This window comes from Homo sapiens, chromosome 16 (genome assembly GCF_000001405.40).
Source record: "Homo sapiens chromosome 16, GRCh38.p14 Primary Assembly".
In the NCBI taxonomy this organism is placed as follows: domain Eukaryota; kingdom Metazoa; phylum Chordata; class Mammalia; order Primates; family Hominidae; genus Homo; species Homo sapiens.
This window is the reverse complement of record NC_000016.10, coordinates 66,268,650-66,339,834: the sequence shown is the minus strand read 5'-3', so window position 1 is coordinate 66,339,834 and position 71,185 is coordinate 66,268,650. Positions and strand designations below refer to the sequence as shown.

The 71,185-nt window shown below is 48.5% G+C and overlaps 1 pseudogene, besides 2 other annotated features; it reads right to left on the bottom strand.

Moving 5' to 3' along the window:
* Positions 14,800-15,337: an enhancer, noted in NCBI's record as "H3K4me1 hESC enhancer chr16:66358401-66358938 (GRCh37/hg19 assembly coordinates)". NCBI's record gives its function as "activates a minimal SCP1, AML or CMV promoter by ChIP-STARR-seq in naive H9 embryonic stem cells {active_cell/tissue: H9 hESC(naive)}" and the evidence as "EXISTENCE:reporter gene assay evidence [ECO:0000049][PMID:30033119]".
* Positions 34,121-34,621: an enhancer, noted in NCBI's record as "H3K4me1 hESC enhancer chr16:66339117-66339617 (GRCh37/hg19 assembly coordinates)". NCBI's record gives its function as "activates a minimal SCP1, AML or CMV promoter by ChIP-STARR-seq in naive H9 embryonic stem cells {active_cell/tissue: H9 hESC(naive)}" and the evidence as "EXISTENCE:reporter gene assay evidence [ECO:0000049][PMID:30033119]".
* RNA5SP428 (RNA, 5S ribosomal pseudogene 428) lies at positions 37,895-38,026 on the bottom strand (annotated as a pseudogene).

Genomic DNA, 71,185 nt, shown 5'->3' with positions numbered 1-71,185 from the left:
AGGGGGAGACAACATACACCGTTCGATTTAGAATGCTCCAGGTTGGCTAATTGAGTATGAGCTAAAGTCTGCAAGCTAGGACTACTCATGCTGTCAAATCCAGGATAGTTCAACCTGTCTAGTTTGGGTTTGTCCATTTTGGTCAACCCACGGCCTACACTGGTCTATATAGGACTCCTCACACTGCCTGGTCTGGGGTGATCTACACCAGAATTCATGAATTGGTGCCCCCAAGAACAGAACCAGGCCTACAGATTGGTTTTGTGTGGCTTACACGATGTTAAGAATATTTGAGTTAATCGTCAGCATTTTAAAATCAGATGTTGCATACCAATCTGGATTTCGAGTTTATCTGGAAAGCTCTGGTCTCCCTGAGACCCCATTCCCATTTAGTAAGTATCAGAACTGTGTTCTGATTCACAGGGTGAACACAGCATGGAGAGAGCACGGCTGATGAGAACTCATGCGCTACTGTATGGACAGTGCCAAGCCACGAGGCATCTATCCCATGGCCCAGACACCCCCCGCCAGGCCTCACCTCCAACACTGGGGATCATATCTCAACATGAGATTTGGAGGGGACAACTGGGGAAGCATCTGTCTCCACCCAACTCACTCATACTAGTGACACCCACCTGAGCCCCCGGCATTAGAGTCTGTGATCCCAGGTCTGCCCTGACCCGCACGCCTGTGAACTGGTGGATCCAGGCTGGCCTTGGAGTGGGATCTCAAGGAGGCCTGCGCATTAGAATCACCTGTTCAGCTTTAGAAACATACAGATACCCAGGCCCATCTCAGACTTTCTGAAGTAGAAATAGGGGAGCATGTGTATTTTAAAAAGTTTCACAGTCAAGTCCGTCACTCAGTAAGGTGGCACCCTTACAAAAATCACTTGTCTAGTTGGGCCACCCCATGCAGATCGCGCATAGCAGAGTCAGCTCTCTGGAGTAATCTTGGGTCTCCAGCGGGGCTTTCTGGCTGCTCTTAGGCTACTGGCATCATTGTCCAGCAAGGTGGCCCTTGAGCTTGGATGTGACTTTGCTGATGCAAAGGACTACAGAGGCCACCGTGGGTGGATTGAATTGGGTCCTCTCTTCTGAATGTGGCATGTCTCTGAATCCTGCTCTAGCTGCACAGTCTGTATCTTTTGGGGGTTCATGGGTCAGGAGGCAGATTTGGATCTTGGCTGATACACTTTGGATGTCCCCTCCAAATCTCATGTTGAGATATAATCCCTAGTGTTGGAGGTGGGGTCTGGGGGGAGGTGTTTGGGTCATGGCTTGGCACTGTCCTCACGGTAGTGGGTGAGTTCTTATGAGATCCGGTTGTTTAAAGTATGTGGCACCTCCCCCACTCTCCCTCTTTCTCCTGCTCTGGCCATGTGATGTGCCTGCTCCCACTTTGCCTTCTGCCATGAGTAAAAGCTTCCTGAGGCCTCCCCAGACGCTGAGCAGATGCCAGCACCATGCCTCCCGTACAGCCTGCAGAATCATGAGCCACTTAAACCTCTTCTCTTTGTAAATCACCCAGTCTCAATTGTTTCTTTATAGCAATGCAAGGACAGCCTAACATACCAGCTGTGGTAGATATTGGGGAGCTCTGCCCATTTCCCCTCTTCAGGGCTCATGCACCCATCCCTCAGCTGCCAAGGATATCAGTTCACAATGGCATTGCTTACTGGACATTGCACTCAGCTGTGCGAGCTTCCTTGCTCCTCCTAGATGACAGCCTGTGGCTAAGGAGTGGCCAACACAGGTGATATCAAGGCCAGCCTCCTTGCTTCCATTTGGAGGCTTCCTAGCTCCTGTGGGAATGGCTCAGACCTCAGCTGCTGCTGCATTGTGGGTCAGCTCCTCCCTCCACCCAGCTCTGCCCCTCTCACTTCCTCACAGGTGTGTCTTCCAGGAACACTCCCTGATAAACCTCCTGTGTGCAATTATCCCTCCCAGGGCCACTTTCCAAGGAGCCCACTGAAAGTTAACCATCTTCTTGCAGTTCTTCGCTAAGATCTGGCATCTTTTCAGCACCAAGAAAATTTTCTTAGAACATCTGGGCCCTTTTATGGCTGAAAATTCCATAGAAAAACGGGCTCTCCAGCTGTGATTTGTGGCTGAGCGTCTGCTGTTTGCTGAGCAAGTCCCTGGATAATTTGGATACTGTTGCGGCCACCTCAGATGTTGATATAAAACAAGGAGAGGCAGTGAGAAGTACATTCTGTTTAAGTAATCAAACCAAATCCAAACGCGTGTACACCACAGCTGCTTCGGAGGAAACTGCTCCAGCTCCCTGGTCTCCTCCAACCGGGGACCTTCTGCCTTTTCCAAATGGGTGTTTGTCTTCCAGCTTTCATCTGGAAGTGCAAAACTCAGGTTGCTTTCTCCTATTTGACGAGCCCACACCAGAAAGTCCTGCCTTATGGCCAGGAGAGCCCTTTACTTTCTCCTCCATACCCATCACCCAAATAATGTTACCACAACACTGGCTGACTCGGCCAATCCTCTGCTTGAGGGCTCCTGTGGGTTCCCCATCACCTTCCAAATCAAATTCAAGTTCTTTGGTCTGGGATCTGGGGCTGGCCATGGTCACTTTGTGATTCTCCAGCTTCCACTCAAGGCAGTTCTTAAGTCCTCCAAGCTCCAGCCACACCGAACCCCCTACATTTTTCTTGAACATCCTCTGCTTGTTTGTGTCTAGGTGTCAATAGATGTGCCATTTCCTCTGCCTAGAAATCCCTCTGCTCTTTGTGTGACTGGAGAACTTCTACCCGTCTGTCAAGGCCCTCCTTGAACGTCATCTCCTCTGGGAAGCCTATCCTCACTGCTCCAGTCAGACTCAATCTCCACTCCCTCTGGGCTTCCACTGCATCCAAAGCCCCTTCTTAGCATGACACTAGTCTCATGCCTTTGATGTCTGCTTTTTGATGGGGGATGAGGGGCATATGTCCAAGCTGACCAGTGGTAAGAGTCAGGGGTACATGGTCAGTCCTTTACTCCTTGACTGGGAGTGGGCCCATATCACAATGGAGAGAGACACTTCCTTTAAAAGCTTGGCATTTGAAGTTTTGAATGAGAAACTTAAACTCCATCCCAGGCACCTCTGACTAAGAGCTGTCCCCAGTGTCTGTTCCACTCTGGTCTAAATTCCACTCTTCTGTTTGTCCCAGGTGTTCTTGCTCTGAAACAGTGTCGAGCTCTTAACAGTAGAGATCATCCTGAGATCCCATATTTAAAAAAAATTGAAAAATTCTGGAAGAAAATTCCACATTTCCTACTTTTCCCCCAGTCTCTCCTAGAGAGCTTCAGGGCAGCGAGGTGCAGAGAAGCCCCCAAATCTTTCCTTGCTTCTCTACTTTCCAGGGACTTGGAGGCATGCAGTCCAGTGATGTTCCCTCCTTCCCATTCTAGAAGCTTCCCAAAGTTTCTACCTCTGAGACAAATTTGGACCCAGACATCTTTGCTTCCAAGGCATAGAGGACATCCTGTGGTTTCTAACTTCAGTTTTACCTGCTAACTTTCTATTTAACAGACACTTAAATAATGCTTTTCTGAATACTTTATATGTTGTCACTTACTGTTCTTGCTGGGGAAGCTGACTCTGAGTCAAGGATTAGAGTAGAGGATGTTTATGAAGGAGGGGAGGTGTCTGTGGATCAACACTTGGAGAAGAAGGAGTAGGAAGCAGGATGGGGCAGAGGGAGAAGTTGAGCTGTGATGCAGTCCCAATGAAGAGCTCGGCCAGCCCCATGGGAAGCTCTGGAGCTGGGATGTCCCGAGTTGGGACAAGGGGGACAGGCCTTTACATCCCTACGTTGATCAGTCATTGATGCAAGCCACCCTAGCAGGAGGTATAATTTTGGGCAGGGCAGTCTGCAGCTGAGACAGCCCCCAAAGAGAGCGGACAGCTGAAGGCTGTCTTTGGCAGCACGCCCAGCAGCTGGGAGAAGAAAGCTTTGTTTCTGAAGTGGGAGTCACATTACAGCGTCCACCACCCGCATATGATCTCATTCAATTCTCAGAACGATCTAACAAAATTATTATTATTATCATCCCCATTTTACAAATGAGGAAACTGAGGCTCAGAGAAATTAACATACTTTGCTCAAGTACTTGCTGCTAGTGCATGGCAGAGCTAGAATTCCAACCCGGGCAGGCTGGCCTCAACATTTTTGCCCCCAACCCATGTTTATCTTACGTGAGTTGCCCTAAGAGCCGCCCCCATCCCCACCCAAACAAGGTCATGACTTCTAGAAAAGGGGCCCTGGGAGTGTTTTCTAGCAGCTATGTAGAATTAACAATTATAAACCCTAAACACTTTTAAATCAGACTTGATTAAAATTAAGTGGAGACCAGAGGCTTTCAGCTTTGGTAGCAGGTGCCTTGAGAGGGCACAAGCACTTTTGAGAATGCAAAACCCTGGATTAGCCATTAGCCTCTATTTAGATAGATGAGAGAAGTGCAGCAAATATTTACATACCCGTTACCATGAAATTCAAGTTAAATCTGTATTTACGCTATGTCTTGTCATCGTAGAGTTGATTTTCTGTCCCAGCATATTTCCTAAGGGGACAGGGAATTTTCCTGAAATATTGAAAGGTTTATTTTTAATAGTTCCAAGAACTGTAGACTTTTACATATGAGACTGTGAATATTTGTTATAGGAAACTAAATTTGTTAGAATGTTTGTAGAAAACTGTGTTTATTTACTTAAAGTTGTAAACTACGATTTTCATAAGAGGTTGACTTTACTTAGTAACTGTGAAAATGAGCCCATTGTAGACCTCAGGGACTTGTTTCTAATGAGCCCAGCCAACACAAAAGACTGTGCTCATTCTCAGTTAGGAATACAAATAAAGGCATTTATCCCTGTAGAATGATTATTTTGCAAGAAAAATAAATAAGTGACTCAAATAAACAAAAAACCTTAAAACACTACACAGAGCCTTGATTTTTTTGGAAAACCTGTTAGAGGTAGTCAGGATGGTGCTAAGTCTACCCTCTGTAATTGGGGGTCTTTCTTTCTTTTTTTTTTTGAGATGGAGTTTCACTCTTGTTGCCCAGGCTGGAGTGCAATGGTGCAATCTTGGCTCACTGCAACCTCTGCCTCCCGGGTTCAAGAGATTCTCCTGCCTCAGCCTCCTGAGTAGCTGGGATTACAGGTGCCTGCCACCACGCCCAGCTAATTTTTGTATTTTTAGTAGAGATGGGGTTTCACCATGTTGGCCAGACTGGTCTTGAACTCTTGACCTCAGGTGATCCACCTGCCTCAGCCTCCCAAAGTGCTGGGATTATAGGCGTGAGCCACCGAGCTCAGCCAGGGTCTGTCTCTGTGACTCCTGCTGGGTCATGAACTGCAAGTGCTAAACTCAATCCCAGGGGCTTCGTCAGTTCTGTTATTAAGGTGATCTGGTCTGGAGGTGTTTTGCACTAAATTATGAGGCAATCCCCACCACCCCCAAAAAGATAGGTTGGAGTCCTAACCCACAGCACCCCAGAATATGATTTTATTTGGAGATTGAGTTTTTGCAGAGGTAATCAATTTAAAATGAGGTCATTAGGGTGGGCCCTAATCCAATCCAACTGGTGTCCTTATAAAAAGGGGCAATTTGGACACAGAGACAGACAGGTATAGTGGGAGATGATGTGAGGAGACACAGGGAGTAGATGTCCCTCTGTAAGCCAAGGAGAGAGGCCCAGAACAGTTCCTCCCCTCCCAGCCCTGAGAAGGGGTTTCACCATGTTGGCCAGGTTGGTTTCGAACTCCTGACCTCAAGTGATCCGTGTGCCTCAGCCTCCCAAAGTGCTGGGATTATAGGCATGAGCCACCATGCCTGGCCCTGATTCCCTCATTTTAATGCTCTGGGTTTGCCAGGTTACCTCGTTCTTCTCCCTGTCACAAAGGGGCAGAAGCAGCTTCCTGATGAGGGTTGAAGCTGCCACAATAACTTTCTGGAAAACCATCAAACTCTCCCTCCCCACCCTGTTCTCTCACAGTTCAGAGGTGGTACCAACCCTGGGCTGATCAAAGTCAGTGCCCTGTGCTTGTTCATGTGCTTGAGCTGTCGCTGCTCTCTTGTCGCTCACTTTTGCTCCTATCATCTGCATGCTTGCCGGTCCCAGTGTCTGTCTGTTCTAGGCTGCAAACGCCTCACCCCTCATCCTTTTCACTTCCACTGACCATTGGCCTCAGCACAAGCCCCACATGCCTATCCAAATATTCCCCATCACCTTGCATCTTTGCCACAAAGACAGGTGGTTACAGCGTCAGCTCCATGGTAGGGAAGCTCTGGCTCCCGTCTATCTGTCGGAGCCGAGATTCATTTTTCCTTTCTAGGTTCTTGGTCTTTCCTGGATATCATTTTTTAAGTGGAAATTGGCACCAGGTTGATGAAAGCAAATCTGGAAAGTGAGAAAAGAAATTTATTTTCCACTGGTGAGCCAGGGAAATGCTTTAAATACAAGCTGTGGGTGCAATTGCAAAGTTGGGCATTGTGAGGGAGTGCTCTCTGCATGTGTGGCACATTGTAAATAAATTCCAGTCCATAGCTTTCATCGTGTTATTATGGATGGGTGTGTGTATGTGCCGGTATCGATCTATCTATGGAAAGGTGTGTGTGTGTGTGTGTGCCCAGGTGTGGGTTTGTGTGTGTGAGGATGTGCATGCTGTGTATATAGAGTAGGTATGACTTATACATGAGTGTGCATGAGTGTTTGTGAGTGTGAGCATGTGTGTGAGGGTGCTGGGTTTGCAGCACGCAAGAGAAGGAGCCAGAGAGAGACTAATTTGGATGCGAGACCCTGGAGGAGGCAGCCTGAGGGACGAACATCCAGCATCTTCCACCAAACGCTGCCCAAGTCAGTTGGATGCCAGGTCTGTGTTTAGGGCAGATGTGCTCACATCCCCAGCTCCCTCGGTGAGTGTCTGTCCTGCTGGCCTGGGCTCAGGCATGCTGTCTCCGCTGAGAGCTTAGCAGCACAAATGGTGTCCCTCTGCCAGCAGCCTGGCTGCAAAGGCCCCCTCCACTTGGCACACTCCATTCTAAGAGGTCAAGGGCACTCAGCCCAGGCACACCAGCCAGCTCCTGCTAGAGGCCCAGACCACACCTACCAGGCACCTGAGCCTGTTCTGGACACGGCCCAAGAATGGCCCTTAGCTCTATCACCACTGGGTGACTCTGATAACTGGCCGTAAGTTTAATTTAACAAAGCAATATAGTGGGCACCCCTCTCGGGTCCCCTCTCTCTCTGGCCCTTTGGTTTAGGGAGGGAAGACATGTGATAGCCTTCCCCTGCTGCTTTGCTTGTAGTAAGTGCTCAGGAAAGGTTGCTGATGCTGCTGATGGGGTGATGGGGATGGGTGAGGGGACCCTGCTTTCCTTTCTGGCTTTCAGATCTTCATTTTGTACTCCTGGCTCTGCTCTCTCCCTGGCTTCAGTGTTCCTCTCTTGCCAGATGAGAAACTCCAACCCCCAACTCTGCAGCAACCCACCAGCTAAGTCAGTCTCTACCCCCACCCAGGAGGGGACGTGTCTTAGTCCGTTCAGGCTGTTATAACAGAATACCATAGAGTGGAGGCTCAGACACAACAGAAACTTATTTCTCACAGTTTGGGAGGCTGGAAGCTCAAGATCAAAGTGCAGGCAGATTCAGCATTGGGTGAGGGTCTGCTTCCTGGTTCATAGACAGCTGTCTTTGCTCTGTGTTCTCACATGGCAGAAGAGGTGAGGCAGCTCTCTGAGGTCTCTTTTATAAGGGCACTAATCCCATTCATGCAGGCTCCCCTCCCATGACCTGATCACCTCCCAAAGTTCCCATCTCCAAATACCATCACACTGGGGGTTAGGATTCAACTTAAGAATTTTGGGGGGATGCAAACATTCAGTCTGTGTTAGTCCATTCTTACACTGCTAATAAAGACATACCTGAGACTGGGTAATTTATAAAGGAAAAGAAGTTCAATGGAATCACAGTTCCACATGGCTGGGGAGGCCTCATGATCATGGCAGAAGGCAAAGGAGGAGCAAAGGCATGTCTTACATGGCAGCAGGCAAGAGAGTGTGTGCAGGGGAACTGTCCTTTATAAAACCATCATCTTGTGACACTTATTCACTATCACGAGAACAGCATGGGAAAAACCCGCCCCCATGATTTAATCACCTCCCACCAGGTTCCTCCATGACACATGGGGATTATGGGAGCTGCAATTCAAGATGAGATTTGGGTGGAGACACAGCCAAACCATATCACAGTCTGTGGCAGGGAGGCCTAGACAGGCTTTGGTAAATTGCATTGTGTGTTGAGTCTTGCCTCACTTAGAAGTATCAGCCCTCCAGGCTAGGGAGTCAGCCTGTCTCCCTTGCTTCCTGCCAGTCCCTTTCCTGAAAGAGACCCAAAGGGGAGACCTAGGCAGATGACAACCTAGGAGGTGGCTCAGTGACTCTGCTCAGTAGATTCGAGCACCAAGTGGGACTGAGGGGTTTGGGTGCATTTTCCAGGAGACGGAGTGGAGTGAGAAAGGCAGGAGACCAAGGAGCAGGGCTCAGGTATGCTCCATCAAGGGCAGAGCTGAGGGGCCTGGGGTGCTAGTGACCCCACAGAAATGCTTTCCCAACTATGTGCTCAGGTTCCCCGGACCTGTGACTGCTTGGCCCTGGGCAGGTGCAGCACCCAGAGTACCCTTCTTATTCTGCATATCCTCCTGACCTTCGAGAGCTGGCAGCCACCTGCCCCTGTCATCAGACCCCTTCATCTTTGTCTTTCCTGCAGTGCCCAGCCCAAATCTAGGCATAAGTTGGGACTGAATATCTGTCCTCCCCCTACTTCTATCTTGCCCTCATCTTTTGTCATTTTCAAGTGCCTTTTGGACACTAACCCTTGTTCATAAATAGTTGATTCCCCCTTCCCCATTATTTCTCCCTCTTTTAAAATAGTTTACTTTTTAGAGGGCAAACCCAGGGGCCAGGCAGTGGAAACTTGGGGAATTCCATGTGAGTTGTGCATAGGATTGCCAGATTAAATACAGGACACCACAATTGCCTCTGAATTTCAAATAAATAACAGATACTTTTTAAGTTACAATATGTGCCATGTAATATTTGGGACATATTTTTGTGGACTGAATTGTGTCTTCCCCAGAAGATATGTTCAAGCCCTAACCCTTGAACTGCTTTTTTGTTTTGAGACAGAGCCTCACTCTGTTGCCCAGGCTGGAGTAAAGTGGTATGATTTCGACTCACTGCAACCTCTGCCTCCTAGGTTCAGGCAATTCTCCTGCCTCAGCCTCCTGAGTAGCTGGGATTACAGGCACATGCCACCACACACACCTGCCTAATTTTTGTATTTTTAGTAGAGATGGGGTTTCATCATGTTGGCCAACCTGGTCTCAAACTCCTGACCTTGAGTAATCCACCCGCCTCGGCCTCCGAAAGTGCTGGGATTACAGGCATGAGCCACTGCGCCCGGCTGACCCTTGAACCTCTGAATATGACCTTGTATGAAAATGGGATCTTTGCAGATTTAATTAAATTAGGATGAGATCATACCGGAGTAGGGTGGACTAAATCCAATATGACTGGTGTCCTTAAAAGAAGAGGAAGGCCGGGCATGGTGGCTCATCCCTGTAATCCCAGCACTTTGGGAGGCTGAGGTAGGCAGATCACTTGAGGTCAGGAGTTTGAGACCAGCCTGGCCAACATGGTGAAACCCCGTCTCTACTAAAAAAATATGAAAATTAGCTGGGTGTGGTGGCAGGCATCTGTAATCCCAGCTACTCGGGAGGCTGAGGCAGCAGAATTGCTTGAACCCAGTAGATGCAGGTTGCAGTGAGCCGAGATAGTGCCACTGCACTCCAGCCTGAGTGACAGAATGAGACTCTGTCTCAAGAAAAAAAAAAAAAAAAAAAGAAGAGGTAAAGAGACACACAGAGAGGAAAGACAGCAGACCCAGGGACATGTGACGACACACAGATGTGCAGGGAGAACGCCACTAGTCCCCCTCCCCAGTGGGACCCAAAGGGAGATCTAGACAGGTGACGATCTAATGGATGTGGCTCAGGGGAGGCAGAGAATGGAGTAATGCAATGCCCAGGATGACCACAATGGCAGGGGCTAAGAGTGCGCCGTGGGGCAGGTTCTTCCCTGGAGCTCCAGAGGGGAGTGTGGCTCTGTGGACACCTTGATTCGGACATCCTATATTTGTATTTGTGGGCTCTGGCAGCCCTTCTGAGGCAGGTCAGCTGGGTTTGCTCCTCTGCGAGGTTGTCAAAGATGTGCTAACTGGCCTCACCCTCGTGCTGGTGTGAGCATTCCCGAGGTCCTGGGCATGGCTGGCGTCTGGAGGTGAGGCAGAGTATTTTGTGAGGACCTCCTGCTCAGTTCTGGTAGCACCTCCACACCACCCCAATTTCTTTATTAAAGATGGAAGAATTGACCTTATAACCTCTTCTCAGCTCAGTGGCCTGGGAAGGCAAGGTCTGATTGCAGCTTGGCCTGTGTGGCTGGGGAAGGTTGGAGAACCTCTTTGGCCTCCCTGTTTGTGAGTGAGTTAATGGGACTGCATCTGGGTGCTGGTGGCTCTGGGGTGGTGCTTGGAGCTCTGGCAGGGCTACTAACTTTCCATGTGTCCTCAGGCAAGCGCCTTTTCTTCCCTCCCTCAGTTTCCCTATCTGTAAAAGGAGAGAGCTGGATCTACTCCAGGGTTTTTTCTTTTTTTTGAGACAGAGTCTCACTCTGTCACCCAGTCTGGAGTGCAGTGCAGTGGAATGATCTTGGCTCACTGCCACCTCCGCCTCCCAGGTTCAAGAGATTCTCCTGCCTTAGCCTCCCGAGTAGCTGGGATTACAGGCATGTACCATCATGCCAAGCTAATTTTTGTCTGTTTAGTAGAGAACGGGTTTCACCATGTTGGCCAGGCTTGTCTCAAACTCCTGACCTCAGATGATCTGCCTGCCTCAGCCTCCCAAAGTGCTGGGATTACAGGCGTGAGCCACCGTGCCCAGCCTACTCCAGGGGTCTTTATCAACCCCTCCTCCCTGACCTGCCTATGACACCTGCCAAAGCCTCTGTTTCTAGGGCGAGATGAACTTCCATTTAAAACCCTGATTTGAAGCCGATTCCACCAGAAATAGACACAACTTGCAGACCTTACCCGTCTGTGACTGGAAGGGTTCACACACCCCCAGAGGGCCCGTTCTGCTCCCAGAGCCAGCTTCATGCCCCACCCTGGTCCTGCCACGGGTCTCCTCTCTCCTTCAGAAGAGAGCTGAAGGGCAGGGCACAGCCGTGTGGTAGGCAGAGGCAGAGAGGCCTTTGCTCCTGATGAGGTCTTGGAATGACCAGTGGGTGGCCATCTGGCGGGAGGTCTGGATGAGGGCCACATCCGCCTGGCTGGTGGCTGCCTTTGGTGATGGGATGGCCTCCAGTGAGGTCTGTGGATAGAGACGAGGTTTCAGCAAGAGGGGTGGCTCGGTGCGTGGCCGGGTTGGGGCAATGGTTATTCACTACGGGATCTGAACCGGTGTAAATGGGGCAATTTTCTGGTGGTTAGTTTAAAAAAGGACTATGTCTGTGTACGAATGAGATGAAAACCGTTCTCTGCCAAAATCTTAAACACAAAATGCCTAAATGAGTGCTGTAACGACATCAGCTGCGCTGTGTGGTGGGAAGAGCCCTAGCTGGGACACCAGAAGGGACTCAGGCTTCTCATCCTAGGTGTGCCCCAAGTGCTGTGTGACTTAAGCAAGTGTCAGCCCCACTGACCTCAGTTTTCCTGGTAAAGTGGTGAAGCTGACAACCACCCCTCAGGATCACTGTGGCCTCTAGGGATCTCAGTGAAGGTAAAGCCCCCAGCCCAGTGCCTGCCACCCAATGGGTGCCCTCTCTGCCTTCATTCAGCAGAGACTCAGCTGGGCCTGGGCCTGGGACACAGGAGGGAAACACTCCCTCCTGTCCTCTGGAAGCTCACGGCCTACACAGGAATCCAGCCTGGTGCTAAGACCAGTATGGTCAGGGCTGGAGAAGGAGGTACTCCTGGGGGTCTGAGGCATGTCAGAGGTTCTGGGTGGGTGGCAGGGGTGAGGGTGGAGTCAGGGCTGGGTCCCGGACATCCACCAGTGACTAAAGCTGAGCCTGCAAAGGGGGCTGTCTAAGGAAGGCCTCAGGCTGGGGCATTGAAACTTCTGATGGTTTCCTCTGAAGCAGGGACATTTCCCTCAAAGCTTTTCTGGGCAGAGTAGAGAACAAAGGCGTCTGCTATTTACCTGGAGTGGAGATGGGAGGGAAGGGTGACACCCTCCCCAGCTCTGGGGCTACAGACTTGCCTATTGACACTTCCCAGTCAGGCCCCGTTCCTCTCCCTCCCCGCAGAGTGGTTCAGCGGGCACAGGGCTGACCAGCCCACCCTGTCCCCATCAGCATCACCCCACCTCGCTCTCTTGACAGCTGCCTCCTCTGCTCTGCGTGGCCTCTGCCCAGGCGCAAGATGTGTGGAGATTGGATGTGAAGTTCCCTGGGCCAAGCAGATTACATGCACAGGAGGAGCCCGGTGCTATCGGGGACAGCAGTGCATGAGGTCACCGTCCCTCGCTGTCCCCCCACCCCCCACAGGCGATGGACTGATTGGGCTTGACATGTTCATTTGCTGCCTGGTAAAAGTCCATTTGCTGGGCCCGAGCTGGCGCTGGCAGGGTGGGTTTGAAGCAGCTGCAGCAGCTGCTTAGCATGCAGTGTAAATATTAGTCTTTCCCAGAAAGAGGCTCGATGCAATTGTCTTTGGCCGATGGATGTGACCGGGCTGTTTGCCTGCATTCCATCCTGGCCCGCCTGGCTCAGCAGACCCTTCCAGAACCCTGGAGGGCTGAGTGTGGGCCAGCCTGGGTCCAACTTGGGATCCGGCTCCCAGGATACTGGTGGGGAAGTATTCCACTCATGGGCAGAGGAGGGAGAGGTGTGTGGAGCACACCTGATGTTCATGTGTGGGGAGGCCCTATTTCATTCTTGTATCAGCTTCTTCACCTGCAAACCAGGAGCTGTGACCCTCCCGGCTCTGCTTCTAACCCGGCTCCTCTGTCTGTCTGCTCATTCTAGCCTGGTTCACAGTCGCGGCCTGGCTGTGCGCACCCTGTCCCTTTCTGCCCATTCCCTGCCCTGGAGTCCCCAGACCTAGGTGTGAGCCCCGACCTCAACCTTTCCACCCTTCAGTGCACATTACCCTTTGCCCGGCTTCATGCTGGTGCTGGGGCTGTGCTGACAGGCAGAATGGTCAAGGTGATGATGTGCAGGAAGAACTAAACAAAATGATTTTAGTTTCAGGTGCTGTGACAAGGAGGGACTGGGGGGCTCCAGTAACTTCTGTGCTCATGTCCCTGAGAGGACATGAGCTGAGACCTGGGCCTCTGTGACCCTCAGTTTCCTAATCTGTAACATGGTGATGGGGACCCCCGACCCCCCCTGTTGTAATGCATAAGTGAGACTGTGTGTGCAAAGGAGCTGGCACACGGTGGAGCTGGGCCCCAGGGCATCTGAACAATCCCCACCTTCCTGCAGTCTGAATGTTCATACTGGTGACCACGTGGCCTCTACTGTCCTCAGATCAGGGCTTCCCAAACTTCTATGTGAATGAAAATTGTCTGCGGGCCTTGTGAAAATACAGATTCCCAGGCCTGCCACCACTCCCAGTGATTCAGCAGGGCTCGGGCAGGACCCTGAAATCTGCATTTTCATAGGCACCAACGGTGGCATGGGTGGCACATGAAACACAGTCTGAGGATCCTGGTTTAGACATCCCTGCAGAGATCCAGTATCCCTCCCTTAGCCCCTCAAGACTTCACTCAATCAACTAGTGGGGTGGCAGCCTTGGAGAACAGTTTCCCCAGCCCCAGCAGATCTGGGAAAGCAGCTCTGACCCGAGGACCTGTCTGGTCTCAGTCCTGGGCAGGGCTTGCCTGCTGGACCATGTGAAATGCTGTTTTGAAATAACCAGCTGCTCAGAATCCCTAAGTGTCCTGAATTGATTAATACACAGAACGTCTTCTGAGAGTCTGATGGGGAATGTGAAGTATCGCTGCTGGCCCTGGAGTCATGCTGTGGGGGGAAGTAGATGCTGGGTCCAACAAGCCAAAGGGCTTGCTTCATCAACAGGGGAGGAAAATGAGTCCCACTGAGGTGTTGGGGTGGGGAGGGGGGCTGTGGGCTGTGATACTCACCAGGACCCTTTGAGGTGAGCATTGTTAGTGTCTCCATTATGTAAATGAGGACATGGGGTGGGGCATATCTAGGATGTGTTTTGTCCACTCTGAGAGGTCCAGAGGCTCGGCCAGGGGTCCTTCCCCCCGACCCCTACCATTTCCCTCGGCCTTCCTGGTCTGAAGCTCTCTCACAGCCGAGGTGGGGCGTAAGTCACCCAAGTTCTTTCCATGTGAATGGCATCTAATCAGCATGTATCAGGCATGGTAATGTAATAACAGCTGCTAATTATATATCTCACTATTACTCCGCTGCCAGTTGTGGGAATTGAAGCCAGATGATCTGGGACCAGGAGAACTACCCCCTTTCCCCCCCTATATGTTATTTTATTCATGGGGCTGCTATTTTTTTTTTTTTAATTGCAGAATTTGGTCCTATCTGAAATTTGTTCTTCCTGCATAAGCCTGGGCCAGCCCCACCCAGCCAACTGCCAAATCTGCTACAGCCTGGCCCTGGGAAAAAGACAGGAGCCCACCATGGTCCTTGTTTGGGGGGCTACCAGCCAGTGCCAAGGAGGGGTTGACTCACAGGCAGGCAGGGCCATCTGCCTGGGCTCCCTCCTCCCTGGCTGTGGCTGGCGGCTGGAGTCTATTTTCTCCACCATCGCCACCCACTGGTGATTCGCTGTGAATGGCCCAAGGCTGCAGCCCGCATCCTCAACCCCAGCCAGGATCTGCTTAGACAGCAGCAGGGTGAAGGCAGAGTTCCCCCTCCCCCAGCCGCCAGACGAATTACCCCAGTCTGGGCAGCCCCTGGCTCTGCCTCCCCTGCTCCCACCTCCACCTCTTCCTAAAGCCTCTAGGCCTCAGTTTCCCCATTTACAGAATGGAGACACTAACAACACTCACCTCAAAGGGCCCCGATGAGGTTCTCAAGCCTGGGTGCACATTGAGAATCATCAGGGTGATTAAGGCAGGTACTGAGCTTGGGTCTATCCCGAGTCCCTCCTGGATCAATTTCATCAGAATTTCTGGTGTGAGAGATCTGAATATCAGCAGTTAAAAAAAAAAAAAAAAAAAAAAAGGCGGCCGGGCGTGGGGCTCATAGGTGGGCGGATCACCTGAGGTTGGGAGTTTGAGACCAGCCTGGCCAACATGAAGAAACCCTGTCTCTACTAAAAATACAAAATTAGCAGGGCATGGTGCCGGGCGCCTGTAATTCCAGCTACTGGGGAGGCTGAGGCAGGAGAATCACTTGAACCTGGGAGACGGAGGTTGCAGTGAGCTAAGAGTGCGCCATTGCACTCCAGCTTGGGCAACAAGGGTAAACTCTCTCAAAAAAAAAAAAAAAAAAAAGAAAGCTCCAGGCGAGTCCAGTGTGCAGCTGGGAATGAGAACTGCTCCTGTGCGGAAGCTTCTGTGACACGGTCTGCTTGTGGCAGAATTCAACAAATGAGAGCTCTTTCTTCCTTATTGTTTATTGTGTTACAAGTATTAGTATTAGTAAAAGTATTAGATTCTAAGCCACTCATTTGAAACCAGTGGACTAAGAGTTTTATTAATTTTAAAAAATCCTGTTGGGCGTGGCAGTTCACGCCTGTAATCTCAGCACTTTGGGAGGCCAAGTCAGGTGGATCCTGAGGTTAGGAGATTGAGACCATCCTGGCTAACATGGTGAAACCCTGTCTCTACTAAAAATACAAAAAATTAGCCGGGCGTGGTGGCGGGTGCCTGTAGTCCCAGCTACTCGGGAGGCTGAGGCAGGAGAATTGCTTGAACCTGGGAGGCGGAGGTTGCAGTGAGCCAAGATCGCGCCACTGCACTCCAGCCTGGGTGACAGAGCAAGACTCGGTCTCAAAAAAAAAAAAAAAAAAAATCCTTAAGTCAATCGATCAATCAATATGCCTGTGTAGAGGCATGTGAGTAAGGAAAAGCAGGTCAGCTTTGCCATGTCCAGGAAAGAGAAGCAGGGGAGGGAGGGAAGAACACTCTGGAAAGGTAGAGGCAAGAGGACAGATATAGCCCGTGGGAGGAAATTCCCAGGACTGGAAAGGACATAGGGTTTTGGGTGCCCTGCTCATTGGGTTTTGGGGGAGGGGGAGCAGGACCTAAGAGGTACTGGCTTTGTGGAGCCCCTAGGAAGCTAATGATCCTGGGCAAAGGGGATCCCTGACCCAGCCCCACTGGGAATAAGGGGCTTGAACAGCAGGCAATGAACTCAAGGTAAACAGAGCAACCTGAGAACCGGAGGCGCTACCACCCAGATTGCACCTAAGGGTGCATCCCACCCCATCCCAAGAAGTCGAGATGAAATTTCTCACCACTTTGAGATGCAGGGCCTAGAGATGAGATTAACTGGCTATTAAACAAGTAACATGGCATTTCTGGCACGGCAATGAGGTGGCGTGAAGTTCACACCCGTAACTCCTACAAGACAAAGCAGAACAGAGTTAACCACAAACTGTGGCCCCTGAGCCGTGGTAGCACCCAGCAAAGTGGCCTGGGGCCCCTGTCTGGAGGCAGTTGAGCTGGAAGGGGGCAGGACACTCAGCGTCTCATCCCTAAAGGAGGACTTTTAGAAAGAGGCCGTGGGGGCTGTAGTCAGAAGGCCCTGCAGGGGTACTGGAAGTGGCCCCAGAGGGAGAGAGAAGGTGGGTCCCTGTGCCGAAAGGGCAGGATGGGGTGCACTTCCCAAACCGAGATGGGCATTTAGGATGACCTGGGGAGACTTGTTGAAAATACAGATTCCTAGGCAGCACCTAAATTTGGATACAGCTGGTCTGGGGCCTGGGAATCTGCATTGTCAGCAAGCTGCCTGAAGAGTAGAATGCTCACCCAGGCTTGAGCATCATGAAGGCTGGGGAGAGGCAGGAGCCAGGGCTGCCCTGAGTAAATGTGGAGACTCCCAGCCTCCCCTACTACTCCTACCACTCCCTCCCTTCCCCATCATTCCCTGCCCCGTGGGTCACAGGGCTATTCCTGTACCCCCTGGGAGCGCTTGGCAAACACCCTTCCTGCTCTCTGAGCCTCCTGTGGCTCTCCTGTGGGTGTCCCCTTCCCAGGCTGGGGCCAGTTTACCCAGGGGAGGACCAGGCTCTGCAAAGGGTATATGTGTGTGCTGAAGCCACATTTGCTTGAAATTAGCTTTTCTTTTTGAGTCCATTTCATTCTCCTAATGCTCAAATACGACACACCGCTGTGCCATTCTGTTTGCAGATCATTTTTCTCTCTGATGAGCAAACGCCAAGTAAATGAATAGAGGGGAAAGAAAGTGATACATTTAGAGAAATAAGGAAGTGAAGATTTCAGTCAGGCACAGTGGCTCACACCTGTAATCCCAGCTACTTGGTAGGCTGAGGCAGGAGGATTGTTTGAGCCTAGGAGGTTGAGGCTTCAGTGAACTATGATCGTGCTGCTGCACTCCAGCCTGGGCAAGATAGTGAGACCCTGTGTCTTTAAAAAAAGGCCCCCCCAAAAAAATAAAAAAGGAAAGAAATGAAAATTTCAAACCTGGTGCAGGCTCAGGGGCAGTGCTCACACGGCCCATCCCACTGCCTTGAGGGTAGGGCCACTCTCTCTAGTCTGGTCTAGTCTTGTCTACTGGTCTAGTCTGGTTGCAGGAGAAGTGGCTGCTCAGGGCGGGTGGGATGCAGGGCTTTTTCTGATGCTCAGCATCATCCTAACCAAACCAGTCCTCTCCACCATCAGCTTCTTGAACCACTTGTCTTGATCTTGTATGTGACATCCGCACCTTCACCATCACCTGCTCTACATCCTTCCATAGCTCCCCATTTCCCTATTGCCCTGGGACCAGAGGCCATATGGCGTGACCTTCAGGAACTCTGCATCCACTCTCCCTTCCCAAGTCCTTCGCTCTCCAAGTGCTCGATGTAGAATTTGTTGAGTGTGTGAATGAATCACCTCCACATGTCTTGGATGGACCCATTTTCCTGGCGCCTTTGCTCTTGCAGTTTCCTCTGCCCCGAGCACCTCTGCCTTCATGTGCACAGTGCACCTGCTTCCCCAGCTGAAATGCTTCCTCCTGCACCCAGCCTTCTCCCAAGCTGGAAGTAACCCCTTCTTCTTGTGAGCTCCCACTGCAGTTTGTCTTGAATCCTGAGCACTTTTCACAGCCTTCTCTCTTTTACCTTTGCCCATTTCCATATCTGTTTTTTTCCTGGCTATTCACCTCCCTGTGTCTAGCATGGTGCCCGGTACATTGTAGGTGACCTGTGCACAGAAGGTGTTCTGCTCTCAGCTGCAGAGGCCGTGATGGAGAACATATGTACCTTTTGAGACCTTAGGGGGAACCTGGCATCTTCCTGCAGGACAGCAGCCTCATGGCCTCAGGTAGTAAAATAAAAAACGTGGCCTCTCTTTTAAATGGTGCCCAACCCAAGTTTCTGTCCCTAAGAAGTGGGATCTTGCTGGGTCACCACTGGAGTCCAGCTAGGCATTGATCTGTACAATAAAGTTTCCAGGCTGTGTTCCTGGAAATTGGGGTTGAGGGATTAGATGCAACATCATGTAGTTGTGGGGAGACAGAAGTCCCTGTAAAGGGTGCAAGAAACTCCTTAGGAAGTGTACTGCATTGTAAGAACATGGGCTTCACTGTAGTAAGCCATCCCTTGGTTTATAGCTTAGGTCTGCTGTTAACTGGCTGTGTGACTTCAGACAAATTCCTTAACCTCTCTGAACCTTAGTTTCCTGGTTTGGGAAATTATGTTAATGGTATCTTTAGAGTCTTTGGGAATATTGGGGATAATATCTGTAAAGTACCTGGCACCTCATTGGGAGCTGGATAAATAATGGCTTGTATGATTATCATTATCATCATTAGCAGCCTTGATTTTTCTTTCTTTTTTATTTTTTTTTGTAGTCATTGTTGTTCCCTCCAGCTGTTGGTGCCTGTGCTGGGATCACCCAAGGCTGTGAGTCAGCCTGGAAGAGCTATTTTGTAATTAGGTTGACAGATGCAGGGTGCAGTGGAACCCCTGCCGGAGATCACAAATTAATTAGTGTCATTTTTGGAGAAGGGGCCCCGAAACAGGCTTGGTGGGGACCAGCCAGGCTCATGGGTGTCTGACCGTGGTCCTTGTGGCTCTGCAGAGGGGTGATCCCTGCTAACATCGGCAGAGGTGGGTGCCTCTAGGGTCTGTAAGGAACCCAGAGCCACGGAGGGTGCCCCTGCACATATGGCAGGTGGGGTGGGCTCAGTCACACCCCCTGGGCTCTGTTCCAGGGAGGCTGTGGAGCGACAGCTTTTTCACCTCCACACTGATGTGTGGCCTGTGCCCGTGCCTCAGTTTCCACACACAGCCCTCCATCTACTTTCCAAGTCTGTCTGTCCCCTGGCTTAGTTGGAGTTGGGCTGCCTGCTCTAGCTACCAAGCACTCCCACAGCAAATCACTGGGCAGCAACCGTCCATCTCCTTCTTGCAGCCCCCAGCAGCTCAGAAATCATGACTTGTTCATAAATGACAATGTCAACCCCTATTTATGTCTGGGGCCATGGAGGCACACAGGGCTCCCAGCACCAGTTTTTCCCGAGGATTCTGGCCTCACTTCACCCTCAGGGCAGTGAGCGGGCTGGCGTCACAGCTTCCTGGTTCAGCTCTGCCCTCTGCGCCATGTCCTTGGGGCCATCCTCGCCTATGCTTCACTCCACTTGCTCCATGGCAGGACCATGGGGAAGCTAATTTTACTCGATCAACATTTATTTCATGCTTTGCCAAGTCTCAGGCTGCTGAGCTGCTCTTACCACACATTAACTATCTCACTTAATAGGTGTGGTGCAGCCAGGTAAGAACCATTAGTATTCGCATTTTATAGACAAGGATATAGAGTCTCAGAGATGATCTGGGTCACAAAACTGGTAAGAGGTAGCTAGCATTTGAACCCAGATGGTCTGACTGTATGGTCTTTTAAAAAAATTTTTATTGAGGGATAATTAAAATATAGCAAGATACACAGATCTTAGGTGTTCAGTTCAATGACTGTTGACAAATGCGTCCCCCCGTGTAACCACCCCTCCGAGCAAGATACAGAGAACCTCCATAATTCCTCGTGGCTCTTCTCAGTCACTTCCTACTGCACACTTGGAGTGGAGGCACCTGTTGTTCTGATTTCCACCACCAATATGTAAACCTGTGGTTTTTTTTTTTTTTTTTTTTTTTTTTTGAGACAGGGTCTTGCTCTGTTGCTCAGGCTGGAGTGCAGTGGCATGAACATGGCTCACTGCAGCCTCAACCTCCTGGGCTCAAGTGATCCCTTGTGCTCAGCCTCCTGAGTAGCTGGGACTACAGGTATGTGCCACCATGCCTAACTACTTTTTGTAGAGACAGGGTCTCACCATATTGCCCAGGCTGGTCTCGAACTCCTGAGCTCAAGTGATCCTCCAGCCTCAGCCTCCCAAAGTGCTGAGATTACAGATGTAAATCTCACTGCGCCCAGCCTGTAAGCTCTGTTCTTCAATTTTGTATAAATGGTATTATATATTGGAATTATGTATATAACAATAAATACTGTTTCTTTCACTCTGAACAATGTTTTTGAGGTTCATCCATATTGTCGCATGTATCAGTAGTTCATTACTTTCATTGCTGATTAATTTTTCATTGCATAGATGGACAGCACACTTTGTTTCCCCTTCACTTACTGATGGACTCTTGGGTTGTTTGCCTTGTTGGGCTCTAATGAATAAGCTTCTCCAAACACTCATGTACAAGGCTCTGTGTGGGCAAATGTCTTCATTTCTCTTGGGTTGATAATTGGGGTGGAATTGTTGGGTTGCAGGTGGCTGTATGTTTAACTTTATAATTGCCAAACATTTTCTGAAGTGGTGCACCATTTTACACTCCCACTAGTAATACGGAGAGTTCTAATTGCTCCACATCCTTGCCAAGCTTTGGTGCTAGTCTTTTTTATTTTAGCCACTCTGGGGTATGAGTAGTAGTATCTCATTTTGCTTTTATTGTGCATTTCTGTGATGACTAATGATTTTGAGCTTATTTTTCACATAATTCTAGGTCATTCACATATTTTCTTTTGTGATGTGTCTGTTCCAATCTTTTTCCCACTGAAAATATTGGGTTGGTTGTCTTTTTATTATTGATTTGTAGGGGTTCTTTATATATTCTAGATATGAAAATTTTCTCCCCAGTCTGCGGATTGTTTATGGATTTTTCTTAAAGGTGTCAGTGCTGAGCAGAAGTTGACTGCTGCCCCCTGACTTTTGGTTATCGATGATTCCTGGGTGTATGAAATTGGAGACTGTAACTGGCCTGCACGATGCCAAGAATACAGCTGGACCTCAGAAGGGGCTCATGTTCTTTGTCCTTCCTTCTGCTGCCAAGGTCTCCCCAGATCACTGTCTCTAAGTGGAGTGGATGTCCTCTCCTCTCCATCCGTCCACCCACCCACGTGTCACTCATCCTTGAGCATCCAGCTTATCATGGGCCTCTGGCACCACACTCCTTAGAATGCCCACCTCATGGAAACAATTCAAATGGGCAGCTCTCTGTTGCCACCTCCAGTGCCACTGACTTCATCCAGACCCTCCCCACATCTTCCCTTCTTGGACCACTGCAACGCCCTCTTCCTGCTCACTCAATCAACACAATTCTTTTAGTGTCAATCACTGTCCAGGCCAGATTAGGGTCCCAGAATATAGCACTTGCTCAAGCACTGCCCTGCTCTCCAGGAGCTCACAGACCAGGGGAAACGCATGTACACCAATGTTGAAAATACAGAGGTGAGAGCGAAGTACAGAGATGGATGCACTAGGTGTTGAGGAGAGCGGCCAGGAGAAGAGAACCCTTTTCTGTGCCTGGAGGTTAGTGGGGAGGGGACCCCACGGAAGCCTTCTCAGGGGAAAAACCCCTGAGCCAGAGTTTGCAAGCTGAATAGCTTTTTCCCAGCAGACAGCTTCATGGAAAGGAAGTGCATTGTAAAGAGAGGAAAGCCTGCGTGTAAATGTCTGGAGTGGTGACAGTGGACAATGTCGCAGGGAAGGGCACATTGACTGGCATGACTAGTGGGTGGAAGGGTGCAGGGCGGAGGTGAGCTTGGAGAGGCTGAGAAGGTGAGATCATAAGACACCTGCTACGTGAGGTCAGAAACTTGGGTTTTATCCTGAAAGCAAGAGGAGCTTTTGGAGGACTTGAGGATGGGGAGGGCAAGGTATTAAGTGCTCAGAACCCACCTGTGGCAGTTGTTAAGAGGGTGGATGAGGGTGGGTTTCTTTAGGATGAGGCCTATGGGGTGCTTTTCCAGTAGTAGCTGGTCCAGTCCTTACCCAAGGCAGGCAGAGGGTACGGCAAAGAGGTTCTGTCTGCATCTCCTCCCTCACCCAGGGCAGCTGCTGAGAGATCACCGGCCATGAGTAAGAACACAGTCATAGTCACGATCACAATCACCATCTGCACGGGGCAAACTGGTGAGCTTCATGGAGAGAGACATTGTGCCCTTCGGATGGCAACAAGTGGGACCCATGTCTGATGGGAACAGATGTGGTTGTGCATTGGCTGTGGTGAGCGGCTTTGGGATGAACCAGGGGCAAGGCTGGTGAGGTTGGAGGTAGAAGAGTGGACACTGCCTGTTTGGCACCTGGGAGTCGTGTGTGGTCACATAGACATGGGTTTGCTTCTGCCTCTGCAACTTCGCTCTTTGAATAAATTCCTTAATGTCTCCATGCCACAGTCTCCTCGTCTCTCACATAGGGTTCCTAAAAGCCTCTGTCACTGGAGTTTTGGGGGGCTTAAATGCCACAATGCATGTAAAGAAAGCGCTTGGCATGCAATCATGCCCCATGTATTCAGGATTCTGGGCCGTCTACCGAATCACCTCTAAAGCTTCTTATTGCTACTGCTGGCCTGGCCCTGCCTCTGGAAGCAGCCCAGCTGTTGGGCCCCCAGTTAGTGTAAGGCACAGATGTGGGAGCTGTTTTCCGAAAACCCATCACCAGTGCCTGGGCGCCTCCTCCCTCAATCTGCAGCAGCAGCAGCAGCAGCAGCAGGGTCCTGAGAAGGGCCTTGGCGAGGGTTATTTGTGCCTCTTCAGCAAAGGCCTTCCTGCTGCTGCTCTAGTTCAATGAAGATCACCCTCTGGCAGGTTTTCTGGGCCGTGCACAGGCAGTTAAGGAGCTGAAACTCCAAAGGCAATTTCTCCTCAAGGAGCTGTTTTGTGGGTGGTTCACTCTGCACCACTGCCATGGAGATGTTCCCTGCCCCAAGTCTGGCACAATTCACTGAGCCCAGGGCTCACTGGGCTGCCTGGGAGCTCCTCAACCAGGAAGGAGTGGGCCTGGCTCGGACAGAGAGGATGGGGCAAGGTCCTGACTATATTTCCTGCCCAGCCTGCAGGGAGTTGGGGGAAATTCAAGGGAGGCTCAGGCCCTTGAATAGCAGTACCAAAATTGCCCTCAAAAACAGTTTCTAGGTCGGGCGTGGTGGCTTATGTCTGTAATCCCAGCATTTTGGGAGGCCAAGGTGGGTGGACCACGAGGTCAAGAGATCGAGACCATCCTGGCGAACATAGTGAAACCCCGTCTCTACTAAAAATAGAAAAATTAGCTGGGCATGGTGGAGTGTGCCTGTAATCCCAGCTACTGGGGAGGCTGAGGCAGAAGAATGGCTTGAACCTGGGAGGCAGAGGTTGCAGTGAGCTGAAATTGCGCCACTGCACTCCAGCCTGGAGACACAGTGAGACTGTCTCAAAAAACAAAACAAAACAAAACAAAACAAACACTGTTTCTAAAAACCAGACAACTTTCCCTCTTACCTCCATGGCAAAAGGAGATGGCAAACGCTGCTAAATGCCTTAATAAGTGGCTGCTATTGGTTCAATGATGGCTATTAAAAACTATCAATTGTTTAGATACAGGAATATGGAGAAAAATCTTGTAAGAAGCACTTTTAAAGCCCACTTTGTGTCAATAGTAGTGTTGTTAATTTCCAACTTCCAGATCATATCGAAAGCATTGGTTATGAAAGTTCTTTGGGGGAAAAGGTCATTCATAAACATTCAGATTCTGAGTTAATGAATTTTCCATGGGTGTCTGCACAGACCCTCCCTCTGTCACTGACTGCCGTGGGCTGTCTCAGGCTGGGGACTGGTCCAGGAGCAGTGCCCGGAGGTCCTGGCTGGCTGGACTTGACCTTTCTCCTTCTCTGGCCAGAGGCCTCTCTTCCTGCTTTCAAGAAATGACTCCATACTGGCTGGGTGCTACTGCCTCTGATGGCCACTAGGGGGAACCAAGGTTCTCGGCAAAGGCTTCTCTCCCACAGCGTGAAACCCAAGGGGATTGTTCTGCATCAATGACTTTTCCCTCCCAGATTCTGAAAGAGGTGCTGAAACGGGAACCCAGTGGCTGGCTACTGGCCTGGTAGAGGTGGATAGTATTGAAGAAGCCCAATCTAGTTCTTAAAGCACAGTTATTATTTTTTTCTTTTTTTGAGACGGGGCTCTCACTTTGTCACTCTGGCTGGAGTGCAGTGGTGAAATCATAGCTTGTTGCAGCCTTAAACTCTTGGGCTCAAGCGATACTCCCACCTCAGCCTCCTGAGGAGCTGGGACTATAGGCACGCACCACCATGCCCAGATAATTTTTTAATATTTTTGTGGAGATGAGGGTCTCACCATGTTGCCCAGGCTGGTTTCAAACTCCTTTGTTCAAGCAATCCTCCAGCCTCAGCGTCCCAAAGTGGTGGGATTACAGGGGTGAACCACTTTATCTGGCCACAGTCAGAAGACACACAACCGACTTTAGTGTTATTATTATTTTTCTAAATTTGAGACAGAGTCTCACTCTATTGCCCAGTCTGGAGTGAAGTGGTGCAACCTTGGCTCACTGCAACCTCCGCCTCCTGGGTTCAAGCGATTCTCATGCTTCAGCCTTCCAAGTAGCTGGGATTATAGGCATGCGCCACCACACCCAGCTAGTTGTTGTATTTTTGGTAGAGACACGGTTTCGCCATGTTGGCCAGGCTGGTCTTAAACTCCTGGCCTCATGTGATCCGCCCACCTTGGCTTCCCAAAGTGCTGGGATTACAGTTGTGAGCCACTGTGCCCGGCCCACAACTATCTTTAAAATGACCGTTTCCAGGAAACCTTCTAGAGGGGTTCCCATGCCCACCTGTGACCCCTGCCCCAGGTCCTGGTCATTGTCTCTCCAGCAAGAAGGCAGCCGAGGGCTATATTCTGTGGCATCCTCCTCTTCTTCCTGTTCTTTACCCTGCTCTTAACACTTCTCACACCTTCATTTTATTAAACAACTCTGATCTGCAGGGAGCTGTACACTCAGTGCTGTGGGCATGGCACTGGGGGAACTGGAGGCTGATGGGGGAGAAAGAAGTACAAGAAATGACTCCTGCATTCAAGTGCTTTTCACCCAGTTTGGAGATGTAGGAATTTGATTCAAGTCATTGAACATTTGCTGAGTGCCCATTTGAGAAACAGTGGAATATTGGGAAAGAAAACAGATTTGGCAACTGACTTTCAACCTCAGCTTCATCTGGAGGGCCAGTGTGACGCTGTGTTACTGAAACCTGCTGGCTCTCTATTTCCTCATTTGCAAAATGGGGCCAGGCATCCCTAAGTGATCCACAGCCCTGTATCAACAGTCACCAGGGGATGGAAGAGAGAGGCTTTCTTTTCTTTTCTTTTTTATTCAGAGACAGGATCTTTCTCTGTCACCTAGGCTGGAGTACGGTGGCACAATCACGGCTCACTGCAGCCTGGAACTTCTTGGCTCAAGCGATCCTCCCATCTCAGCCTCCTGAGTAGCTGGGACTCCAGGCGAAAGCCACCATGCCTGGCTTATTTTTTAATTTTTTGTAGAGATGGGGTCTCATCATGTTGCCCAGACTGGTCTTGAACTCCTGGCTTCAAGTGATCCTCCTGCCTTGGGAGAGAGGCTTTCTTAACCTCTAGGTAAGCGTCACCTCCTTTGTGAACCTCTCCAATCCCTTTCCCTGCAAGTTAAGCAACAATTTCCTTGTCTGTCTTCCAGACCTTTGTTGTAGCCCAGTTAGAGCTGTCTGGGGTGCACTGCCATTATTTGTCATTGAACTGAGAACTCCATCAGAGCAGGGATGGTGGAGATGCCTGATTCCTGCCTAACTGGCTCACAGCCTGGCACTTTTTCAGGGAATATCAGCAGATGCTGGGATGAAGGGAGAGGTAGAAACAGCTTCCTTCTTTCCCGTGTGGGCCCCTTTGCAGACGGTGGTGCCATTCAGATGTGTGGGGACTCAGGGTATGATATTCGGGTGTGTGCGTGGACACTGGTTGTGGTCTTGGGCCTTGGGGTCACTTTGAGGGAGAGCCTGACTATCGAGCACTTGGCCATAGGGCCTGGGCAGTAGACACATGGCGTTGAACCCTGGAATTCCAGGACAGGATGGAGAAACATTTTCCACTGGTGGCCAAATGGCACTGTAGGTGGATGAGTCCTGGGGGATGCTATTAGGAGTCTAGGCACGGTGCTTACAGTGCTGGGTCACAGGTGAGAAAGAGATCCCTCTGGCATCTCCATCAATCCTGTCTTTTTTTTTTTTTTTTTGAGATAGAGTTTTGCTCTTGTTGCCTAGTCTGGAGTGCAATGGCGTGATCTCGGTTCACTGCAGCCTCTGCCTCCCAGGTTCAAGCAATTCTCCTGCGTCAGCCTCCAGAGTAGCTGGGATTACAGGCGCTCACCACCACACCCGGCTAATTTTTTTTTTGTATTTTTAGTAGAGACGGGGTTTCCCCATGTTGGTCAGCCTGGTCCCAAACTCCTGGCTTCAGGTGATCCGCTTGCCTCAGCCTCCCACGGTTTTGGGATGACAGGTGTGAGCCACCGTGCCCAGCCAATCTGTGAAGGAGGGGTTCGGTGCCAGGGAACCCTCTGGCTCTTACTCCCTTTTGAATGCAGAGCAGAGTGAGCAGGACCAGGGCGCGCCTTTGGCAGGCGACAGTGTTCACTGGCAACTTGTGCTCCCTGTTTTCTTTCCGGCTTACTTTTGACAATAGATACTATTTTTACACATTCCATAGTGATACACTTGTCTCATTTAAATAAATGTATTTAAGTTAAAAAATAAAGGGAGTTTGGGCCAGGCGTGGGGGCTCACACCTGTAATCCCAGCACTTTGGGAGGCTGAGGCGGGCGGATCATGAGGTCAGGAGATTGAGACCATCCTGGCTAACACGGTGAAACCCCGTCTCTATTAAAAATACAAAAAAAAAAAAAAAATTAGCCGGGTGTGGTGATGGGCGCCTGTAGTCCCAGCTACTCAGGAGGCTGAGGCAGGAGAATGGCGTGAACCTGGGAGGCGGAGCTTGCGGTGAGTGGAGATTGCGCGACTGCACTCCAGCCTGGGTGACAGAGCGAGACTCCATCTCAAAAAAAAAAAAAAAAAAAAAAAAAAGGGAGTTTGTTTAAAGAAAAACATTAAGTAAACAACACCACAGGTCTACCATAAATACAGCAAAAATCCTGATGCTTGTACAAGGCGGGTTGAGAGCACAGGCTTGGGAGGTCCTGCTCTGACTCTTCCAGCGATATGACCTAGGGCTTCTCTGCACCTCAGTTTCCCCATCTGTAAACAGGGCTAATAATACCTTCTCAGGAGGGTTGTCATGTGGAGCAGAGGAGGTAATGAATGCAAAGTGTTTAGCACAGGGGCAGGCACACAATAGGTGCTTGAGGATTGTGCATTGTCAAAAGTGTTATTTTGCAGCAGGGATGGATGGGGCCTGTAGAATGCGAGATGCTGTCTTTACTCCACCCTGCAGAGACAGGGAGCATGGCTCCTGGGGATGGAGGGTGGGAGGAAGCAGGACCCCTGAGGAATGGTCAGGCTGGACCTGGGAACCCCGGGTACTTCCTGTAGGCCAAGGAAGGAGAGTCCATCCCACTCGCTAGGCCTGGGCAGGAAACCAGGGGCTCTGTGCAGGGTTTCTCCTTTGGGTTGCAGAGCTTTCCCACTGTGCTCTGCCACTCCAATTCCCCTTCTTTCAAGATTTAATTCAGTGTTTCAAATGTTCCTAATAAGGTCCTGGCAATGTTAGCTTTGGAGGTTCCTAGCCTGGAAGGCCACATTTTCTACTGAAGTTTGATATTAACACACCAGTGAGAACAGCTTCAGCTGATGAGAATTACAACTATTCTCCAACTCTCAGACAAGATGAGTGTGCTTGAAAAATATTAAAGAGCTTTTCCCTCCCTCCTTCCCTTCCTCCCTCCCTCCCTCCCTCCCTCCCTTCCTTCCTTCCTTCCTTTTTTCTTTCCTTCATTCCTTCCTTCCTGAATTTATTGAAGGTATACTGGGTACTAGTATTGTGGTCTTTGCTAAAACCAGGAGTTCCTTCTTCTCTGGCATAGGCCGAATTTCAGTTCTTTAAACACAAGTGAAAGGCAGAAATTGCAGGACCCCTGTCACTTGGATCAGTCAAAGAATTCTTCTCTTGTTCACTTGTTTCAAGTATTTACATATGATTCAGGTCACACACTCACACACGTCGCTTTGAGGCATCTGTCTGTGCAGATTAATCTTGTTGGCCTGTTTGCTTAGTTTTTCCATATTCAGGAGGGAGAAACCAAACACCCAGGGCACAGGTTTGGGCACATTTGCTGGGCCCTGTGACCCTGACAGGAGTTAGTGTACCCCTGCAGAGCCAGTCTTTTCCCCTTCCCATGGGCAGCCACCGACAGCCCATCCACCGCAGCCAGCAGATTCCTTACAGTTCTCCCCACTCCCCAGCGATTCTCCTCTCCAAGCCTCTGTGCAGGCTGCTCCCCTTTCCTGGAGTGCCATCTTTTGTCCTGTTCATTCTCTGAGACACTCCATGTCCTTCCTCCCCTATGAAGACTTCCTGAGACCTTCCAACCCTTCCCTGCCCTGAGATCCTACAGAATCCACAGTCCAGACCACACCACGCACCCAGTGGCCCTGTATCATCTGAGTTCCCACACAGTCTCGTTCCTGCCTCCCCAGTGTCGGGGCAGGCTCCTGGGGACCAGGCCTTAGGCTTAGAGCTGATATTTGTGGAGCTCCTCTTATGCATGAAGCTCAGCGCTTCCCATCCTTGAGCTCAAAACTACCCTGTGGAGGCAGATGCTGCATTGACCTCATTTCAGGCACAAGAAATAATGAGGCATCCTTATGGTCACGCAGTAGGAAGAAATAGAATAAAGATTTGAATACAGGTGGTCTGGCTCCAGAGCCCTGAAACACTCCTCTCTGTTTCCCCTGGCCCTTCCCTACAGCACAGGGCTAGGTTCATTGGGGAGCTGAAGAAGGAGGTGGTCCCCGGGAACCTAGGCCTGCCTGGGTGATGGATGGAGTGCAGAAAGGTGCCTGGTGGGCATTAAGCAAGATTAGCCATGCCTAGACTGGAGCTGCCGCTGCTGCATGATATTGGTGGGGTCTCTGTGCAAAGCCCCCTCTGATTTCCTGAACACTCACTTCTGTCCCTGGAATGCTGTCGCTCCAGTGCTTTTAATTCAAAGCATTTACTTATTTTGCATTGCTTTGCTCCCTAAAGGATTTGAGGCAACCTACAAGAAAACATTCAATAAACTCATAATAAAATATAAATAAGAACAACAAGGGAAGGTGCTGTTCACATCACGACACTCGTTTCTTGCATCTGATGGCCCTTCGTGGACCAGGCTATCCTCCCTTCTCCGATCCTCACATTCAGAAAGGTCTTGCCTGTCACACGTTTTAAGTAAAAACACACAGTGCTTTGCGACTTCTGGGGTTTAAATGTGAAGATGCAAGGCTTCTCTCAGGCTTCCATGTGCATATATGATCAGATTTGCTTCCCAATCAAAGTCGCTAATTTGAAAGGTACAGGTCACTGTCAGCTTGCTCTGGTCCTCTCATCTCCCCTTCTTGATCAGCCTTCTTATGCTGCCCTCTTGTCATAACCCGGTGCTTTCTAGCCATGATGAAAATGTTATAAAAGGGGCAATGTCTCAGCTCGCCCGGATGGAGCAGTGGCAGATGCTGTGAGAGTCAAGGGTGCCCGACTTCCTGGACTGCCGGGTCACAGGGGCGCCGGTCCACCCCAGGTTCCTGCAGATACTGCAGAACTGTCTGCTGCTTCAGTGCGCTTTCCTCGCCTCCAGGGAAGTATTATTATGGTGTTGAATCCGTGAGCCCAAGGTCCGGTGGAGCCAGAGAATGTGTTTGTGAGGAGGTTGAGTTGTGTTTGCTGGGAAGCCATGGGGCTTGGAGCCACGAGGGAAGCTGGCACGTGTGAGGTTGAAGGACAGCATGGTAGTGGCCCTGGGGATGCTTTTCCTCATTCTGCCTGGATCAGTTCATTAAATGACCAGCAGCCCTCTTTCAGGAGGCCATGTGACTAGTATATATGACTATGTCTATGTTGGAGCTCAAGATCACGCACCAGCAGGCTCCGGTTCTCAGACATAAGGAAACCATTTTGATAGCCATGTTCCCTGTCATTCCATGCAGAAGGTGGAAAACTGGGTTGGAAAATTCTAAGGGAGGAGTCTTGGAAAAGGTCGAGATCGAATCCCAGCTTTGCTCTTGGCTGGCTCTGTGGCCTTGGACAGGTAGCTGCCCCCTGAGCACCCAGAGCAGGACTCATGATACTTGCCAGGCAGAGATATTTGAGGATGACCAGAGAGGAGGTTTGCAAAAGGCCTGGTGCCAGTAGGAGCCTTGCAATTGTTGGTTCCATTTCTTCTTGCTTGGAAGATGGGGGTCTTCTTTTTGTCTGTTTGTACTGCTGTAACAAAATACCTTCAGCAGTAATTTATAAGCAGCAGAAATTTATTTTCTCACAGTTCTGGAGGCTGGGGGGCTGAAGTCAAGGCGTCTGGACATTAGGTGTTTGGTGAGGCCTCGGTCTCTGCTTCCTTCCAACATGGTGTCCCGTTGCTGCATCCTCCAGAGGGGATGAATGCTATGCCCTCCTATACAGTGGAAGGGTCAAAGAGTTGGAAAGGGAGGAAGCGCTCCGAAGCTTCTTTTATAAGGCCACTGATGCCATTCATGAGAACTCTGTCCTCATGGCTTAATTCCCTTCTACAGACTCCACCTCTTAATGTTACCATATTGGTGAGTAATTTTCAACACGTGCACTATGGGGGTCATTCAGACAACAGCGGATCTGGGTAAGATGATCTTTGAGGAATCCTCCTTTTTCAGGGCTGTAGGGCATGGATGGTGCTAAGCTTGGTATGCTTTGAGGAGTCTGAATTGAAGAGGTTCCTGCCCTTCAGGAGCCCAGCTTTTAGCGGGTGTGGACAGACATATAAGTAGGTGATCACGACAATGGAGCTGTGACTAGGGAAGTGCTGGGCCCGGGGGAGTCTGAGAGGATGCACTGGAACAGCCTGGGGATGGAGGGTGGCAGAGGTGGTTGAAGAGAGGTGGGAGTCAGCCAGGTGAAGCGGACAGGGGAGTGGGCATCCCAGTGACCTGAAATGGCCTGAGCAAAAGCTGGGAGGAGTGAGACTGCTTGGTATGGTGCGGAATGCAAGGATTTCTGTGGTTCTAGAGCAGGACATGTTCTGAATCAGACATTTGCAGATAAGGGCAAAGTCATGTAGGGGCCTTGGACCAAATCAAGGGGCTTGGGCCTTGACTCTCCTCAAGCTCTTTTCTGTCCCAACCAGTCCAGCCCTTCTCCAATCTTAGGTCAGGACTACGGGTTAGGAGACCCAGAGGATTTAAAATGTGAGTCTTTAATGGCTGGTGGGGCTGCTCAGTGTCCTAATCCACAGATGGGCTCCTATCATGCCCCACACCCAAGACCCTTCCATGGCTCCACACTGCCATCCTGATCTAGTTCAGGATGGTCTTCAAAGCCTTGTGTGATCTGATCATACTCCACCCCTAGGCCTCACCTGTCTTCACTCCCCTTCCAAACTTCTCTCCCCTCTCACCTCACTCATGTTCTCCTCTCCCCACTCCCCTTTGCTTGATTCACTTCTGCTCATCCTTTGGGGCTCTGTTCAGGCTTTGCTTCCTCCAGGAAGTCCTCCCTGACTCCCTCTGAATCCTGTGGTCCCTGTGCCTCCCCATCTTAGCACATTTCACACTGGACAAACTGGCTCCCTGGCTAGGCTGTCAGCAACTCAGGGGCAGGGGCAGGGGCAGAGGCAGAGGCAGGTCTTTCGTTTTTCCACTGTACACTGGACCCTGGCAGTGTCTGCACTTAGTAGGTGCTCACTCATCGCTTCTGCATGAATAAATGATTGAGTGAATCAGTGAAGGCCTTTTATTTCCTCCTGACAATCTGTTCACTTCCCAGACCCCTGCTGGGGGGCCTGCACACACCCATTGCTACTTTAGAGACCCTGGAACTAAGATTTTACTGCTTAGCTTCATCACGTATTTTTACTCTATGTGTCCCTGTTTCTGGCCTTTCTATTCCGCCACCCGGTGCACAAAGGTACTCCACTTTTCTATATTTCTGAGCCCACCCACTCTGTTTCTGATGCTCAAGACCCTTGGATTCATCAAAAGGAGGACTTTTAATCTTCCTGGGCATAGCCATTTCAGAAACGTATTTCAAAGCTGCTTGAAAGCAAGAGGCTGCGGCTTTGATGTCTCTGTTAGCTTCTCTGCAGGGGTACAGGCTGGCTCACTGAGACCACCAGGAGCCTGAGGATGGGGAGAGAATGCCCTGTGGGTTTCTGAAAAGGCATGGAGGGCAGTGGGTCCATCGGCTGGAACTGGAACTGACAAGGTGATGTCCCCGCACCCAGGCTCCCTCCCCTGCCTGCCTTGGCCAGCAGGGTCTCCACTCAGGAGTGAATATTGTGGTTTCTGCATAGACCCCATCTTCGAGGCCTTAGCACCCATTCCCCAGGTGCTGGGAATACCTTCATCCTTCACTGGAAATTGCCCTTGGCGGAAGGAAACGGCTTCATCCAAGGTGAAGTCCTTTCCCATAGCTGATGACTGGCTGATGGAGTGGGGCAGTTATAAAGACTTGGGCCCCCTGGCCTCAATTTCAGACAACTCTGAGGGATCAGCTTGGATACAGAGCTCTCCTGGGATCAGCTGAAGCCTTCAGAACCAGCACATTGTGGTCACCTTTGCCCAGCCCCACTGGCCTCCCTCCTTTTCAGGGTACATCTCCCGGGACCATGCAGTGGCAATGAACATTCTACACGAGGCTCTCCATCCCTGTCCTAGTTCCTGCAGGGCCTGGGGTGCATTTCCATTGCAGCCTGGGGCACAGGCTGATCCTTCTTCAAGACCACCACTAGTAGGAGTCCCCAGAGTCCTGGGATTTTGCCTGAGAAAGGAACACACACAAGAAACAGTAGCCAAAGGGAAGTCAGACAGGCTTGGGCAGGCCTGGGACGGGCATTGGGTATAGGCTGGATTTGGGAGGCAGCATGGCTGCCAGGCCTAAAGGAAGCTTTCTATATCCCATTGATGAATCCAGGATGGCCACATCTGTAGAAAGGGCCCCAAGAGTCACATGAATGAGTGTGGCCAACCTGCCTCTTCTCATTCACGCCTGGACATAGGGAGCACAGGAGAGTGAGCCTTGTATGACACAAAGTGTATTGGTCCATTCTCGCATGGCTATAAAGAACTACCTGAGACTGGGTAATTTATAAGGAAAGAGGTTTAATTGGCTCACAGTTCTGCAGGCTATACAGGAAGCATGACTGGGGAGGCCTCAGGAAACTTATAGTCATGGCAGAAGAGTGAAGGGGAAGCAAGCACTTTCTTCACATGGTGGAGCAGGAGAGAGAGGGAGAGAAGGGGGAATGTTACACACTTGTAAACAACCAGATCCCATGAGAACTCAGTAACTCACTCACTGTCACAAGAACAGCAAGGGGAAAATCCACCCCTGTGATCCCATCACCTCCCATCAGGTCTGTACCCCAACCTTGGGAATTACAATTTTTCTTTTTTTTTTTGAGATGGAGCCTCGCTCTGTCACTTAGGCTGGAGTGCAGTGGCGCAATCTCACTGCAACCTCCGCCTCCTGAGTTCAAGCGATTCTCGTGCCTTAGCCTTCAGAGCAGCTGAGATTACAGGTGTGTGCAATCATACCTGGCTAATTTTTGTATTTTTAGTAGAGACGGGGTTTCACCATGTTGGCCAGGCTGGGCTTGAACTCCTGACCTCAAGTGATCCACCCGCCTCAGCCTCCCAAAGTGCAGGGATTACAGGCGTGAGCCACCATGCCTGGCTGGGAACTACAATTTGACTTGAGATTTGGGTGGGAACACAGAGCCAAGCCATATCACAGAGTGACCCTGCTGCTGGCAACATCTCAGGGTTGATCGCTCACATGGCCATGCCCTCCTTCCCTGGTGGAGCAACTGTGAGGGCATGGAGGTGGGTGGAGGGCAGAAACATGGGGAGTGGGGCTCCTCCCAACACATGCCCTTGACTCTGCAGATGAAGATGAGCCTCCTCTCTCTACTGCCATACCTGGCTGACCAGCAGTGGGGGCAGAGGAAGGGCCACCTGTTACCCAACTTGGAGACCCTCCACTGGGGCCATCCTTTCCCCACCCAGCCAGGGCAGAGCCCTGGCAATTTGTGGCACCTGGTAGAAGGGAGGGTGATGGACATGTGCCAGCTCTGCCTGCTCGTTAGCATCGCACTGGGCTTTGCACATGAAGTCCCTGCACCCTCTCCACAGTGCTCTGGGAGGTGCTGATCATGCCCGATTTACAGATGAAGAAATGAGGGACAGAAGGTTTGAATAACATGCCCAGTGTCCTAGGGGGTGCAGGGCAGAGCCAGGGTTAAAATCCAGACCCCTGACTTGCAGTCCTGCTCTTCCCTTCACACATCTCAGCAGATTTGAAATTCAACAGTTGCCAAATGGGGAGTCAGGACCCAAACCTCAGGAGAGGGTCTCTCAGCCTCCATTTGCATGAAAATGAGCATCGCAGAGATTTACCGAGGGTCTGAAATGTGCTCCATGCTGCGTTTGGTGCATCACTCCTGTCTCATCTTCACTGTGATCTGCTGTGCGGTGTGTGTTATGACCGCCTTCATTTTAGGAATGAGCAAATTCTCCCTCCTGCAGTTCTCTACCATCCTGGCCTGGGGTCCCCATGGAGCTTGGAGCCCCACACTCCCAGTTCCCATAGCCATATGGGACCGCATAGCCAGTGAAGAGAGGCAGAGCCACACGCCGGGATTTCTGGCGAGATCCAGGGAGATGAAGTTGGAGCTTTCTGGAGAGGGCAATTCATTCATTATTGATCAGCATTTCCATGTAGTCAGCTCCTGCTCGGGGCTGGGCTGTTTCCCATCCTTTTCCCCTGATGGGAATCTGGGAGTGGTGCCAGAGGCTGAGCAGAAGTGGGAAGCGGGGGACTTGGAGCCACCACTGGCTGTGTGGATTCGTTTCTGGAGCCAGTAACTGGGGACTCCTGATCTCGGCCCAGTGCCCCTGTGAGTTGCTCCCAGGGAGAGTCAGCAGCACTTTCAGTTTCTTTGCAGCATAGCTTGGTGTGGCATCCTCTGGAGACCTCTGAACTGCATTATGTGTCTGACCTGAGGGCTAGCAAACAGCAAGACACCCCAAAATGAGCATCCTCGTCACGGTAGAGTGGAAAGGGGACAGCCTCCATGATCAGGTGGTCGTGGCTCCAAGCCTGGCTCTGTCCCTTGCAAGCTGTGTGACTTTGGGAAGTCATGGCATCTCTCTGGGCCTTACTTTCATCATCTGGTAAAACTGGAGGTACTCCTGCTTGGGCACAGAAGTCACTGTGAGGCTTATGTGAAACAGTGCACAGAGGAGGACTTAGCATGGTGCCTGAGACAGAGCAGATTTTCAGCAATGGATTTCCTGCCTTCAGGCAAGTGCCACACCCACAGACCCTGCTGTATAGTGAGCTCTTGCTAACCTCCGATGGCAACTGCATCCCTGAGCCTGATGGCTTTTCTGGAACCACGGAAGGCCCCCTCATCACCTTTCCCAGCCTTACAGGGGAGCATCCCCAACCAGAGACTGTGGTGTATAAATTCCTTCGTTCCGTCTCTTCAATAATGCGGTCATTCTGAGGTAGGTTTTGCACCATTTCCAGAGTTTCCTGAAATAATCTGTATTCATTTTCTATTGCTGCTGTAACATATTATGACAAACGTGGTGACTTAAAACAATACACATTTACTACCTTGCAGTTGTTGATGTCAGAAGTCTAAAACAGACTTCTTTTTTTTTTTTTGAGACAAGAGTCTTGATCTGTCACCCAGGCTGGAGTGCCGTGGTACGATCTCAGCTCACTGCAACCTCCGCTTCCCGGTTCAAGCGATTCTTCTGCCTCAGCCTCCCAAGAAGCTGGGATTACAGGCACACACCACCACATCCGGCTAACTTTTGTATTTTTAGTAGAGACAGTGTTTCACCATGTTGGCCAGGCTGGTCTCCAACTCCTGGCCTCAAGTGAGCCTCCCTCATCGGCCTCCCAGTATGCTGGGATTACTGGTGTGAGCCACCATGCCCGGCCCTGAAATAGGTCTTTGGGAGGCTCCAGGGCAGAATCCATTTCCTTGCCTTCTTTAGCTTCTGAGGCTGCCTTCATTCCTTGGCTTGTGGCCTCTACTTCCATCTTCAAAGCCAGCAATGGCCATTGAGTCTTTCTCACATCACAGCACTCAAACTCTTCTTCTTCCACATGGAAGGAGCCTTGTGATTAGCTTGGTCCTATCTGGATGATGCAGGATAATTTCCCCATCTGGAGATCAGCTGATTAGCAACCTTCATTTCATCTTCAGTCTTAATTCCCCTTTGCTGTGTAATGTAATATATTCATAGGTCCTGGGGATTCACAGCTATCTCTGGGGGCCTTGCTCTGCCTACTGCATCATCCAGGTGGTTTAACAGCTCACCTTTGTGGCTGCCTCCCCTTTCACCGTGTCCCTTCCCCAGTTCCCTGCTGGTAGTTCCTGAATCTCCTAAGTGAACTCCTTGTACTTTAGTCATTGTCTCAGGGTCTTCTTCTGGGGGGAATCGAAACCAATGTGTTCAGCAATCCTTTAAAATTAAAGACACAGGGCAAAGGTAAAGTCAACCTGGGCTGCAGAGACTCAAGACTGAAAGTGATGAGTTTTGGTGATATGGTACAGAGGAAGATGAGTTTGGTGATGCAGTGAGGGGCAGATGTGGTGGCCATGCCTGCAATCTTAGTGCTTAGAGAGGCTGAGGCTGGAGAATCACTCAAGGCCAGAAGTTGGAGGCCAGCCTGGGCAACATAGCAAGACCCCTATCTCTACAAAAAGTAAAAAATTAGCTGGAGTGGTGGTGAGCATTTGTAGTCCCAGCTACTTGAGAGGCTCACTTGAGCTCAGGAGTCTGAGGTTACAGTGAGCTATGATCATACCACTGCACTCCAGCCTGGGTGACAGAGCGAGACCTTGGACATGGCCTCTGCTGGTGTCCTGTGGGCTGTGAGCAGTCTCTCCATCTTGCAGATGGATGCAACAAGGTGGAGGCAACAGCTAATCTCCACTCCTATGCCTCTCTCTACCCCCAGGACTCTCTGCCTCTGCCAGGTAACAGGTGTCACAGCACAAATGAATGACTCATTCTCCTCACTTAGCAAATTTCAATTTTAAGTAATTGCTTGAATCAAAGTTATTTATTGGATCTTTCAGAATTAAAGCTGGTTTTGATTAGTTTCCATCACTAGTAAAATGGAAAATATGCTTCCCATTGGGTGGGGATTTTCCTCAATCATGGCCTGCTTGACAACGAACACTGAACTTGGAGCACACCATTCTGAACCTTCCCATCAGGACCTCTCCTTTTCTCCCATCCAAGTACTAACCAGGCCCGACCCTGCTTAGCTTCTGAGATCAGACGAGATCGGGCACATTCAGGGTGGTATGGCTGTAGACAGGACCTCTCCTTTTCTGTCTTCAAAAGACTTTTCCATGATCACAGCCCTTGCTATGGCCAGGCACCCAGTGGACACTCAATAGCTGATTAGAAAATTCCTTCTGACCATTTAAAAATAAAATCTAGAGTATGCATAAGAGCAACAAGTCAAAAATAGCAACTCTCATATATCCACTGAAAAATATGTTAAAATTTATCATATTTGCCCTGAACTGCTCAGATATTATGTGACTACAGTGCTCCATTGCCCAAGACAAAATTCAGAATACAGTAGATAAATTTCAGGTCTCCATCTCTCTCTAAATCCTAATCCTCTTCCTTTCTTCCCAGTGGTATCCTCTATAATGAGTTGGGTGTATTCTGTTCTTCAAAAAATAAAAGCCTTTCACATATCCATAGGAAATAATAGTATCCCTATGTGTATTTTAACTTTCATAAATGGTATTATGCTATTTATATCATTCTGCAACTTGCTTTATTTCACTGAACAATGTGATTTTTAGGCCTGTGTCCAAACTGGCCATTTTGGTTCATTTCTTTTAACTGCTTTGTTTCATATTAAAAAAAAAAATCTGTCCTATTCATGGACATGTAGTTTACTTCCAATTTCTTTCTGCTGCAGAAAACAATGTTGCAATGTCATCCTTATACATAGGTCCTTATGCACACATGTGCAGGGGTCTGTAGGAAAGACCCCTTCCAGGGAAAGCACAAGACCATGGCCAGGCGATAGCATTTTCAGCTTCAGTGGAAGCCACTATTCAACATGACTGTGCCAATTACACCCTCAACAGCAGTCTGTGAGAATCATGTTTTCCCTACATTGTCACCAGCACTTGATAGCATCTGACTTTTTCACTTTTGCCAGCCTGAGGACATGCCACGGCCAGTTTTTAAACCAGGTAAGTCGCTGAAAGGCTCACCACTTTTTTCCTCTTAATCCAGAAGACAGAAAACAAAGCACCTATTTTACACATTGGGTTCTGTCACCTAAGTCTCCCCTCATCTGCTTATGGGTAGGGGACTGGCTGGCTGGGTGGGCACCAGGCAAGGGATAGGTGTCAGTGTGAGATGTGGTGGGTTGGGACACAGGAGATGGTGAGGGTAGGTGAGGAGAAGGGAAGTGGGGAGGCCAGGATGAAGGCCTGGGGACAGGGCTGGGCTTGTATTTGATGCCACAGCACCACAAATCCTGAGCTGGGAAGGTAGTGCAGTGATACTGGAGGGGCTTGGTTGGAATGGCCACTGTTTCTGAAGTGGGACAGATGCCTGGGCTGGCTTGGCTCTGCAGGCCAGGAGCAAGGTAGATAATGAGTAAAGGTGGGTGAAGAGGAGGCGAGCCTTCAGATGTACCCTGTTGGTTGTGGCTGGAGCAAAGGCAATGGGGATGGTTTGTGTGGGGCTTCAGAAAAACTAGACATGTGTATTTGATGGTGGATAGGTGTGGCTCATCAATATGAAGGGGGAACCCTTAAACGAAGACTCCCTGATGGGACTGATACCCTCCATCCTCCACCCTTGTTGGGGACTCCTGGGCCTGGAGCAGCCATGGAGGGGCCAGACACCAGGCCACAGTGTCTAGTGCTGGAGGCCATGGTAAAATCAAAGGCTCCAGATACCTCTCAAGAAGAGGCATGGGTGGCCCCTGGTGACTGTTTCAGGGGTGCTATGGTTTGAATGTTTGCCCTCTTCAAAACTCATGTTGAAACTTAATCCCCAATGTGGCAGCATTGAGAGATGGGGTCTTTAAGAGGTGATCGGGTCTCGAAGCATCTGCCCTCAGGAATAGATTAATGCCACTTGCGGATTAATGTGTTATCATGGGAGTGGGACTGGTGGCTTTATAAGAAGAGAGACCTGAGCTGACATGTCCAGCCCCCTTGCAATGTGATATCCTGTACTGCTTCAGGACTCTGCCGAGGGTCCCCACCAGCAAGAAGGCTCTCAACAGATTTACCCCTTCAACCTTGGACTTTCCAGCCTCCAGACTGTAAGAAACAAATTCCTTTTTTTAATAAATGACCAAGTCTCAGGTATTCAGTAGTAGCAACAGAGGATGGACTAAGACAAGGGGAAACTTTCAGGTAGAAGAGCTTCCTATTTGAGAGGTGAGTTTTGGGATCTTCCATTTGATCCTGTTTCTGCAGTGAGTTGGAGGACAGGATTGGATGAGAGCAGGCTGGGGTGGTGAAGGGCAGTGCTGCATATCAACCAGCCACATCACTCCTGTAACAGGAAGTCTCACGCTATACCCACTTCCTCTCCCTTCCTCCCTGGTGGCTCTGGTCTAGCCCCTGGTTTAATCCTAGGATTGGGGCTAGGGGAGGTTGGCTGCATGCACAATGGTGGTGACATGTTTCCTTTGCTCAAGAGCTGAGCAAGCTCTTAAAGAAGGAGCATGGGTTCAGCAGGCAGAAAACAGGGAAGAAGGAGTTCTGGGCAGAGGGAACAGTATGTGCAATACATGGAGGTGTGAGAGAGTTTGGCATATTGAGAGAATAGTGCATAGTTTGCATGCCAGAAATGTACATGGTGGCAGAGGATTGTGGGTTGGGGGAAGCAATGATCAATGGGGCTAGATGAGTAGTCAGAGGACAACTTAGGCATGACCTTATCAGCCATATGGAGTTTGATTTTTATTCTGAAAACAATAGGAAGCCTCTAAAAGTCGTTAAGCAGGGGAAGATGCAATTCGATTAGCAGTTTCAACAGAGATTGGAAAAGGAGAGAATTGTTTACTGATGATGATAATTACTTGGCTAATATTACTTGAGCACTTAAATTTTGCCCAAGTGATTTACATACATTATCTTAATGTTACAACCTGTCTTATAAGAAAGATGTACCAGTCAGCTATTTGCACAATAATGCTGTATAACAAACAACTACATAATTCCTACAACAGTCAGCATTAATTTCTAGCTCACACACCTGTAGACTGCCTGGGGCAGCTCTGCTTCTGGGTATAGGTCAGTAGGTCTGCTGAGGTCTCTGTTCAACACATCTCATCCTGGGGCCCTGCTAGGCGGGGCAGTGGCTTTCCAGGGTATGTCCTCTTTGTGGCAATCATAAAAGCCTGAGAAGGCAAGCCCACACCCATAAGCACATTTCAAGCTTCTGCTGGTATCATTTCCACTAATATTCCCTTGGCCAAAGCAAGTCACATGACCCACTGTGAGGCCATGGCAATGATGGGAGAGGCCCACTAAGAGTTGGAGCCAGTAGTTCAATCATCCACAAAGGTGTTTATTATTATCTCCATTTACAGAGGAGAGCAAAAGAGAGAATGATTTGCTTGAGGTTGTGCAATGAGCTAGGATTTGCTCCTGGGTGTCTCTGCTTCTTGAGATTCTTGGCTTTTGCTCTGCTGTTTTGTAGAGTTACATCTTGGCTATCGGGCCATTCCCTAGGCATAGGCCTTCCCTGCTGCCATGCCTGCCAGTGAGGAAAGCCTTTTCTTCTGCCAAACAGTCTCCTAATCCTCTCTAATGAGGGTGCTGGAGAGCTTGGGATAAAAGGCTCTCTTGGGCTGCTATCAGGAGGTTAAACCCACCCCAGACGTGGGTCCCCAAACCAGTCCCACTCACTGTCTGGAGCTGAGGCCCTGGATACCACTCCACCTGAGCACTTCCTCCTGGGAATGAATTAGGCTATTGATCCTGGGTGGGTGGGAGCCCTGCATGAGGCCGTTCAGAGGAGCAGTGCTGGGACCATGCTATTTAAGAAATGTTTGGCTAGTCAGCTGCTGTAGCTCTTCCTCAAAACCACTCTGAGTCAATCAGTTGAGAGGGGATTTTTTTTTTTTTTCATAGCCATGGGATGTTGGAGTATTTTGAAAAGAGCAAGCCCTCATATTTGTGACAAGCCTCGCTGAGGTGGAACAGCTCATTTTATAGATGTCTGCCTTTGAGATATTATTTACTTTGTTAAAAAACAGTCACAACAAATGCTGGGTACAGTCCTGGTTTTGTCCCTTGCAAGTTACAGATGGATCAGCTTAGAGGTTTTGGAACATGAGGGCATAGAAGAGAACTGGACTCATGGTGATCAGTTTTGAATGGGGCTATGATGTGGCTGGGGGAAGCCACTCTGGACATTAGCCATCAGAAATGAGTCTGGGATCACCTGGGGGGTCTTAGGAGCACCTGGGGATGGGGTGGGGTAGGAGGGACTTTACCCCACCCATTCTACAAGCCCTGCATCGGGAGGAACCGTTCTCATCCTCTGGGTGATGTCAGAGGCCATTTTAGTTTGCAGGTTTTTGTTTTCAAAACACACCGTAGAGTCATCCTGAAGAACAGATTTCTGTTTAACATGAGGCTGGGGAAATGGATCTTGTTTATTAAAACATACACACGCAGCAAAACCTGCTTGACTCTGTATAACCAGAATCAGCCTGGAGGCAAGGGTGAACCCGAGGAGATTTTATTTTATTTGTAGAAGGAAACAGGTTTTCTACCTGTTACTTGGCTTCAGGGGCAGATATCCCAAAGAATGACTGAGTCCCAGGAGAGGAGGATGCTGTCTAGAAGGGTGCAGGAGGAAGAGGGAGGAAACTGAGGAGTGTGGAGCCTCCATTCCATTCCTGATGCTTAGACCCTCCCATTCTCCGAGGGCCAGGCCCCAGATGTGCTGTTCTCTGTGCCTGGCACTTTGCAGGTGCTCAGTAAGTGCTCTGTAAATAGATGAATGAATGATCTCATTCAATCCCCTAGCAGCCTTCTCTAGTAGGTATGAATATCCCCCTTTGGTAAAATCCTCGACTTTCTCCTGCCATCCCAGCCTCCCAGGTACATCCATTTGCATGCTTGCAGCTATCCCCTGATTTCTCTGGCTTTTTGGCTTCACCTGCTATTGTAAGAGCTTCAGGTCTTACCTGGGGGTTTCTGGAGTCCTGAGAGCACCCCAGGGGAGCCCCCCTTTGCCCTCTCATGGCATCCTCCACCTTCTCCTGCTCCTACTCCCCTGGTTGGTGTCCACGGGTTGCAACATCCCAGGGGGTCACCCAGGAATGTGGTGGCCACACTTGGAGCTCTCACCAAGTGTTTACCCGGGTGCTCACCGTGAAGACCCCAGCCTCTGAGTCTTATATGCACCCTAACTATGCCATGTAACACGCTGAAATCAGAATGCCTTGTTGCTGTTTGGTGTTAGGATTTGTCAACTGGGCTCGGGTCCAGGCTCACTTGCACCACCTGAGCCTAGGGTTCCCACTGGGGAACTCCTTCAGCAGGAAGGAAGGCAGGCTCCAAACATGCTGTCTGGTTCATTCAGGGCTCGGTAAGTGTTAGTTTTCCCTCCCCCTTCCCTTCTCCTCTCTTAACTGGACTTTATTGGTCTGGGAGGCTGGAAGCTGAGCACCCTCAAGATGAGGCTGGAGGTTTCTCAGGCCAGGAGGGTCCCAAGAATGGGAGACCTGTGCTGAGCCTGCAGGTGGAGGCCAAGAGGCCCTGCCTTAGGGAGAAGGTGGGCTGTAGGGGCCCGAAGCCAGGCATGGACTGAGTTCCTAGGGACCGGATCAGCCAGTCTGTCCAGGCTCTCCTGCCTCCTCCTCTCAGGCAGGAGGTCAGATGGCCTGAGGCCCAAAGAGCAGCCATGGACAGAAGATGTATGAATGAATGAAAGAATGAATGGGCCTCAAGACAGGGAAGGAGCAAGGAAGCAGAAATTCACCAGAGGCCCCTGCTTCTGAGCTCCAGCTCTCATTCTAGGACCTGTCTGCTCCTCCATTGCAACCTCTAATGCTCCATAAATGGTTCAGGGTTTGGTGGTGAGTCTATTTCTGAGCCCTGTACTGTCCACCCTCATTGCGGCCTCCCACATTACTGGATGTGCTGCCTGAGCCCTTATGCCCAGTGCAAACTTGACCTGGTCTCAGCCAGGCCATGTCAGCTGAGTGGGATGGCTGAGTCTCCCATTCCTCCCCTCTTCTCTGCAAGGCTGCAGCTCCCTCCTGTCTCATGGCCCTTCCTTGGGATGTCCTTGGGACCCCCTCACCCTCCAGTTTGAAACACACTCATGGCATTGTCTTCAAAGTTTCCACACTCTACTGGCAGCATCCTCTGTGCTGAACTGAGGTAAGAGTTCAATTTCCATTTCAGAAAAATCATATTAGAAACTTTATATCATGTTTGCCTCTTCCGCTTATCTGTGAACAATTTTTCTGTATTTTGACAGTGAATTTCTCTGTGCATTTAAAGAAATTACCAACTCAAGCAAAAATATATAGAAGAGAAATTAAATTTCACCGATTTCTGTCATCAGGGCAATGCCTCAGATTCCTCATTCAGTCTGGAAAGACACGGAATCTTGATTACCCACAGAACTGGGTCAACGTGCTATAAATGTCAGAACAGTTCTCATCACCTGCAAGTTCATGTTAGGTGTCATAGTCAAACAGTTGTCACGCCAGCCCCAGCCCCAGCGCCCTCAGGGTTCATGATGATGATTCTGATAGTTAATGATGTCCTCACGACCAGGGAGGTGCTATTCCCACTTCACAGATGACAAAACCAAGGCTCAGAGAGGTTTAGCAACTGGTCTGAGTGAATTTGAGCTTGAGCTTAGGTCTGTTTGTTTTAACAATAATAGCAAGGTGTTTTTCCAGCCTTTTGATTTATGTAGCACCTACCTCCACTCTACCTGTTCCAGTCAGTATTGCAGTATAACAAATTGCAGCCACACATAGCAGCTTCAAATAATCATTTAATTTGGCTCCTAAATTCTGTGGTCAGGAATTCTTCAGAAGCACAGCAGGGATCACTGGTCTCTGTTCTGTGATGTCTGGGGTTCAGAATCACCTGGAGGCGCATTCATTCATTCATTCATTCATTCATATGTTTGATATCTGAGCTGGGGTGCCTGGAAGACTACAGTTGCCAAGAGAACCACATGCCCATGGCTTCTCCATGCGCTTGGTTTACTCCCAGTCAAGCAGTCTCTGGAGTAGTTGAACCTTTTATAGGGCAGCTCTGAGCTCCAACAAGCTGGGTATTCTGGAGAATAAGGTGAAAGAAAGTTGCACAGCCTTTAACGATCCATTCTTGGAAGTTGCATGGTGTCACTTCGGCTATATTCTATTGCTGAGGCAGTCACATGCCAACTTAGATCCAAGGCAAGGTGATGTGGACCCCACCCCTTGCTGGGGGGAGTTCAAGGCCACATTGTAGAAGAGAATTTGGGAGACGAGAATACAGTTATGGTTGTTGGGAAACACAATCTGCCACTCTGTTAAGACCCATGTTGTGAAAATGAATCAATCCACTGCCCATAAATAGGTTCTGTAAATGGGCCACACTTTATCAATATAAATGCAGCCCTAGTAACGTAGTCCGATCAGGGGATAGGAAGGGTGGAACGCTCCAATATTAATTGTCCTTTCTGCCAGCAGGTCAGGCTTTCACACGGAGCTCAGAGGAATACAGAATAGTCCTGTCCTTCGTGTTCAAGCAATGTCTTCCAGCATGGGTCTTTTGATTTTGGCTCTTGGGGCAATGTTCCCGTGTGACTGTGGCTCCTGTGGTCACTTGGACATGAATTTTGAATTCTGTTTCTTGTCTCCCCTGCCCCAAGGCTCCTTGGTAGCCTGTCCCTGTGGGTTCCTGTCTTAATCAGGCCAGCCTGGTGTAGGTCTGAAGCACGCAGTCCCCTCTGGCTCCTCTCTGCAGGACAGAGAGTGGGGCGGAGGGACTCTGGGTTGGTTGGCTCTTTGACTCGACAAACACTGGCCTTGTCTTATCGTATCTGTGATGCTGAAAGGGTATCTGTCCCCTTTGCTGCCTTGAACAAATGCGTCCTCCTGTCACTGCAGCCTTTGGAAGGTTCATATCCCAGGAGGGAGGCTAGCGTGGAGGAGGGAAGGAAAGACAGCTCCATTTCATTAGAAAGGGTCTTCCTTCCTTTTTCTTTTTCTTTTAAACTGTTTCCCAAGTGTCCTGATTCAAACCCAGAAGAGACGGGAAGGTATTTCCCTATCAGATCAGATAAAATGGGGAGAAATGGATCAGTATGATCGTTTTTCACTTGTTGGTGCCAAGTGTCTATTTGAAAACTCCTTCTACACCCAGTCAGGACATTACTCTTCCTTGCCTCCATCCTGGGAAGGCAGTCCCTGGAGTGGGAGTTGACAAGGCAGTGGTTTCATTGCAAGCCACTGCTGCATCCACATCCTGTCCACATCCACGGAGAACTTCCTCCCCTCCCCCATCTTCCTCTGCTTTCATGGATCCGGGTGGGGGCTTTGCTCATTTCAGTCCAAGCCACTCTCCGTCCAATCCACTGGGGGTGGGGGTGGTGATGGGGCAAGAACAGGGTGCTGCCCCAGCCCTAAGACCTCTCCCATCTCCAGGGACAACTGGTAGGCAATGTCAGTGAGGTGACAAGTCCTGTAATGCAGGGAAACTCAGGGGGACCCAGAGGAGGGGCACTGACCTTGCCTCTAAGGGTAGTTCAGAGGAGGGACAGCCTGAGCGGGAAGGAGCTTTGAGGGCGTTCAAGGTGAAGAAGGTGGTGAAGCACAGCAAGGTGTATCTGTGTGAGCTGCTCTCATCCCTGTTAAGGAGACAGCTTTCACCCTGTGGTGCTGCCTGTCTGGTGTGCTCTAAGGAGAGATGGGCCTTTCCAGTTGGCTTCTCTGCTTTATTTATGAAGAACAAGATGGGAAAGAGAGGCAGAAGTGGAGGGAGAGAGGAAAAAAATGTGTGCATAGGGAGGTAATGACAGGATTTGGCATGGTTAGGGGGTATCAGGGAACCAGGGAGAGAGTTGAGGGTCAGGAACTATAAAGTCCCGAGCAGCTCCAGGGTTGGAGAGAATGGGAGGAGAGCAGAAAGGGGATATTAGGAAACATCAGAGCAGGGGCAGTTATGATTACAAACCTCTTAAGAGTCTGTGAGAGGTGCAAGTAAAGATTTGAATTCCTTCAAAATCAGTTTTTGCTTGCAAGAGTTTTGCAGCAGGAGTTCAGTGTGGCTGCAGGAGAGGATGAGCTGTGCAGTAAGGTGCAAGTGGAGGCTGGAAAGAACCCACACATACAGGACCCGACGGGCCATTTGATCAGTCTGAGTTTCAGCAGGAAGGCAGTGGGGAGCCACTCACGGGTCATGTGGGACAGTGATGTGAGCCTTCAGGTCCAAGGCTCCTCTGGTTGCAGCATGGATATTGGATTAGAGCGATGGGGCTGGAGACAGGAGGCCTGGGAGGAGACTGAGGCAACATTCTGATAGGATAAGGAATCCTGATTTATGACCCTGGGGAAGGGAGGTGAGAATGGTCAAGGGAGAGACAGGGAGCTGAATGGGCAGGATGATTGAGAGGAGGAGGGGGGAGATGGAGAAGAAGAAGCTAGGGATGCCGCCGGGTCTAGATGGATTATCAAGAGGATTAAACGAGGTCGGTCGGGTGCGGTGGCTCACGTCTGTAATCCCAGCACTTTGAGAGGCCGAGGCGGGCGGATCACTTGAGGCCAGGAGTTGGGGACCAGCATGGTGAAGCCCTGTCTCTACTAAAAATACAAAAATTAGCCCGGCATGGTGGCACATGCCTATAGTTCCAGCTACTTGGGCAGCTGAAGCAGGAGAATCACTGGAACCTGGGGGATGGAGGTTGAAGTGAGCCGAGATCGTGCCATTGCACTCCAGCAAAACTCTGTCTCCAGAAGAAAAAAAAAAAAGAAAGAAAAGAAAAGAAAAGAAAAATGAGAACTACATTTCCTAACTAGTAGAGAGTGGTGACTAACTAGATGAGTGTGTGACTAATTGTGGAGCTCTGTCCCCATCACGAGGCATGAGCTCCCCAAGGGCAGGGACTGTATCTACCTTGTCCATTGCCCTGTGCTCCACGTGAGGCAGGGGCTCAGTAAGTATTTTTTTAAAATTGGAATTTCATTAACTGTGTATCGCAAGTTGGACAGAACTGACGTATTTGTCATATTAAGTCTTTCCATGCAGGAACTGGTATGTTTTTCCACTTGTTGAGTTTTCATGTAACCCTTCACAAGGTTTTATGGTTCTCATCATATAGCCCAGGTATCTTTTCACTACATTTATTTCAAAATATTTTAAAGTTTTTATATTATTCTAAGTGGATTGTCTTTTTATTTCAAATTCTACTTGATTGTGTCTAGTATAGAGCTAGACCATTGCTTTTTGGTTTTTCTTGTTTTATTTTGTTAAAAATTGATATATAATAGATGTGTATATTTTCAGGGTACATGTGAAAATTTGATACCTTTGTATCATCAAATTAGGGTAATTGGGATATCCACTACCATAAATATTCATCTTTAGGCCAGGAACGTTTGAACTATTCTCTTCTAGTTATTTTGAAATGTACAATCAATTAATTCTAGCCATAGTCATCCTGCTGATCTACTGAACGCCAGGTCTTATTCCTTCCAGCTGTATATTTGTACCCATTAATCAGTATCTCTTCATTCCCCTCCCCTGCTATATTTCTTGGCCTCTGATAACCACCAGTCTACTCTCTACGTTCATGAGATCCACTCTGTAGCTCCCACATATGAGTGAGAACATGCAGTATTTGTCTGTCTGTGCTTGGCCTATTTCACTTACCGTAATGACCTCCATTTCCATTCACATTGCAGCAAATGACAGGATTTCATTATTTTTATGGCTGAATAATATCCCATAGTGTGTGTGTGTGTATATATATAATTACATTTTATTCATCCATCCATTCATCCATCCATCCATCCATCCATCCATCCATCCATCCATTGATGGACAGTTAGGTTGATTCCATATTTTGGCTATTGTGAATGCACTACAATTAATGCAGGAATGCAGCTATAGCTTCAGTATACTGATTTCCTTTCTTTTGGATGTCTACCCAGTAGTGGAATTGTTGGATCTTACAGTAGTTCTATTTTGGTATTTCTTGAACGAAAGAACAAATGAATGAATAAGAGCCCTGGACATTTCCTTTGCTGCCCTCTGCCTGCCTTGGCCAGAAGATGGTGCTTTTCCCAGACAGAGCCCTCATCTTAGGGAGAGGGGATTGGTCCACCAAAACTTGCTTCCGGGATCCATTTTCCCATCGGACAAACTTCGTGGCTCAGAATGTTGGCAGGAGTGTAATACCTTTGAATGTCTGTTCCCTTAGTAAAAGCAGTGCAGGGAGTGGCTGGCTGGTCTGGGAGGCAGTGTGTGGGTCTGTGTGTGCACCTGTGTGCATGCGTCCTGCAGGTGGATGGACAGGAAGGCAGATTTTCTCCAGATAAAAGACTCATGGGTTTGAGTATTTTGGCTCTTTAGAGCATCACATTTTGGGGTCCTGAGGGGAGATGGGCCCCTGCATTGTGGATTTGGGGGGCCTTTGGTCAAGGTCAGCCACCCCAATAACTCCTCCCTAGAGCTGGCTTCACCTCCTGGCAGAATGTGGGTGGCCTCTCTCTGGCTTCATCAGGCCAGGGCAGGAAATTCTCTGCTTGAAGACAGCACAGGGTCATTCTCCTCATTTCTGAGGTCCTGTTCACTCCAAGAAAGCTGTGTTTGGGGGCTCTGGTCACAGAAACTTCCCGCTCCACGAGGTGGGCAGCTGAGCCTCATGGCAGCTTTGGTGGCGTTTAGACGACCCCTGGGACATCACTTCTTACCCTCCCTGCAGCCTTTCTCCCACCCCTGGCCCCCGCTTATTTTGGAAACGGTTAGCACAGGGTTTCTCCACCTCAGCTCATCTTGGGCCAGATCATTCTTTGTTGTGGAGGTTGCCTTGTGCATTGCAGGATATTTCATGGCACCCTGGCCCCTACTCACTAAATGCCAACAGACATCTCCCCCATCCCCAGTTGTGACAAACAAAAATGTCTCCAGACATTGCTAAATAACCCCTGGGGAGTAAAACTGTTTCCAGTTGAGAACCACTGGGTCAGAGGAATAAAGAGACTTCAGGGTGTAGTGTCTGCTCCCTGAGTGGTCCCACATGCTGTGTCCTGCGAGATGTCAACAGGAGTCCAAAGAACAGTCTGTGAGCTGTGAACTGTGTTTCTGCTCTACTGCAGCATGAGAAATGGGTTGGTTCAGGAGCTCAGTCTCCTTGTCTTGAGGGCTACTGGCCTGTGGTCTCTTCTTTGTTCCTCCCACCAACCCACAGGCACCAGGCAGCTTCCCAGAGAAGACACAAGCCTCAGCAACATGATGGGCCCTGGGAAGACTTCCTGCTGGGGACCCATGCTGGCAACCCAAGTCAGACAGGCAGGCCTGGGAGTGGGGCTGTCTTCTCGCTCTGGGCCGGTTGCTGGGGCAGCTGGTCTCCATGATGGCCCTGGTGCCTCCTGATACCGCCATCCTGTGTGGTCTCCTCCGCATTGAACCAGGGCTGGTCTGCGTGAGCAACAGGGTGGTGGCAGGAGTGATGCATGAAATCTGACACTAGGCCAGAAAGGGCATTGCGGCATCTGCTTCCTCCTCTTAGATCACTTGCTTGGGGGTGGGGAGACCCCCCCCCCCCCAGGGAGAAGCCACGCGATGGGGATACCCAGGCAGCCCTGTGGAGAGGCCCGCGTGGCAGGGAACTGAGGCCTCCCACCAATGGCCAGCACTGACCTGACAAGCGTGGGAATGAGGCACCCTGGAAGTGGACCTTCGAGCCCCGTGAAGCCTTCAGATGACTGCAGGTCTGGATTTCATCCTGGGGGCAGCCTCACAAGAGACTCTAAGCCAGGACTCCCAGCTAAGTCACTTCTGCGTTCATGACCCACAAACTGTGAGAGATAATCGTTTACTGTTATGTGAAGCCACTAAGTTTTGGGGCAGGAATTTTATATGCAGCATTGAGTAATGAGTTCAACTGCCATCATCACAATGTCCAAAGGGCCCTTGGAACTGCTTGCTACCTGGGAAAGACTTCCCTGCTATGTGGAAGTCCTCAACTCCCTGATGGTTCCTGTGTAACACCATCAAATATCCCCCATCCCACACCATCATCACAATGTCCAAAGGGCCCTTGGAACTCAGGTTCTGATGAAGACGATGGAAAGATTAATTAGTAACAACTGAACCCACATGAGCTCCTGGGGACTGAGAATAGTGAATATGTCCTTCAGTTCTGAGGTTTGCCCCTTGTCACCCCTCTTTCTTTTTTTTTTTGAGACGGAGTCTTGCTCTGTTGCCCAGACTGGAGTACAGTGGCACGATCTCGGCCCACTGCAACCTCTGCCTCCTGGGTTCTAGCAATTCTCCTGTCTCAGCCTCCAGAGTAGCTGGGACTACAGGCACCCGCCACCATGCCTGGCTAATTTTTGTATTTTTAGTAGAGATGGGTTTTCACCATACTGGTCAGGCTGGTCTTGAACTCCTGATCTCAGGTGATCCACCTGCCTCGGCCTCCCAAAGTGCTGGGATTACAGGCGTGAGCCACCAGGCCTGGACATTGTCACCCCTCTTAAGGACCTGGTGCTGAGGCTGAGGGAGAGATTTCTTTTGCTTTCTCATACCACTTTCCTGCCCTTACCTCCTAGATGTGCAGAGAGCCTGGAAATGTAACCTACACTCCTGTCTTAGGAGTCAGGCTGGGGCCACATGTGGGCTCACAGAAATCTGACACTAGGCCAGAAAGGGCATTTCAGCATTTACTTCCTCCTCTTAGATGGCTTGCTTGGGGGTGGGGGCATGCCAGACTCCCTTAGGGGGAAGCCACATGGTGGGGATACCCAGGCAGCCCTGTGGAGAGGCCCACATGGCAGGGAACTGAGGCCTCCCACCAATGGCCAGCACTGACCTGACAAGTGTGGGAATGAGGCACCCTCGAAGCTGACGCTCAAGCTCCAGTGAAACCTTCAGATGACTGCAGCTTTGGATTTCATCCTGAGGGGATGAAATTAGTGTGATTAGTGATTTGATACTGAGGGCATGTAATTAGTGTGATTTTGAGCATTTTTATATGGTTATTGATCACTTGCATATCATCTTTGGAGAACTGTCAACTGAAGTCCCTTGTTCATTTTAAAATCAAGTTATTTTAATTTTTGTTGTTGAGTCATAGAAGAAAAGCTCTGGTGACTGTATTTTGAATTACTTGGGGTCAGTGGAGACAGGAAATGTCACAGAGTGAAGGGGCAGTCATGGGGCCGAGGGGGATGCAGGGGCAGGTCCTGGGAGCACAGCAGAGGCATGGAGGGAGGGGTGCTGTGCTGAGTGTTGGTGGGCAAAGCCTTAGATGAAGTCAAGCTGTCAGGTGGCCTCCACTTCCCACACGTGGGTGCATTGCAAGGCTAGCTTCCCTGAATCTGGGCCTTTTAGACCAAGTACAGGCAGGGCATTCTCAATCTCTTCACCTGCAATTTGTTGATGGAAAATCCCCCAAGTACAGAACCTCTGGCAATAGCATTCTTACAGATTTGGCTACTGCTGTTCCTAATTGGTTACTGCAATTATCAGTGCACACTTTGGAAGTTGCCTACTGGCTGTTTTGTCAGGGGGATGGCTTCACTCCTCTGCATCTCTGTGCTGTTTCTTTCTGTTCCATCCGCATGATCATTGTTCTGTGTTCTAATAATGAGAGATGTTTTCATAAGCTCCCTTTTCTCTTTCTCTCTCTCTGACAGGGAAAAATAACTTCTAGAGTTGCTTGCTGCCTGGAAAAGAGTTCCCTGCTATGCAGAAGTCCTTGATTCCCTGATGGTTCCCGGGTAACACCATTAAATATCCCCTATACCATGGCATCTGCGGGTTGATAGTATAACCTTTCATGCTCATTACACACAGTGAAGTGAGTGATGCTGGGATGTTGGGAACAGCAGGGTTAGAAGGAGAGGCACAGATAGGAAGTCAGGATTTGATTGGGTCTTCCACCCTCCACTCACCATGTTGTGGGCAGGACTAGAGTGACTGGTATTGCTAGCGATGCAAGGGAGCCAAAGTTGAGCTTCTGTGCCTTCCTCTACTTCCCATTGCCTGCCAGGGGTGATGTCCCCGGAGCACACATTTCTTTGTTTCACCTGCTAGTTTAGAAACCTTCTGTGGCCGCCCTCGGCCACTCCTGAACCAGCCAACATTCACACCTTTCTCCACCTGACCCTAGCTCTCCTTCCCAGCAGCATCTCCCCTCATGGCCCTGAGGTTCTGCGGTACGGACAGACTACCTGTTGCCTGAACACATCGTGTGCTTACCCACCTCAGCACCTTTACTCAGCATCTGCTCGGTCCTCACCCTGAGACATCCCACACGCCCCCCACACCCTCTCCACACCCACCCTGCGGCCACCTGATGCTGTCCCCATGCCCTCCTCACACCCTCCCCATACCCCCCTCACACCAGTCCCAGGCAGGAGCCTCTCTCACCTGGATCTAAGGATAGTCCAGGGATTTCTCTCTTTCTCTTTAAAATTGTAGTAAGAAAAAAACCCAAAACACGTAACAGAAAATGTACTCTTTTAATCACTGTTAAGTGTATGGTTCAGTAGTGTTAAGTATATTCACATTGTTATACAGCAAATCTCCAGAACTTTTCAATCTTGGGAAACTGAAACTCTATACTCATTAAACAAGAACTCCCCACTTCCTCCTTCTACTCAGTCCTGGCATCCACCATTCCACTCTCTGTTTCTATGAGTTTGACTATCTTAGATTCATCATATAAATAGTATCAGGTAATATTTGTTCTTGTGCGTCTGGCTTATTTCACTTAACATAATATCATCAAGGTTCACCCATGGTGTAGCATGTGATAGGATTTCCTTCCTTTTTAAGAATGAATACTATTCCATTGTATGTGTGTATACCACATTTTGTTTACCCATTCTTCTGTCAATGGACATTTGAATTGCTTCTACCTCTTGGCTATTGTGAATAGTGCTACTATGAACGTGGGTGTGCAAATATCTCTTTGAGAGCCTGCTTTCAATTCTTTTGGATATCCAGAAATGGAATTGCTGGGACATATGGTAGTTTTATTTTTAATTTTTTGACAAACCAACATACTATTTTCCCTAGTGGTTGCGCCATTTTACAATCCCACCAACAATGCACTGGGGTTCCATTTGATCTACAGCCTTGCCAGCACTACTTTTTGCTGTTTGTTTTTCTTTTGTAGCCATCCTAAGGGGTATGAAGTGATATTTCATTGTGGTTTTGATATGCATTTCTCTAATAATTACTGTGATTTTGAGCATTTTTATATGCTTATTGATCACTTGCATATCATCTTTGGAGAAATGTTAACTGAAGTCCCTTTTTTATTTTAAAATCAAGTTATTTTATTTTTTGTTGCTGAGTCATATAATTTTTTCACATATTCTGGGTATCAAGACCTTATAATATACGTGATTTGTGAATATTTTCTCCCATTTCATTATTTGTCTTTTCATTCTGATTGTGTTATTTGATGGATGAAACTTTTAAAGTTTGGTGTAGTCCCATTTATCTATTTTTACTTTTGTTGCCTTTTGTGCTTTTTGATGTCATATCCAAGAATCACTGCCAAATCCAATGTCAAGAAGCTTTTCCCCAACGCTTTCCTCTAGGAGTTTGATAGTTTTGGGTCCCAGGTTCAGGTCTTCAATCCATTTGAATTAATTTTTGTATATAGTGTAAGATAAGTATGTTATTAGCCTGCTCAGGCTGCCATGACGGAATACCACAGACGGGATGACTAAATAAGAGACAATTATTTTCTCACCGTTCTGAAGGCTAGGAGTCCAAATTAAGATGCCAGTAGGGTTGGTTTCTGTTGAGACTTCTCTTCCTGGCTTGCAGATATTCTCCTCTTTGCTATGCCCTTATGTGGCATTTTCTCTGTCCTCATGGGGAGAGAGAGAGAGAGAGAGGAGAGAGAGAGAGAGAGAGAGGGGGGCAGAGAGAGATTGAGGTGGGGGGATATCCTGTTGTCTTTTCCTCTTCTTATAAGTCTTATAAGACACCAGTCCTATTAGACTAAGGCCCTAATTTAACCTTATCTACTTCTTTAGAGGCCTGATATGGTTTGGCTGTGTCCCCACCCAAATCTCATCTTGAATTGTAGCTCCCATAATCCTGACATGTTGTGGGAGGGACCCGGTGGGCGATAATTGAATCATGGGAGTGGTTTCCCCCATATTCTTCTCATGGTAGTGAATAAATCTCACAAGATCTGAAGGGTTTATAAGGAGTTTCCCTTTTCTTCTGGCTCTCATTCTCTTTTGTTTGATGCCATGTAAGATGTGTCTTTCACCTTTCGCCTTCCGCCATGATTGTGAGGCCTCCCCAGCCAAGTGGAACTGTGAGTCCATTAAACCTCTTTTTCTTTATAAACTGCCCAGTCTTGGGTATGTCTTTATCAGCAGGGTGAAAATGGACTAATACAAGGCCCTATCTCCAGACATAATCATATTTGGAATTAGGGCCTTAACATATGAATTTGGGGGGGACACAATTCAGTCCATAATATTAATGCTCCAATTTTATTCTTTTGCATGTGGATATCCAGTTTACCCAACACCATTTGTTGAAGAGACTGCCCCTTTGAGTGGTCTTGGTACCCTTATCAAAGATCGTTTAACCATATATGTGAGGGGTTATTTCTTATCTCTTTATTCTGTTCCATTAGTCTTTATATCTGTCTTTATGCCAGTACCAAGCTGTTTTGATTAGCTCTCTAATAAGTTTTGAAGTCAGGAAGTGTGAGATCTCCAACTTTACTCTGTTTTTTTTTTCCCCAAGATTATTTTGGCTATTCAGAGTTCTTGAGAGTCCACATGAATTTTGTATTCTTTAAAATGCCATTGAGATTTTGATAAGGATTGTGTTGAGTCTTTAAATCACTTTGGGTAGTTCTGATATCATAATAATACTAAGTCTTTCAATCCACTAACATGGGATGTCTTTATATTTTCATATGGCTTCATGCCGCTGTCTGGTGTCCTTTCTTTCAAGTTGAGGAACTCCCTTTAGCGTTTCTCCTAGGACAGGTCTAATGGTAATGAATGCTTCCAGTTTTTGTTTATCTGGGACAGTCTTAATTTCTCTTTTTTTATAATTTCAATTTTTATTTTAGATTCAGGGGGTACATGTGCAGGTTTGTGACAAGGATATATTGCGTGATGCTGAGGTTTGGGGTGTGACTGATTCTGTCACCCAGGTGGTGAGCATAGTACCCAACAGGTAGTTTTTCAGCCCTTTCCCCACACCCTCCCTCCCTGCTCTAGTAGCCTCCAGTATCTATTGTTCTCATCTTTATGGCCATGTGTACCTAATGCTTAGCTCCAACTTATAAGTGAGAACATGCAGTATTTGGTTTTCTGTTCCTGTGTTAATTCACTTAGAATAAGATCCTCCAGCTGCATCTGTATTGCTGGAAAGGACATGATTTTGTTCCTTTTAATGGCTATGTGGTATTCTGTGGTGTATATGTATCGCAATTTTTTTAAAAAAAATTTTTAAATTAATTTTTTATTTCCATAGGTTTTTGAGGAACAGGTGGCATTTGGTTACATGAGTAAGTTCTTTAGTGTTACCCAATTTTCTTTATCTAATTCACCGTTAGATATCTAAAGGATTATCTAATCCACCATTATAGTTTGAGGTCTTACATTCAAATCTTTAATCCATTTTGAGTTAATTTTTGTATATAGTGAAGGGTGGGCACCTAGGTCGATTGCATGTCTTTTCTATTGTGAATAGTGCTGCAATAAACATGTAAGTGCATGTGTCTTTTTGGTAGAACTATTTGTTTTCCTTGGGTGTATATCCAGTAATGGGATTGCTGGATCAAATGGTAGTTCTGTTTTAAATTCTTTGAGAAATCTCCAAACTGCTTTCCACAGTGGCTGAACTAATTTATATTCCCACTAACATTGCATAAAGTGTCCCCTTTTATCTGCAGCCTGGACATTATCATATCTTTAATAATAGCCATTCTGACTTGTGTGAGATAGTATCTAATTATGGTTTTGATTTGCGTTTCTCTGATAATCTTAAGAGATGATGAGCATTTGTCAGTGATGTTGAGCATTTTTTCTTATGTTTGTTTGCTGCTTGTATGTTTTCTTTTGAGAAGTGTCTGTTCATGTCCTCTGCCTACTTTCTAATGGGGTTGTTTTTTGCTTATTGAATTTTTTGAGTTCCTTATAGATTCTGCATATTAGACCTTTGTCAGATGTGTAGCTTATGAATATTGTCTCCCATTCTGTAGGTTGTCTGTTTCCTCTGTTCATAGTTTCTTTTGCTGTGCAGAAGCTCTTTAGTTTGATTAGGTCTCACTTGCCAATTTTTGTTTTTGTTGCAATTGCTTTTGAAGGCTTACTCATAAATTCTTTCCCAAGGCTGATGTCCAGAATGGCATTTCCTAGATTTTCTTCTAGGAGTCTTATAATTTGAGGTCTTACATTCAAATCTTTAATCCATTTTGAGTTAATTTTTGTATATGGTGAAAGGTAGGGATCCAGTTTCATTTTTCTGCATATGGCTAGTCAGCTATCTTAGCACTATTTATTGAATAGGGAGTCCTTTCTCCATTGCTTATTTTTTATCACTTTTGTCAAAGATCAGATGGCTGTAGGTGTGTGGTTTTATTTCTGGGTTCTTTATTCTGGTCCATTGGTCTATGTGTCTGTTTTTATACCAGTACCATGCAGTTTTGGTGACTGTAGCCGTATAGTATAGTTTGAAGTCAGGTAATCTGATGCCTCTGACTTTGTTCTTTCTGCTTAGGATTGCTTTGGCTATTTGGGCTCCTTTTTGGTTCCATATGAACTTTACAATAGTTTTTCTAATTCTGTAAAGAATGGCGTCAGTAATTTGATAGGAATAGCATTGAATCTGTAGATTGCTTTGGGCAGTATGGCCATTTTAATAATATTGTTTCTTCCACTCCGTGAGCCTAGAATGTTTTTCCATTTGTTTGTGTCATCTGTGATTTCTTTTAGCAGTGTTTGATAGTTCTCCTTGTAGGGATCTTTCACCTCCTTGGTTCGATGTATTTCTAGGTAATTTTTTGTGTGGCTATTGTAAATGGAACTGCATCCTTGATTTTGCTCTCAGTTTGAATGTTATTAGTGTATAGAAATGCTACTTATTTTTATATATTGATTTCCCATTCTGAAATTTTACTGAAGTTGTTGATCAGTTTTAGGAGACTGTCAGCAGAGTCTTTAGTTTTCTATATATAGAATCATATCATCAGCAAGGAGAAATAATTTGACTTCTTCTTTTCCTATTTGGATGCCTTTTAAATTTTTTTTCTCTTGCCTGAAAAGTGGAGTACTGGCTAGGCCTTCCAGTACTATGTTGAACAGGAATAGTGAGAGTGGGCATCCTTGTCTTGTTCCTGTTCTCAAGGGAAGTGTTTCCAGCTTTTGCCTGTTCAGTATGATGTTTGTTGGTCATTGATGGCTCTTACTATTTTGAGATTTGTTCCTTTGATAACTAGTTTGTCGAAGGTTTTTATCAACAAACTAAGCAGCAAACTAGGGATTTTATTGAAAGCTTTTTTCCACATCTATTGAGATGATCATATGGTTTTCATTTTTAATTATGCTGTGAATCACATTTATTGATTTGCATATGTTGAACCAACTATTGGTTCAAAGGTTTTTTCAAAGGCTGATTCAAAGGCTTTATTCCTGGGATGCAATATATGTTATATATATATATATATATATGCACTATATGCATCCCAGGAATAAAGCCTAGTTGATTGTGGTGAGTTAACTTTTTGATGTGCTGCTGGATTTGATTTGTTAGTATTTTGTTGAGGATTTTTGCATCTATCTTCATCAGGGATATTGGCCTGTAGTTTTCTTTGTTCATTGTGTCTTTGCCAGGTTTTGATATCAGGGTGATGCTGGCTTTGGAAAATGAGTTAGGGAGGAGTCCCTCCTCCTTGATTTTTTGGGATAGTTTCAGCAAAATTGATACCAAGAATTCTTTTTATGTCTGGCAGAATTTGTCTGTGAATACATCTGGTTCGGGACTTATTTCAGTTGGTAAGTTTAAAAAAATTATTATCACAGGTTGAATTTTGGACCTTGATATTGATCTGTTCAGGGTTTCAATTTCTTCCTGATTCAATCTCGGGAGATCATACAGTATTTTCTTACAGTGGTTGATTTTACAGTATTTTCCGTGTGCAGATGAGAAGAATGTGCATTATGTGGTTGACGGGTGGAGTAGCCTTTAGATGTCTATTAAGTACAATTGGTCAAGTGTCAAATTTAAGTCCAGAATTTCTTTGTTAGTTTTCTGTCTCAGTGGTCTGTCTAACATGGTCAATAGGCTGTTGAAATTTCTCACTATTATTGTGTGGCCATTTAAGTCTTTTTGTAGGTCTAGCAGTACTTTTTTTATGAATCTGAGTGCTGCAATGTTGGGTGTATGTATATTTAGGATAGTTAAGTCTTCTTGTTGAACTGAGCCCTTTATCAACATGTAATGCTCCTTGTTTGTCCCTTTTTTTTGTTTTTTTACTATTATTGGCTTAAAGTCTATTTTATCTGATATAAAAATAGCAACCCCTGCTTTTTTTTAAATTTTCCATTTGTATGATAGATCTTTCTCTGATCCTTTACTTTGAACCTATAGGTGTCATTCCATGTGAGGTGGGTCTCTTGAAGACAGTAGACAGATGGGTCTTTTTTTTTTTTTTTATCCAGCTTTTCACTCCGTGCCTTTTAAGTGGGGGGATTTAGACCATTTACATTCAAAGTTAATATTGATATGTGAAGTTTTGATCCTATTGTGAAGTTGTTAGCTGGTTGCTTTGTAGTTTCTATTGTGTGGTTGCTTTGTAGGGTCTGTGGGGTGTATACTTAAGTGTATTTTTGGGGTAGCACAAAAACATTTCGTTTCCATGTTTAGAACTCTCTTAAGGATCTCTTGTAAGGCTGGTCTAATGGTAATGAATTACATTAGCACTTGCTTGTCTGCAAAGGATTTTATTTGTCCTTCACTTGTGATGCTAAGTTTGGCAGGATATGAAATTCTTGGTTGAAATTTCTTTTGTTTAAGAATACTGAAAACAGGCCCCCAATCTTTCCTGGCTTGTAAGGTTTCTGCTGAAAAGTCTGATGTTAGCCTGATGGGGATCCCTTTGTATGTGATCTGACCTTTTTCTTTAGCTGCCTTTAAGACTTTTTGTTTAGCCTTGACCTTGACAGCCTAGTGATATATGCCTTGGTGATATTTGTTTTGTATAATATCTCACATGTGTTCTTTGGATTTCTTGTAACTGGATATCCACCTCTCTAGCAAGACTAGGGAAATTTTCTTTAGTTATTCCCTCAAATAATTTTTCCAGGTTGTTTACTTTTCTCCTTCTCTCTCAGGAATGCCAGTAATTTATAGATTTGATGGCTTTACATGATCTTATATTTATCAACGACTTTTAAAATTCTTTTTTCCTTATTTTTGTCTGGCTGAGTTAATTCAAAAGACTGGTCTTCAAGCTCTGAAATTCTTTCTTCTGCTTGGTCTATTCTATTGATAAAGTTTTCAACTGTATTTTCAAATTCTTTACATGAGTTTTTCAATTCTAGAACCTCTGATTTCTTTTTAAAGCATTTAAATCTTCCTTCATTTCCTGGATTGTTCTAGAAGCTTATTTGTGTTGATTTTCAACCCTGTCTTGGATCTCATTGAGCTTCCTTGCAATCCATGCTTTAAATTCTTTATCTGTCATTTCTGAGTTTCCATTTTGGTTAGGAACCATTGCTGGAGAGCTAGTGTGATGGTGATATCACTACATTCAGAATTTTTATGGTGCCAGAATTCTAGTACTGGCTCCTTCTCATCTGGAGGCATTGGCACTTCTAATTTTTGTAGTTATTTTCATGTGGATAAAACTTTTTTCTTTCTTTCCTTACAATTTTTTTTTTCTTTTCCCTTTTCCACCTCCCTAGGGGGTGTGACTGTAGAGAATGTTGAGTAGGGTCTTTTGGCTTTGCTTCTATAACTATAAGCACTTCTGCTAGCAGGTTTTATATTGGGCTGTGTGGTTTGACTTACAAACCAGTAGATGGAGCTTATGGGTAAGAGCTGGCTGTGGCCAGTGCAGCCAGGTGTATACCTGATCCTTGTTTACTGTGAGAAGCTCTCTGTTGCCTCAGGTAATGGGCTGATTCATGGAGTGCACAATGGCCTGAGCTCCCTGCTCAGGCCTAGAGGTTGGGGCCAAGATGATGAGCGTCAGACTGGGCAGGTCCATCTACAGGTCCCCAAGTGGCAAGCATAAGCACAAGTGCTGAGGGAAAATCCAGTGAGTGCCCACCAAGCACCCTAAGGTATGACTAGGCATGCATCTGGGAAACTTCCTCAGCCCCAATTCTCTGTATGGGAAGGGGAGCAGCCTACACTTCTAATCCAGGACAGTGGGTGCCCAGATGCCTGGAAATCTGCCTTGGCATGGAGGGGAGAAGGCCCTGCTCTGCCACAATCTCTGCACAGGAAGGGTGGGGGCAGTTCAGGCTGCTGGTCCATGTGACTGAGTGCTCTGAATGCCTGGGGTTCTTCTGCCTGGGTGTGGAGTGGAGAGGGCCTTGTGCAAGAAGGGTGGGGCAGCTCAGGTTGCCAATCCAGATAAACAGGTGCTCCAAATGCCTGCAGATCTGACTGGGTTTGGAGTATAGAGGGTCAAGCTGCACCACAATCTCTGCATAGGAAGGGTGGGGCAACTCAGGCTGCTGAGCCAGGTGAACGAGTGCTCTGAATGCCTGGAGATCTGCCCAGTCGTGAAGCAGAGAGGGCCTCCTGGTACCAGGATCTCTGCACAGGAAGGATGGGGTAACTCGGGCGGCTAATCTGTGGGAGCAGATGCTCTGAATGCCTAGAGAACAGCCTGGGTGTGGAGAAGAGAGGGTCCTACTGCACACAGTCCATTCCCAAGAAGGGTGGGGCAGCTCAGGCTGCTGGTCCAGGCAAGTGGGTGCTCTTAATGCCTGGCGCTCTACCGGGAGGTAGAGCAGAGAGGGCCCCACTGCACCATGATCCCAGGGAGCAGGCTGCGGCACCCAGAAGTGACACATGCAGACCAGACTGGTTCCAGGTTGCCAAGCTGGCCCTGGCTGCAGTTCTCATCACCCAGAAGAAACCATGCTGTAGTAGCTCTCCTCCCTCCCCAGGTCTGCAATGGAGAAAAGCACAATTCCAATGCTTACTGTTGAGGTGCTTTCCACAGTTCTGGCCATGGAGGCCTGTACCCTGGTCCAGAGCAAGTGCTCCAATCTCTGGCCTGAGACTAAAATGCCTGTGCAGCCACACTGCCAGGTTGCCAAAGAGTAACTGACTTTGTATACACTCATATTGAAAATGGCACCCTGCTCTCAGTTCCAGGTCTGGGAAAATGCCTGCAGCTTTTCCAGGTACCTTTCTCTCTCAGCATCTCCAAGCCTCTCCCTGAGTTGGCTCCAGGGCTTGGGAGAAACAAAGCGCTTTCCCTTGGCTTGGATTGCTGTGTTCCCCAGAGGAAAAGTGAATCACAAAAGGAGGCTCCCTGCCCCACTCATGCACTGGGGCTTTACTCACTTTCATCATTGAGACGCAATCACAGGGGCTGTTTGCCCACCTTCTCGTCCCCAGGATTTAGGGTGTCCTTCATGATTCCAGTGGATTCCCAGGTTTTTTTTTTCTTGAATTAAAGCTCAGAGTTGATCTTTATGTAGTATTTTGCTATTTCCAAGTTTTTGAAGCATACTGAAAGCCTCTACTTCATCACCTTGAAAAGGCAAAACTAGAGGCTTTCAGTGTGCTTCAAAAACTTGGAAATAGCAAAATACTACATAAAGACCAACTCTGAGCATTAATTCAAGAAAAAAAAAAAACAAAACTGTCTCATTTTTAAAGGATAGTTTTTCCAGTTTTAGTATTCTTGATTGATAGCTTTTTTCCTTCAGCACTCTGAGTACATCATTCCACTGCCTTATGGCTAAAAGGTTTTTGCTGAGAAACCTCCTGATAATCTTATAGAAGCCTCTTTGTCTGTGATGAAGCACTTTTACTACTTTCAAGGCTTTCTCTTTGTCTTTTGACAGTTTGATTATAATGTGTCACAGTTTGGGCCTCTTTGATTTTATACCAGTTGGAATTCATTGAACTTGGACTTCTATTTTCATTTGTTTCCTCTGATTTGGGAAGTTTTTGGCCATTTCCTCAAATAAGGTCTCTGCCCCTTTCTCTCCTACTTCTAGGATTTCCATAGTGTATAAAAGGGTCTGCTTGATGACGTCCCATAAGTCCCTTAGGGCCTTTTCAGTTTTCTTAATTATTTTTTCTTTGTGCTCCTCTGACTTGATTCAAATGAACGATCTGCAAATTTGCGAGTTCTTTCTTCTGCCTAAGTCTGCTTTGAACAGCTGTAGTGAATTTTTCAACTTAGTTATTGTATTTTTTAGCTCTAGAATTTCTGTTTCTTTAGTTTATTTCTGTTGACATTCTCACTGGACTCATCCAGCATTTTCCTGATTTCACTTAGTTGTCTATCTGTGTTCTCTTTTAGCTCACTGAGCATCTTCAACACAGTTGTTTTGAATTCTTTGTGAGAAAGTTCAGCAATTTGCATTTCTTTAGGCTTGGTTACTGGAGTTTTATTTTGTTCATTTGATTGGGCCATGTTTACCTGTTTATTTGTATGCCTTGTGATCTTTTGTTGAGATTTTGGCATTTGAAAAAACAACCACCTCTCCCAGTCTTTATGAATTGGCCTCACGCACGGGGAGACTTTTACCAATCAGCCTGGCAAAAGGTTCTGGGACCTCTCAAATCTTTTCTGGGGATGTGTCTTCTCTGGCCTTGTGCATGCCTGTTTAACCGTCTCGAATTCCCTAGTCTATTTCTTCTCAAGAGACATAATCTCTTGCTCCTCCTGCTGTCTTCCTGTGGAACTGCATAATCTCTGCAGCTGTAACGTTCCTTGGAGCTTGCCTGTTTCCAGTGGCTTCTGTGCTGCCATTCCTGTCTGTGCTCTGAGTCAGGCAAGACAGAAGTCAGTCTCTCAGGCAGCCCCCAGACAAGCCAGAACATTGGCTGCACAAGTCAATGTTTGGTTTTCAACCCGAGGGAGTAGTTCTGGTATGGGAGGTTTTCTCATGGTTGTGCCACATTATACTGGGCCCAGGAATCTCTTATCAAATCCCTTACCACTTTGTGACATCATAAAATAGTGGCAGTATTTTTCTTTAGTCAAAAGTCAACCAAATATATGCTGCTTCAGCAGCTGGATTGTAACCTCTAAAGAAGGAGGTTCCAATGATATCAAGGGAGGAAGAAGGAAATAGCAATTCTTTTCCAACTCCAGCTCCGTCTGTTTCAGTCTCTGCACCAGGCACTTTACTCACGTGGTCTTTTTTACATCTTGTAAAGCAGGTGGTGTTATCCCCATTATGCAGATGAGGAGCCTGAGGGCTGGGGAGGGTATGTGACTTTCTATGTTCTGAGCTGTAGAAGCTGGATTTGAACCCAGGTCTGCCTAACAGCAAAGTTGGTAAAATACCTGAGACTGGGTAGTTTATAAAGAAAAGAGTTTTAATTGGCTTATGGTTCTGCAGACTCTACAGGAAGCATAGTGGCTTCTGCTTTTGAGGAGGCCTCAGGAAGCTTCCAATCATGGCAGAAGGCAAAGGGGGAGCAGGTGTCCTACATAGCAGGGGCAGGAGCAAGAGAGAGAGACAGTGAAAGGGGAGGTGCCACACACTTAAATAACCAGATCTCATGAGAACTCACTTACTATCATGAGAACCGCACCAAGAGGGTGGTGCTGCACCATTCATGAGAAACCCACTACCATGATGCAGTCACCTCCCACCAGACCCCGCCTCCAACACAGGGGATTACAATTTGACATGAACTTTGGCCAGGGACACAGATCCAAACCATATCAGTCTTTTTTCCATGACACTGAGCAAAAGGACCCAATCTTGGTCATATGTGTCCCTCACCCACCCCCAATGTGCCCAACAGAGTTCAGCAAGTGTTTATTGCACGAATGAGGCTAGAGATGCAACCAAGGAGACGCAGAGGAAACCAGCCTTGCCCCGCCACCTGCCCCCGCTTCCTTGCCTGTATGTCTGTTGACTTTTGCTTTCCCTTGGTTTATGCTCTAGGGGCCTGCGGGGTTTCTGAGCCTGGGCAAAACTCACTGAGGAAGGGAAAAAAATCTGCTCACCAGGTCACACAGCACATTTAAACAGATTAGGCAAAACCTCTCCCTTTCTCAAGACACTTCCATATATGGAAAATTATTGTAATGTACTGATTTTCTTAGCATGAGTCTCTTTACTGCCATCTTCTGGAAGTTTATGACAGTATACACATTTATGATTATGATGGATAGCAGGCAGTCCTTTGCACCCTAGGTGTGACACTCTTGTGCCACTTCTCTGTGGTGGCCATTCAGGGAGATGAATCTGGAACCTTCTGAAGCCTAGGAGAAGAGGTTTATGGATTCTATTTTTCTGTTTGGATTTGTTACCCTGGTCCTGCCCATTGTAAATCTCTGGGCTTCTTCGTGTTCACTACGCCCGCCCATACCTGATCTTGCCCTGGGGCCTGTAAGGAGTCTTGTTTAAATGCAAGCCATTGCAGGAGTGAAGGCTTAACATCCCATGAACTCCTTTAGTTTTCTGCCTCAGTTTCCTTGCTGGGCTGACAGCTCCGCCACCTGACCTAGCTTTGACCAGCCCTGGGACCTTGGCCACTGGAGGGTGCTATTAGCTGGGTTATTGCTGGGATAAACTTGACCACTGGACCTCACTGGCTGGGAACCTTTGAATGTCTTCTATTGGACTGTTAGTCATTCTCCTTTGGGGCTTACAAGGTTCACTCACTCAGTCACTCACTAATTCAATTCATGAGTTCAGCAGGTAATGACTAAGTCCCCACACCATGCCAGTACTGTGCTAGGCACTGGGGGATCAATGGTGAGAAAAACAAGCAAACAAGCACATGGGATGCAGCAGACACCTCTGGCACCCTGCTCATCACATTCCTTGGCCAGCTGTGATTTCAGTGCCAGCGACAGTGGCCGGTGGCCGTTTCCCTGACAGCTCAGAAAGCTTGCCTTGCTCTTACAGCATCCACTTCATGTATGGGACAGATGCCTGTTGGTTTTCTGCCTCAGGGTCTTCTCCAGCGTTGTGGGAACACTCTTAGCCCATGCAAGCCTGGCGGTGTGAAGGCACGAGTTAAAATGTACCCAGGATTTGTTTTAATCAGTATGGTCAGACACGCAGGCAGGGAGATGATTGTCATAAAGGAAGAAGTTTATACTAAGTACTCTAGAAATGGGAGGCACTGCACACTGCTACCTGGAACACATGGGAAGCGCCAGGGTCAGAAGGCAGAAGAGGGAGAGGGGAGAGCAAGGCTCAGAGCCTTTGTTGAGGATTTCTTGGGAAGGTGTGGGCAAGGCAGGGTAGGTAGACTGAGTTAGCTTAGGATGGATAGTGTGAATCACTGTGGAGGGCTCTGGGCTTTCAAGGTCATTCCTAGTTGTCTGGTTCTTGGCCCTGTAGTGATTTAGGGCAGAGAGAATATTGACTTGGCAGTTGGACGGTTGGGGGTGTGGGCTCTGGAACGATTGCTTTGTACATCAAAGGTGCAGTCACAGGGGAGTCCTTTGCTGTCTCTAGGAATTAGCTAGCTCTGGGAGGGGCAGTCTCTCCAGGATCAAGGCCCCAAATGCCGGAGCATCAGGAATACAGAAAATAAGAAAATGCAGTCAATACAGGGCATGAATCTTGTCCGGGGAAGCTCTCAGCCAATGAGGGCTGGGAGCTGGTGGATGAATGCTCCAGGCTCTTGGCCTTTAGGGGACTGATTCTGGGGACTTCATGCTGCTTGTCAGGAGGTCCCAGCTGCACTGAGCCTCTGTTGCCCAAAGCATTGATGACCGCAACACAACTTTTAATGATCTTACTCCTCCCTATGCCATTTTCCCTCAATCCTTCACTCTTGCTGTCTGGGAACCTCTCCCAAATAAACAACCTGCACTCCAGTCTTATCTCAGGCTGTGCCTTCTGGGAACCCCACATAAGCCACCTGACCCCTGCTGCCTTAGAGCTTTACACTAGGCTCGGGAAAAGCTTCCTGGAGAAGAAACCATTTTTCTTGCTGCTGAAGAAAGACTCATTGTGTCATGGGTGAAAGGGGTAGGGGGAGAGCAGTCGAGGCAGAGCGAGCCACACATGCAAAGGGCCTGAGGCTGGTGGGAGGAGCATGGCCTGTTCCAGGAAGGTGTCAGGGGCTCCCCAGACCCCCGTCCCCACAGATCCAAGTTCCCAGCATGCCTTGCACCAAGGTCCAGCCATTTACAAAGAAAGAGCGAGTCCATCTGAGTGTTGACACATTCAGCGGCTCAGGTAATGTGTTTATTTTTATTTTTATTTTTGAGACAGAGTCTTGCTTTATCACCCAGGCTGGAATGCAGTAGCACCATGTTGGCTCACTGCAACCTCCGCCTCCCGGGTTGAAGCAATTCTCATGCCTAAGCCTCCCAGAAAGCTGGGACTACAGGCATGCACCACCACGTCCGGCTAATTTTTGTATTTTTAGTAGAGATGAGGTTTTGCCGTGTTGGCCAGGCTGGTCTCGAACTCCTGGCCTCAAGCAACCTGCCTGTCATGGATTGGACATGTGAGTCACCAAGCCTGGCCTCAGGTAATGTGTTTTAATAAGCAGCTGTTTGGTGTCCTTCTCCAGGGTAGTGGTAATGGCAGGGAACAATGAGACTGATGGGGTGTGTGTGAATGGCACCCTTCTTGCCTTTCTCCATCCCAAGGTTTTATCAAGATTCATCCCTCTCTTGGTCCTGGGGTTGCAGGGCCTGACCGGCACAGAGGAATCTCTGTGTAGTTTCCAACACCACTCATTCACAAAGGGGAAACTGAATCCCGTGTTAATCTTTCCACTTCAAAGATGATTCCAGGTGAATGTGGGAGCCCAGTCTCAGAGACGCCCCTCTCCTTCTGGCTCTGGTTCCCCTCCCTCCCCTGTAGCCTGCCCACTGAACTGGGCCTCTGGGCTCAGCTCTGCAGTCTGCAGGCCACCGGGAGGAGGTGCGCAGAGATCTGGACGGGTTTACAACAGCTTGACTGGAAAACTTGGGGATTTCAGATCTCAGCTAAGAGGAAGTCTCTGGAATGCACAGACCCTAGCCCCCTTGTCTTTGGGGCCAGGCACAAAAATCAGGAGTTCAGTGAAGTTTCTGTCCTTGCATTTCTTCCAAGGGTGGGGCTCGAGAGAAGGGAGGGCCAGAGCTGAATCTGAAGCCACAGTGAGTCACTGTGCCACGGGCATCTTCTGAGGCTTGGAGAAGTCACCTAGACAGGCATAAGCTCCATGATGCATTCTTCTCCAAAACCTGCTTACCTCTACCCTGGTGGACCCATCCCCAGGCCAGCAGAGATAGAGAGGCCTGGGTGCATGGGATGGGGTGGGGCGGGCAGAACTCCTCTCCCTCCATTCAGCTGCCCAAACCTTGGCCTGGGCAGCTCCCTGTGTGTGAGCCCAGTCTGGGGCTCCCCGCCTCACTGCCTCATCCTGATGCCAGGCTCTGGAAAGGAGCTGGGAGACTTCTAATAAGGCTTCCTAGACCCCTCACACAAAATGGAGGCAGACGCGCTCCAGCACTGCCTTGTCTTAGAAGTAAATTTTCTCTTTCTGCCCCCTCTCATTCCTTTTCTCCCCTTTTCTCTTTTGCAATCAAGGCTGCCTGGGTTAAAATCCTAGCTTCCCCTCTACCTGTGTGGTTTTGGGTGAGTTCCTTAATCTCTCTCTGTGTCTCAGTTACCTCGCCCAGGAGGGGATAATAATCGGTCTGAGGTGAGGACTAACGCCTGAGAAGTGCTTAGATCCAGGGAAGCCAGGATGGGAAGGTGTGAGCTGTTACTAGGGTGGGCAGTGCAGACGGCAGGGGCTGTCCTTTTGGAATCCTAAATTTCACACAGAAAAAGGACATGGCTTCCGCTGCCTGAGTTTGAACTAAAGTCCGATGAGGAGAGGGGTCACACTGGAATTGCTAATTACACATTTAGGGGAAGATAAGTGTCTATCCTCTTTAGGCGGTGGGGTGACAGCAGCGGGCACCCTGCTGTCCGCTTTTAAATACATACAGATGGGATACCTCGTTTGCCCAGGCCAGACGCCAGGTGGCAGCCATTTCGGAGCGCTAGGGACGGGGCGGGCTGTCTGGGAACCCGGGGGCCACGCAGCGGGCAGGCAACCTTCTGCTCCAGGAAGGCGTGGAGACGCGGCCGCTGCGTGCAGGACTCCCGTAGCCGCCAGGGGGCGCTGTGGCCACGCGGCCGCCGCCGGCCTCCCAGCGAACCCGGACCCTGCGCTGCGCTCCCGGTTCGGCGCTGCCACCCCCAGCCCAGCCCTGGCGGCCCGCTCACAGGCCCCGCGGGGAGCACCCGGTCTCCTGCCGAGCGTGGGGACCCAGCTGAGATCCGCTGCCCCTCTGGCCTCAGTTTGCGCTTCTGCAAAGTGGCACCGCCTGCCGCCCGCGTGGCAGCTCCTCAGCTCGAGGCCTTCAGGTTTCTCTTCTCAGTCACTGGGCCCTGAACTCGGTGCCGCACTCAGCCAGATCCCGGCTGAGATCCCTCTGATCTCAGCACCAGAGAAGGCTGCTTTCCTCCCTCCCTCCTTCATTTTCTCCCCTTCCTCTCCCTCCATTTTTCCTTTCTTCCACCCTCTCCTTTCTCTCTTCGTTTCCCTCTCCTCTGCTTCTCCCTCCCTCCCTCCCGTCCTCCCTTCCTTCTTTTCTTCCTTTCTCCCTCCCTCCCTCCTTCCTGGGGCCTTACCTCCCCCCTCCCTCTCTCTCTCCCTCCCCTCCCTCCTCGTCTCTCTTCTTCCCTCCCTCCCTCCTTCCTGCTTTCCGTTCTTCCTGGGGCTCTCCCTCCCCCTGCTTCCCTGTCTCCCTCCCTTCCTCTTCTCTCCCTCCCTCCCTGTCTCCCCTCCCTCCCTCTCTCTAACTGCTGGTTCAGCAGAGGACTCTTGGTTTGATTCCGGGTCTCCCCTCCGCAGAGGGGACCTGCTTTCCTGTGCAGTGCAGGGTCTATCCTGCTGCCCCCAGCCCCCTCCCTCCCTCCCTCCCTCCCTCCAGGCATCTTTGACTTGATTGTTGGAACCCTGAACTCACCTTGGGCCGCAGGCCGCAAGTTGGACAAACTTGTTCTAGTGTGCTGTCAACAATGAGAGGGTCATTTCCAACTGGAGGGTGACAGATCACACAGAAATTCGGGCCTCCCCGTAACCCGAGTCCTGAGCAGGGAGTACCCTCTGGAAATACCAGCTAACACCATGTCTCCATGAAACTGACCAAGGAGTGAAAATCATTTCTTTCTGAAAGGGACGCTACACATTCATCCTTTTAAAGGCAGGGATAAAATATGGAAAGGGTCTAAAAGTGCTGCATCTCTCTGCCTCCTTGACCCCAGCCTCCCAGTTCCTCTTCCTGCAGGCAGCAATTGGTACAAGCTTCCTACATAGCTTTCCAGATACTCTGTGCAGAGAAAAACGTGTCAGGCCATATGTCTCCTTTAGAAAATATAGCACCGTAGACAGGCTGCTCTATACCTTGCTTTTGACTTAAAATATATTTTAAAAATGTATCTTAGAGACTGTTCAATATCACAATATGAGGTTGATCTATCTCTAGCTGAGTGGTGAAGAGGATGTCTCTGGGAGCACTACCTGAGCTTGAACTTGGGTCCTTCTCTTCCTGGCTGGTGACCCTGAGCAAATTACCTAACCCTTCTGTGCTTCTGTTTCCTCATTAAAAATATTAATACTATGTATTTCTTGAGGTCATTGTGAGCATTCAAGGACATAAACATTCTGCACAGGGCCTGGCACATGGCACATGCTCAATAAATGTTGGTTATTAGGATCCCACCTTGTTTACTTTATTTTTTCTTTTTGTTTTGAGACGGAGTCTCGCTCTTGTTGCCCAGGCTGGAGTGCAGTGGTGTGATCTCGGCTCACTGCAACCTCCGCCTCCCCAGCTGAAGTGATTCTCCTGCCTCAGCCTCCCAAGTAGCTGGGATTACAGACACCCACCACCATGCCCGGCTAATTTTTGTATTTTTAGTAGAGACGGGGTTTCACCATATTGGTCAGGTTGGCCTCGAACTCCTCACCTTAGGTGATCTGCCTGCCTCAGCCTCCCAAGGTGCTGGGATTACAGGCATGAGCCACCATGCTCTGCCATTTACTTTAATTTTTAAAAATCATGATTTA